Raw genomic sequence first — 72,089 nt, forward strand, 5'->3', positions numbered from 1 at the left:
ACACACTATCCTTCTCAAACTCTTCCAAAATATAGTAGAGGGAGGAACACTCCCAAACTCATTCTACGAGGCCACCATCACCCTGATACCAAAACCAGATAAAGCTGTCACAAAGAAAGAAAACTACAGGCCAATATCCTTGATGAACATAGATGCAAAAATCCTCAACAAAATACTAGCAAACAGAATCCAACAGCACATTAAAAGGATCATACACCATGATCAAGTGGGGTTTATTCCAGGAATGCAAGGATTCTTCAATATACGCAAATCAATCAGTGTGATACACCACATTAACAAATCGAATGATAAAAACCAAATGATCATCTCAATAAATGCAGAAAAAGCCTTTGACAAAATTCAACACCCATTTATGATAAAAACCCTCCAGAAAGTAGGCATAAAGGGAACTTACCTCAACGTAATAAAGGCCACATATGACAAACCCACAGCCAACATTGTTCTCAGTGAAAAACTGAAACCAGTTCCACTAAGATCAGGAACAAGACAAGGTTGCCCACTCTCACCACTAATATTCAACATAGTTTGGGAAGTTTTATCCACATGGATCAGAGAAGAAAGAGGAATAAAGGGAATCCAAATTGGAAAAGAGAAATAAAAACTGTCACTGTTTGCAGATGACATGATACTATACATAGAGAATCCTAAAGATGCTACCAGGAAACTACTAGAGCTAATCGATGAATTTGGTAAAGTAGAAGGATATAAAATTAATGCACAGAAGTTTCTTGCATTCCTATACACTAATGATTAAATATCTGAAGGAGAAATCAAGGAAACACTCTCATTTACCATTGCGACAAAAAGAATCAAATACCTAGAAATAAACCTACATAAAGAGACAAAAGACCTGTATGAAGAAAAGTATAAGATACTGTTGAAGGTAATTAAAGATGATACAAACAGATGAGAGATATACCATGTCCTTGGACTGAAAGAATCAATATTGTGAAAATGACTATACTACCCAAACAATCTACAGATTCAATGCAATCCCTATCAAAATACCAATGGCATTTTTTTACAGAGCTAGAACAAAAAATCTTAAAATTTGTACAGAGACAATAAAGACCCCAAATAGCCAAAGTAATCTTGAGGGAAAAAAACGGATCTGGAGGAATCAGACTCCCTGACCTCAGACTATACTACAAAACTATATTCATCAAGAAAGTATGGTACTGGCACAAAAACAGAAATATAGGTCAATGGAACAGGATAGAAAGCCCAGAGATAAGCCCACACATCTATGGTCAACTAATCTATGACAAAGGAGGCAAGGATATACAATGGAGTAAAGACAGTCTCTTCAATAAGTGGTGCTGGGAAAACTGGACAGCTACATGTAAAATAATGAAATTAGAACACTCCCTAACACCATACACAAAAATAAAATTAAAATGGATTAGAGACCTAAATGTAAGGCCAGACACTATGAAACTCTTACAGGAAAACATAGGCAGAACACTCTTAGATAAATCACAGCAAGATTCTTTTTGACCCACCTCCTAGAGAAATGGAAATAAAACCAAAAATAAACAAATGGGACCTAATGAAACTTAAAGGCTTTTGCACAGCAAAGGAAACCATTAACAAGATGAAAAGACAACCCTCAGAATGGGAGAAAATATTTGCAAACAAAGCAACTGACAAAGGATTAGTCTCCAAAATATACAAGCAGCTCATACATCTCAATATAAAAAAAAAACCAATCCAAAAATGGGCAGAAGACCTAAATAGATATTTCTCCAAAGATATACAGATTGTCAAGCAACACATGAAAGGATGCTCAACATCACTAATTATTAGAGAAATGCAAATCAAAACTACAATGAATTATCATCTCACACCAGTCAGAATGGCCATCATCAAAAAAATCTACAAACGATAAATGCTGGAGAGGGTGTGGAGAAAAGGGAACCCTCTTGCACTGTTGGTGTGAATGTAAATTGATACAGCCAGTATGGAGAACAGTATGGAGGTTCCTCAGAAAACTAAAAATAGAACTACCATACAACCCAGCAATCCCACTACTGGGTATATACCCAGAGGAAACCATAATTCAAAAAGAGTCATGTACCACAATGTTCCTTGCAGCACTATTTACAATAACCAGGACATGGAAGGTAACTAAGTGTCCATCGACAGATGAATGGATAAAGAAGATGTGGCACCTATATACAATGGAATATCACCCAGCCATAAAAAGAAATGAAACTGAATTATTTGTATTGAGATGGATGGACCTAGAAACTGTCATATAGAGTGAAGTAAGTCAGAAAGAGAAAAACAAATACCATATGCTAACACATATATATGGAATCTAAAGAAAAAAACAAGGTTCTGAAGAACTGAGGGGCAGGACAGGAGTATAGACACAGACATAGAGAATGGACTTGAGGGTACGGGGACGGGGAAGGGTAAGCTGGGACGAAGTGAAAGAGTGGCATGGACATATATACACACCAAATGTAAAATAGATAGCTAGTGGGAAGCAGCTGCATAACACAGGGAGATCAGCTTGGTGCTTTGTATCCACCTAGAGCGGTGGGATAGGGAAGGTGGGAGGGAGACATAAGAGGGAGGAGATATGGGGATATATAGCTGATTCACTTTGTTATTAAGCAGAAACTAACACACCACTGTAAAGCAATTATACTCCAATAAAGATGTTAAAAAATGTTATCTGTCATTTTATTTTGTCTATATTCAATAAAACAAAGATAAAAAATAATGGAACAGGGCAAAATCCTAAGAAGGCAGTTAAAAAATCAGAATTTTAAAAAACTTTCATATAAAAAGTTAATGCAGAATTATTTTAACATAAAATATAAATGTAAGCAGGAGAGAAGAATGAAAATCTAGTCCATAGCCAATTTTTTTAAATCCTTGTGAAATATAAATTCAACTCTACCTACATCTTTCATGCTCTGAAGCATATTATTTTTGCAGCTTCAACATTTGTGTCTACATCCTTTCTTAATCTAAAAGTGATCATTCACATTTCCTAGAGTGCACTGAGAATAAATATTGATAACCAGGATTTAATCCATACAGGAAGAAACTGAGAGTCCAATAATTAATTAAGTTCCTCAATATGTTCTAGCAAGTGATGGAAATGGAATTCAAGCCCAGGTTTCTCTGACTCTAAAGGTTTTCTTCCCAGTCTGTAGTTCCCAACATTTTTAGCATATGGGTCTCTATTTAATCATTTAAAAATTGCAGAAACCAGTTAATTTTAGAGATCAAGTGGTTGGCAGTGGCATCTGATTCTGTGGATTTGAACCTCACCTCTTACAGTCAATAGCTGCATGGCCTTAAGTAAATGATTTACACTCCCTACGACTCAGATTTCTAATCTCAAAAAAAGAGGATAATAATATCCTCAAAATATTTTATGTATAGGAACTAAGTATGATAATCATAGTACAATGATTGGGAGTCCAGACTTAATGGATGTGAACCACTGCACTACACATGCTATGTCTTAATAGAGTTCTTTAACTTTGTATTTCCACAGCAGGTGAAAATTATCTCTCTTTTTTGTTGTTATAATAAGAAATGTTTTTCTAGTTAAATTTTTTTCTTCATTGGCACTTTGCCCTGAGTAGTCTCCTGATAGAAGTTATTTCTATTATTTGTCAGAGTTAATTTTACCCAACATGGCTTTTTCCTCCTAACATATCACCAAACTTCTCTTCATAGTGAATGATCTTATTTTCTGCAGTTTACATCAGGCATGGGAACAGGGACCATCTTCCATCTTTGAGTAGAGATACAAAATTATTATGGTGTATATACTGACTGCTAGAAAACTCCCTGTTAACTGGGTAATGTCTTGGGTTATATTATTTTGCAAAAGTTGAATATCTGTTCAAGTTCATACTGATCATAAGAGTGACATCTTTTCAGATACTGAGCTCCATTTAGTTAAACCATGATAGGGTCTACTTTCTGTTCAATCTCTCTGAATAACTCCCATTTTATTTGAAATTGCTTGTGTGCATCATTAAAGAAACACATTTATATTTATCTCTTAAGAGTAACAGTTCCAGGGCTTCCCTGGTGGCGCAGTGGTTGGGAGTCTGCCTGCCAATGCAGGGGACGCGGGTTCGAGCCGTGGTCTGGGAGGGTCCCACATGCCCCGGAGCGGCTGGGCCCGTGAGCCACAACTGCTGAGCCTGCGCGTCTGGAGCCTGTGCTCTGCAACAAGAGAGTCCACGACAGTGAGAGGCCCACGCACCGTGATGAAGAGTGGCCCCCGCTTGCCACAACTAGAGATAGCCCTCGCACAGAAACGAAGACCCGACACAGCAAAAATTAATTAATTAATTAATAAACTCCTACCCCCCCCAAAAAAAAAAAAAAAAAAAAAAAAGAGTAACAGTTCCAGAAGGAAAAGAACTCTTGAGTCTACAATATTTCTCCATTTAAAGAGGAAATGATTCTTTTGCAATGACTGCTATAAACTATTCAGACTACTGAAGCTTCGAAAGCATGTCAGCACTGATAAGTGTTTATGAATGGAATGGTGAATCATAATTTCAACCGAATTCACCCTGTCCTTACCTGTAAGAGACTTGCTTGTCTAATGTATCTGTGCTATAAGAATCTCTTTATTATATTGAATTTTGCTTGTGTGTCTTAAACATACATGAAACAATTATTCTAAGATACACCTCTGAAATATAACACACAGAGAACTATATTAGTACACCAATGAAATTTTAAAGAAACACATGGTTCAGAAATTAGTTATGAGAATTATTCATCTTTATCACCAACATTTAGAGACCAGCCTTTTCTATTAATGCTGTAATAGAAATTATATACACATTTTAATAACTGACAGTTTAAGAATAAGCCCCCCCTTAAATTCTTTTCGAAACAGTAATATCAAAATTATGAAACACTAAACATTATCATGAAAGCAAAAAACATTGTTTCATTTTCCTCTTAATATGCTTGCATTTTACTTTTCAGTATAAATGGAAATAGTATACATAAGCAAATTAAAATAATGTGTTCACAAATTTTCTTCTTTAAATGACCACAATTGTGCCATATAATTTTGTTGCTTATTTTAGATTTTGTTGCTAGAAAGTATGGTATAGTATAGTATAGTATAGGGAAAAAATCAGTATTTGTAGAACTGAAGGAGTTGGGAGATATACCTTCTATTTTTACTTCTATCACAGAGTCACAAATGCACTGAGGGAGCTCAACTTCCCCAAGCTGCTCATCTCTTGTTTGAAAATGAGAAATCTGGACCAGATATTCTCTAAAAACCGTTTTTGCACTAACAGTATGAATTCAAACCACTGTCAAATTTTTACTCAGCAGTGACTGAAATGAAAGGGACTTTTCCTCATATTAGGCATTGCTATTTGAAATTGATTTGGTTGTGATTCGACATTATTAACAAGTAATAAAGTTCCCCCACTGAACTTTTGCATGTAATGTGACTATATCATTAAACATAACTAGATTAGAAACAAATTAGGTTAACTCTTGCCTGGTGAAAACCAAGTACAGTCTACTGTACTCAGCAGAATGATTGTTACAGCAGAAGGATTGTTACAGCAGAATGATGGTTGGTAATAATATGTGGCCAAACTGCTGGACTGTAGGACCCTAAGTGGATGATAACATGGAGCTAGTCATGAGTGCCAGTAGGCTAGCCTCTAGGAATTGGCTTTGGAAAAATCAATGAGGAGAAGGTGGTTTGGTTGGGGCCTTGCCCAAATACTCTGATTTCTTTTGCTCTACTGACTCATCTCCAAGTTCAAAGCAAGGAATGGAAAGTACCCCTAGAGAACTGGCAAGAGAAAGATTCTTGCTTCAAAATTGTCCCTTGATGTTACTATGATTGATCAAAATTTTCTAAGCCCTTTCAATCATACAGTTGCTTTATGTCAACTTGCTTCTCTCTACGTCTCACATTTTTCATCAACAGCCAAACATGTGTGGAATTGGGCATTTCAGGGGAGAGAAGATGAAGTTCTCACCTTACTGGTTCCAATATAGTTTAGAAGATAATTGGTAAACTACTTTGTAATCAGGAAGTCTCACATAAGACATTTAAGGCAAATCACCCATACACACAGAATGTGCATTTAACTGATTCATTAATCACAACATTCTAATTTTCCACATACAGTCAGTCTACATTTACTACAATTTGGTGTTCACACAGTGATAAGTTTGCCAGAAGGAGTTAATACTGGTTTACCAAAAAAAGAAGAAGCCATCTTAAATTCAGTTTTGATGAAATGTCCTCAGTAAATTTGCATTTTAATGGAATTTTTGTATAGAAACTAAAGGAGTTGATTCTATTGTTCAACAAATATTCATTGAGTAGAGAGCATATATTATATACTAGACATTATGTTAAGAACTAGGTATCAAACACAGTTCTCCCTTATGGGCATGGATATTTTAGCTGCCTCTCAACTTTACAGCCTGCTGGTTTTGAAGTCTAGTTGCCCATGTTGATGGGATCCATAATTTCAATGCCTGAACTCAATCTCTTGAATGAAGCTAGTATCTTACTCATTAACCCCCTTGTGACTTTAAGGTCCTTTGGCAAATGATGGATGCCATAGCATAGATGAAATAAGTAGTATCTGGGTCCATTAATGACCTTGATAAGAGCTCTTCAGAAAGTTCAGATTGTTGGGGCTGGTAGTAGAAAACAATGAGAGTAATATAATTTTTTCTGACTGTGCCCCACACGGCTTGCGGCATCTTAGTTCCCCGACAAGGGACTGAACCTGGTTGCCGCAGTGAAAGCACTGAGTCCTAACCACTGGACTGCCAGGGAATTCCCGAGAGTAACTAGAATTTTATGTGAGCTGTGAAAGAAAGCCTTAAATGATTGAAGAAATGGAGAAGAGGTATTTTGAGGGGGGCGGGGGGAGTATGGCAATACTGCATACACAAGTAATGTGGTACAAATGTACTGGGAATGTGAGGTACCTGGGATGATACATAAGAAAAGGGTCTAAATAGTGAGAAACACATCAGAGTTTCAGGATGGTGGGTTGTTTTATTGTCCTTCACATCTCTTTTAAACATGGTATTAAGCAAAGAATTCATCACAAAGAGGATTTATAATGTTAGATTCATTTCGATAAACTATGGCTCAGGTAAACCACAGCTTTTCTTAAGGAGCTGTTCCAATATAATTCAGCATTGAGTGGCTATTTCTCAATTTACTCTATTTGTCGAATTGGTCAAAGTATAGAGAAATTGTAAAGTTCTAACATGGTTTTCTGATTCTTGGAAAGTCTTCAAAATTACTCTTGCAAAAATAAAATGATAAATTTGATGTACACTAACATATTTACATTTCTGATTTGTCTTATTTATTACTTACTATAGGCATGCTGTGCAAGTTTTGGCCACTCAGGATTTCCTTGTCAGGGTGTTCTAAGGTGACTTTGAAAATAATGATCCATTAACACTGGAAAGGGGAAGCAGAAATTCCTGAATTCTAAACCATCTCTCAACTCTTGAGGCAAAAATCACTCCACATGCAATTTTCTGAGTTCACATCTCTCTCTTCCTTCTGCAGATGTGAAAGGAAAGTGTATCTATATTCCAACTATAGCTTGACCAGGTCCTCACTTGTTCATCCTGATATGTATGGTTCTCTCTAACCCTATATGTTTCTTTTAAGCACCTGTTTCTGAGTGACCCACAAACAATGCATTGTTCCCAGATATGTATGACCTTGGTTGTCTCCCAATTACTTTGAGTATACCCCCACCCCCATGCACAGCTTCAGCCTCATAGTTGGTCTGGGCTCACAAACTTTTACTTCAGTACTCCTCCAATGTGGCCAACTGCTTTTACCCCAGCTTTCCAAATAGGATTCCAACAGACTCCATGGCAATAAAAGTAATGATGCCAGCTTTATAGGGTGGAACCTAAAGCTTTCTGGACTATGAAGAGGTCTCATGGATATGATCTTCCTAGTCAAAAGACAGAAATAGTCCCTATATAATAAAAAGTAATTTGGACAATTAAGGTATATCCTGTTACACAGAAATGGGGAAACACAAATTAATTTTGAGGAGTAGAAAACAGGAGAAAGAGAAAATATATCTTTTATATAGGAAAGTGACAATTTTATAAGATAAAACAAACATAGCTATAAGTAACATACTGTGGTATAAAATAATTCTTGCATAAAAGTCTGGAGGTTTATACAATAAAAATAGTTTTGCCTCTGACTTGTTTTCTACCTGGACAAAAATTATATAATCTCTCTGTTCTCAGTAAAATAAAAGGGGAAGAGCTAGACTAGTTTAACTCCAAAGTCACTTTTAATATATAATTATAATAATTATTTTTCAGGTCACAGTCTCTGATTTAAGAATTGATGAAAGAATCGCAATTGCATTTTATTTTAGGATTAACTATACAGAAAAAAATCTGTAGTTAATCATGAGAACTTCTATATTTTAAAAACAATATGATAAATCCCATTTATTAAGTTTATTTTGTACCAGGCACTTGCTAAAATTTTGCACATATGGTCTCTTTTAATGCTCCTTATAACCTTATATTAGTTTGCTAGCACTGCCATAACAAAGACTGAAGGGCTTAAACAAGAGAAATTCATTTTCTCACAGTTCCGGAGGCTGGAAGTCCAAGATTAAGGTATTGGAAATATTGGTTCCTTCTGAGAGCCCTGAGGGAAGGATCTGTTCTAAGCTTCTTTCTGTAACTTGTAGATGGCCTCCTTCTCTCTGTGCTTCTTCCCATTGAATTCTCTCTGTATCTGTCTGTGTTCAAATTGCCTCTTACAAAAACACCAGTCATATTGTATTAGGGCCAACCTTAATAATCTTATTTTAATTTAATTACCTCTGTAAAAACCCTGTCTCCAAATATTCTAAGGTACTGAGAATTAGGATTTCAATATATGAATTAGGTAAGGACACAATTCAGCCCATAGCAAATCTCATGAAATACTTTACTAGTATTTTCCCTATTTGAAAAATAAAGAAACTAAAAAATGAGATGATTTATCTTGGATCACATGGCCAGTAAAAAGATTAGAACCCAAGTCCATTTTACTTGTAGTCCCTACTCTTATTAGCTATTCTTGCTTTCAGACAATTACAGTTATAAGCAACTAAAAGCTTCACTGCCTATGACTATAGTCAAAGAAGCAAGTTATTTTAAGAGTTAAAACAGTCTTCTGTGGAACTCAAGTACATGTTAATTATCAGAGGAAAAGGGAAAAAAAATACAATGCATGTTAACTTTCAAGAGATGGATATTTGGCCTTAAGCTATATAATTACTTATAAAATATGTTTAACTTTTTTCCCAATGATAAAAATAATGAATATCTATTGTAGTATTTGGATAATATTGAAATATACAAAGAAGAAAAGTTATAATCACACACAATCCCATCCTTTAGAGCTAAATATTATTAATATTTTTCTTTCTTTCTAGCATTTAAAGTAAATATATACTGATACATTATATACAGTTTTAAACCTTTTTTAAAAAAATAAAAGTAGTATATAATTAATCTTTTTTCTTCCATTTACCATTCTTTGGCATCATGACATTTTCCTATAAGTTCGTACATTGAAATAATTTCCAGTTTATAGAAAACTTATAAAAATACTACAAAGTACTCTAGTTATTCACTAGATTTCTCAATTGTTGATATTTAACCATATTTGTCTTATTGTTGCTTTTCTGTGAGTGTGTATGTGTTTTCTGAGAACAAGGAAATTGAATGCTTATCCTTAGTAAATTATGAAAATTAAGAAACTAACATTGATACAATACTATTATCTAATGTACAGATCATATTCAAATTTTGCATATTGCCCCAATAATGTCATTTATAGCAAAAATTGTGAAGAAATTCCAGAAGAAACTCTGCTCTGGATTTCATCCAGGTTCATACATTCTGTTTAGTTCTCCCTAGCCTTTAATCCTTTAAACTTGAACAGCATTTTAGTCCATCTTTGTATTTCACAGCCCTGGTATTTTTAGAGTACAGGCCAGTTATCTTGTAGAATGCAACCCTCAGATTGGGTTTTATTATAAGGAATTCCTACAACTCAATAATAAAATACAAAATAATCTGATGAAAAATGGGCAAAAAAATTAAAACAATGAGATACCACTACACATGTATTAGAATGGTCAAAATCCAGAATGCTGATAATACCAAATTTTGAAAAGGATATGGAGCAACAGGAACTCTCATTCATTGTTGGTGGGAATGCAAAATGGAACTGCCACTTTGAAAGAGAGTTTGGCAGATTCTTACAAAACTAAACTTAATCTTATCATACCATCCAGAAATTGTGCTTCTTGATGTTTAGGAGCAAAGGAATTGAAAACTATGACCACACAAAAACATGTATACAGATAAGTTTATAGCAGCTTTATTCATAATTGCTAAAATCTGGAAGCAACCAAAATGTCTTTTAGTAGGTGAATGGATAAGTAAACTGTGGTATATCCAGACAATGGAATACTATTCAGTGCTAAAAAAGTGAGCTATCAAGCCATGATAAGACATGATGGAAACTTGAATGCCTGCTACTACATTAAAGAAGCCAGTGTTAAAAGGCTACATACTGCATTATTCCAATTATATGGAGATTTGGAAAAGACAAAACTATGGAGATAGTAAAAAGATCAGTGGTTGCCAGGGGTAAGAGTGGGGGAGTTATGAATAAGCTGAATACAGAGGAATTTTAGGGCAGTGAAAAATACTCTGTATGATATTACAATAATAGAGAGATGTCATTATAAATTTGTCCAAACCCATAGACTGTACAACATCAAGAGTGAACCCTAAGGTAAACTATGGATTTTGGGTAATTATGATGTGTCAATGTAGGTTCTTCCTTTGTAAAAAGAAAACCAAAAGTACCATTCTGGTGGTAATGTGCTGTGTGGTATGCATGCGTGGGGCTGGGATATATGAGAAATCTGTCTCTTTCTCTCAATTTTATTGTAAACCTAAAACTGTTCTAAAAATATTGTTTAGTTTTTAAAACTTCAGAGCTCAACCTTTCTTTAAAAAATGGGCAAAGGACCTGAATAAATATTTTTTCAAAGAAATACAAATGGCCAATAGGTATACAAAAAGGTGCTGAATATAACTAATCATCAGGGAAATGCAAATCAAAATCACAATAAGATATCACCTCACATCTATTAGGATAGCTTTGATATGTGTGTGTGTGTGTGTGTTTGTGTGTGTGTACTAAATAGGTTGTGGAGAAACTGGAATCCCTGTGCATGGTTGGTGGGAGTGTAGATTGATGTCGTTGACACAGAAAACAGTATAGAGGCTCCTCAAAAGATTAAAAATAGAAATGCTACATGATCCAACAATCCCACTTCTGGTTTTATATCCAAAAGTACTGAAATCAGAATCTCAAAGAGCTATCTGCCTTCCCATATTGCAGCATTATTTTTATTTTTTGGCATCACAATAGCAAAGATATGGAAACAACCCAAATGTCCATCAACAGATGAATGGATTAAGAAAAAGTGGTGTATATACATGCAATGAAATACTTAATAAGGAAGGAAATCCTACCATTTGTGACAACATGGATGGTCCTGGAAGACATTAAGGATCTGGAAGGCAGAAGTGAAGTGAAATAAGTCAGTCACCATAGATTGAGATGTTACACACATAAAGGTGAGAACTGAACCTGTATAAGGAGAAAGCTCTTGGAAGAGAAAAACAGGAAGAAAAAAATACAGGAGGCCAAGACAGATTCCTAGCCAGTACTCACATCTGGTTGGCAGAAGAAAGAAAGGGAATAAATGAGGAAGTGAAGGGCCACAAGTGGAGTATTTGAAAACAAAAACAAAAACAAAAAACACTATGGTATTTTCAGCTCTATTTTGGGAGAATTCTATATCCTAAATGTTAATTGGGGAGGTTGTCCAATATGTATATGCATATCAATTTCAAAATGCTAGTTTCTGTGTCAGTATGTATATCTGGCCAAATGTTTGAAATCTTGCATGAAAAGCAATTACAGAAAGTTCAATAAAGGACTTTGAAAGAAGAGAATTACATCAGACTAGTTCATCTTCAGAAATGCAATAGTGAATTGAAATATTTCATTAAAATTTTGATTTCTAAGTAAAAGTCTTCCCAGACTACTTGTTAAATATTGGATATAAAATTTGCTTTTGCTCTGAAACCCCTTTTATCAGGATTTATGACCAAGGCACAAATGAGGTCTGTTGTCTGACTCAGTGGAAAAGCCTACACTACTCTAGTTAAATTGCTTAAATATATTGACAAATCTGGACACCAATATCGTTGGAGGAGCTACACATAATCTTGAAAGAGATGGAAGAAGGAAGGACAACCAGTATCAGAATTTGTTTAAATTAAAAAGCTTGCAACCACTCACTGATTCATTGAATGATGCTCTTTAAACCACAATAAATCATATACCATCAATGCTGAACCCGCCTCCCCCACCAAAAAAAGAAATAAGTCGGTCACAAGGACAAATACTACATGATTCTTCTTCTATGAAGACCTAAAATAGTCAAATGTATAGAAGCAAACAATAGAATGATGACTACGAGGGGATGGGATGAGGAAGATAGTTGTTCAATGGGTATAAAGGTACAGTTATACAAGCCTAGTAAATTCCAAAGACCTGCAGTGCAACACATGGTTTGTAGTTAATGATAAGGTATTGTGTACTTAAAAATTTGTTAAAAGAGTAAATCTTATGTTAAGTTTTCTCACCACAAAAAGTACACACACACACGTACACATACTCACAAACAGCAAAGGGCAAAAGGAAACTTCTGGAGGTAATTTCTATGCTTATTACCTTGATTGAGGTGATGGTAAGATGAGTGTATATATGTGCAAAATCATCAAATATATAAATTAATTTTGTGCAGATTATGTGTATACCAATTTTATCTCAATAAAGCTGGAAAAAAAGACTTGTAAATAAATGTTTGTAGTAACTTTTTTTTTTCTCTTTTTTTTTGTGTGGTATGTGGGCCTCTCACTGTTGTGGCCTCTCCCGTTGCGGAGCACAGGCTCTGGACGCGCAGGCTCAGCGGCCATGGCTTATGGGCCCAGCCGCTCCGCGGCATGTGGGATCCTCCCAGACCGGGGCACGAACCCGTGTCCCCTGCATCGGCAGGTGGACTCTCAACCACTGCGCCACCAGGGAAGCCCTGTAGTAACTTTTTTTTGCAACTTTATTTTTAATAGCCAAAAACAGGAAACAGTTCACATATCTATCAACACATAAATGAATAAACAAATTTTGGTACATCCATACAATTGGATGGCACTCAGCAATAAAAAGGAATGAACTCTTCTTACATGCAACAACATGGATGTAACAGTTACACTGAGGGAGAGAAGCCTGAACCCTCCCACCCCTATTACCAAATGTATATACTGTAAGATTTCATGTATATAAAATTCTAAAAACTGCAAACGAATCTATAACTATAGAAAGCAGATCATGAGTTTCCTGAGGACGAGAGTGATAAGGGCAAAGAGAAGAGAAAGGGAGGAATTACAGAGGGCCACAAGGAGACTTCTGGAAGTAATGTATATGTGCATTATGCAGTGATGGTGATGGTTTCATGAGTAAATACAGCTGTCAAAACTCATCATGATATTCACTTTATTTTTTGGACATTTAATTTATTTATTTGTTTGCATATCTTCTTTTTTACTGAAGTATAGTTGATTTACAATGTTGTGTTAGTTTCAGGTGTACAGCAAAGTGATTCAGTTATACATATATATAAATATATGGGTCTTTTTCAGATTCTTTTCCCTTATAGCTTATTACAAATTATTGAGTAGAGTTCCTTGTGTTATACAATAGTTCCTCACTGGTTTATTTTATATATGGTAGTGTGTATGTGTTAATCCCCAACTCCTAATTTATCCCCCCCTCCTTTCCCCTCTGGTGACCATAAAGTTTGTTTTTTATATCTGTGGGTCTATTTCTGTTTTTTATATAAGTTCATTTCTATCATTTTTTTTTTTAGATTCTGCATATAAGTGATATCATATGACATTTGTCTTTGTCTGGCTTACTTCACTTACTATGATAATCTTTAGGTCCATCCATGTTGCTGCAAATAACATTATTTCATTCTTTTATGGCTGAGTTATATTCCATTGTGTGTGTGTGTATATATATATATATATATGTATGTATGTATGTATACCACATCTTCTTTATCCATTCATCTGTCCATGGACATTTAGGTTGCTTCTATGTCTTGGCTATTATAAATACTGCTGCAATGAACACTGGGGTGCATGTATCTTTAAATATGTGTGGTTTATTGTATTTCAGTCATACTTCAACAAAGCTGAAAAAATTAGTGAATCTAAAATAACGATATCAGTTTTTAATTTAAATTTTTTAATATAAAATTTTAATTTTACTAATTTCAACAAATAAATATATATAAATGAAAATATCCTAAAAGGGATTTCAAAAAAATTAACAGGAAAAAAGGAAGGAAAAGGAATCTCAGGGAGAGAAAACAGCAAGTACAATGGCCCTGGGGCAGGAAAAAACGTTTCTGTAACCAAAAGAAGACGTGTGGTTGATATGCTGCGAGAGTTGGTAGTGGGGACTGGCGTCAGATAAGCTCAGAAAGGTCAGCAGAGAGAAGTTCCTACAGGACTTCTTAAGCTTCTTCTTTTTTTTTTTTTTTTTTTAAGATTTTGCATATTTTATTAAATGTAAAGAGACTTAAATAAGAAGGTACTCTGCAAACTGTGAAAGTTTGCTCTGGCTTGTAAGTGGAAAATAACTTTGAAGAGGGCAATAGAAGTCAGGTGATAGGTAGAAAAATGACATCAGCTTACACTAGAGTAGTGGCAGTGGAGACAGAAAGAAAGAGACAGGGCCAACCTTATCTTAAGACAGAAACAACAGTACTTGTGTCAGATGTGGAGAGTGAGGGTGAGAGAAGTGAAAGGAAACTTTCCAGTTTACTATCTTAAGAAAGTAAGAAAACAATGTGTTAGGAGTAAGATAAAAATGTTAAAGGAAGAGAAATTTGTAAGGGAAATTTCAAAAGTCAAGTTTTGAACATAATAAATTTGAGAAACCTGTGAGACATCTAAGCAAAATTGATGCAAAGGTAAGTGGATTTATTAAGCTAAGTGTCTTTAAGCATGAACCCCACTGAAGATATACATGTGTACATAATTGATTGACCTAATCTCTGATTATTTCCTTAGTCCACATATTTTAAAAATAGAAATGATCTGTGAATACTTCTCAGAATATTAATATTTTAAAGCTACTCCAAGCATTGGATATAATTTTGAGAATGGTTACCTTTCTCTATATATAACAGTATAAGTGAATTCCTAGCTATGTAAAAAAGATGTTTCCATACAAGACCCTTGTCAGGGTGTTCATACATATTTTAATCATAATTTTTTTAATCAGCCAATCAAGTCATTTCATTTTGTATGAGTATAAAGAGACCAGATTAATTAGAGATCAATATAACATTATTGTTGCCTAGTGTATTTTAAGTTGCTTTACTTCTGGTCAACCACTTTAACAAAGAGTTAATACCTTGCCTAACTTGTCGGTTCTTTCCGTAGATCAAAGAAGTAGAAATGAAGAATAAGTAATTAACAGATGACCAGATCTCTTCCCTACCTTCCCCTTCAGTAATCTCCTGAACAAACCATGTGACTAAATTGCGCGAACAAGACACCAGCTAGAGGAAGATCACTAGGCATCAACAAGCCTGGATGAAGTCGGGGATGGTAACGACTCCGACCCCTTATCTCAATCATTAACTGAGATTACTTCTCTGTTTCCCTTTAAAAGCTTTCTTGGCCGAGCTGAATCTTTGAAGGCGGTTTTTGGAGGATGCTGAGTCCACCATCTCCCCAGATTGCCAGAATTCCGATTAAAGTCACCTTTCCTTTCTACTGACATTTGTAAGTATGTAATTGATTATTTAAGTTGTGAGCAGTGGGACCCGATTCATTCGATAACATTTGGACATTGGAACTCCTGGTTCTCAGGCCTTTGGCTTTGGACTGGGAGTCACACTATCAGTTACCTTCATTCTCAGGCCTTTGGACTCGAACTGCAATTGCACCAGTGGCTTTCCTGGTTCTCCAGCTTGCAAACAACAGATTATAGGACTTGGCCTCTGTAAGTACATGAGCTAGTTCCTAAAATAAATCTCCTTATATATATATATATATTTTTTTTTTTTTCTGTTGATTCTGTTTCTCTGGATAACCTAATACAGATACTAACAATAGTACCTAACTTTTAAGGAAGCTGTGAAGCTTCAAGTTACGTAAAAATATATAGCACAGTGCCTGGAACATGGTAAGTACTTAATATATGTTAGTGTGTTTTTATTGGATTTAATTTTTAAATTTACTTTGTTAAAAATAATTATTAGAACACATTAATCTCATTGATCCTCTTGTGTTCTTAAAATAATTTAATTAAGTAGATGCTACGTGCCAGGTACCAGGGTTAGGTAGTAGTGATGGAAAGATAACTTCGACATAGTTCCTGCCTTCAAAGAGCTCCTAACCCGGTAAACTGATTTGAATTCTTATAAAAACTCTTAATCTTCAGCACACAATTTAACATTCATCATATGCAGCTTTGCATTGTTGCTTGCTATTTTCTGGCTATACCAAAAATTCTGTTCTATTCTATGAGGTCTTATGTATTCAGTGAAGTAATAAAATTATAGCAATGAAAGGATCTATATTTTATCTTTATTTGGCTGCCCATGTAACACAGAAGGAAGCTAAGAACTTGAGGCCGTGTGGGAGGAGGCCCACGGGGAGGAAGGGACAGTTCTGATCTCACCCAATGACAGACTCAAAGCCACAGCTCAGGTCTCCATGTCATCCAGGGCTCCTTCTCTCCATAGGCACTAGATAACTAACATTGTCAGAGCAGGACATTGTTCTGCACTCTGTGACATGCTCTAAAACTAGTATCCCTCTGTTCTGACACCTTTAAGGGCATTGTGTTGGTAAGTCATGAGCTTTTGCATGGCCAATTGAGCATCATTTTATAATCTGTACTGTATCCCATTACTCTCTGAGGTACAAAGGAGGTCTCATTAAACTGATCGTTAAGATTGGTTATTAGACCCCTAGCTCCTGATGCAAGACCTTAGCCTACTCTCTCTCCTTCCTCAACACATGTTTCAGTTACTTGGAGCATTCCTGTAGACACACATTGCGGGACGCTGGTGTTCTACATTGTTCCTCATCAGGGTATCTTTCTTCGGGCGTTTTCCAGGCAATGTGCTCCCATCTGATGTGGCTGTTCTTGTCCTGCTCACTCCTGTTGCACTGAGGTCTGTGGGGGAAGGCATGAGTGGGCTTGTGAGCATGGAGCTCACAGTGCGGTGCTGGCGGTAAGGTGGCGAAATCTCCCTCTCATCAAAGGAGAACTTTCCCATGGTACGTCCTATGGCAGATTCACCCAGCATTTTAGGACACATCTGATTTAGCTGCTGATCTTTCCTTCTCTCTTTCGGAACTCTAAGGAGTTCCAAATCAGTCACTCAAGCCTGGTAGGGCAGACCAGGGGAAGATGGTGAGGGTGAAGGGGAAGTGAAAACTCAGCTGTCAGATGCCCATGTGGGGTGGGAGCAAATAAAACATAATAAAAAATCAACAGCTCTTTCTCCCTTTAGTGAAACCACCAAACACAAAGCCCCCAGCCATAACCACTTATACAGTAGATGTCCACAGGGGTTATTGGCCTCTTGTTCCATAAACAAACAAATTCAAAATTCTAAATTTGGTTTCTTCTAAGATAAAACACCCTGCTAAATTTGTTTTTTTACAGATGAAGAAATTAAAACCTAGAGAGGCAGAATGACTTTCTCCCATATAATGAAACAAGCTGGTACCAGTGCTGGGATTAGTGCCCAGAATTTGGTCTGTGCCAATTGCCATTTCTAATAACTGTCTCATTATAAAATAAAAATACTCCTTTCTGAATAATAATAATGAAGTATTCTATTATGAACACATGGGGCACATCATGTGATGAGTGATACATAAATAAATATATATATATATAAATTTACATTTTTAAAAATTGGTTTTTTATACCTGAAATGAGCCTTCACAGTGAGTTTGCTGGTTGTGATGATAATGCCCTTTATGTGGATCCAAAAGGAAAAAAAGGAAAAGAAAATTGATAGCTCCTTACCTTCCATACAAACAATCCCTTGGAACAAATTCTATAAATCAAGAGCTTTAGGATATCCCCGCTATAGGCTAAAACTGCAAAAGAACGAATAGATCTTAATTTCCAACTTTAAAAAATTGCTTTTGCTCTGTCCTTGCATCCATAATACATATAATATTTCCAAACCAAATACACTGTTTATGTATAAGATGGATCAGTCAACTTCAAGAAGTTTGTTGAATACATTTTCAAACTTTTTGTAGTTGCTGCAGTTAATGGAGCTGAGTGAATTTACAAAGTAACTCACTCCAGGTTTTGCATGGAAACAAGGTCATTGTCTCCATTACAGTGCTAAAATAACATTTTGCTATGATGGGTGGGCAAACCATGATCCTGTGCTTAATTTTCCTTTTAAGATTCAGACAGATCCTCTTTTTTCGGTCAGTGGGTTTTCTTATTTTGTAGTCTGTGTGATGCCTTAATAAAAGAGACCTTTCTTTTGTTTTAAAACAGTTGCTGTAATAATGCCTTTCTTTGTTTTTTAATGAGGTTTAGTTCTCAAACTAGTGGACTGTGTTCTGACGGCCCCAATGATCTCTCTTCAAATAAGCAAGATAGTTCTTTTTCCTATCAGTACGTATGTTTCTTCTTTAGATCCAGTGAAAAATATTGACTTGCCAATACTTGCTGTTTCAAACTGTCAAAGGCAGATTGCCCTATAATAGCATAAACTGAAAAACATCACTAAGCTGTAGTGTAATTCAATATTTAGAATTCTAAACGGTTTTTGCAAATCAAAGGGGAATATCACACTCAGAATTGTTTCCGGACCTGTAAAGGGCATGGAAAGTTTCTTCACTTTTTTTTTCTCCTTTTTGCTCAATATTTCAAATACTTGCCAAATTTTTCAACTGTGTTCAATGATTTTCCCTTCATCAGATAGGAATTTTAAAGGATCAGTATAAACAGCATAAGAAGGGAGCTCATGATACTTTGAAATCCCTACAAGTCACCAGAGTATCACTATAGTAATTTAAGGTTACATTACTATTTTTAAACAAAAGTTGTGTCTTTTTCCAATTCCCTCTTTTTTTTTTTTTTTTTTTTTTCAGTAAGCGGGCCTCTCACTGTTGTGGTCTCTCCCATTGCAGAGCACAGGCTCCAGACGCGCAGGCCCAGCGGCCTTGGCTCATGGGCCCAGCCGCTCCGCGGCATGTGGGATCTTCCCAAACCGGGGCACGAACCCGTGTCCCCTGCATCGGCAGGCGGACTCTCAACCACTGCGCCACCAGGGAAGCCCCCAATTCCCTCTTATACAGAGTTGCTGTAGGGTAAAAACAGCCACAGAACTGGAGTATGCTCAGCTTGAGTTCTGATGGCTCTGGCTCTTGGAGGTTTTGAAAATTCCATTTGCATTGCCCTGGAGTGCTTGGCTGATCACAGAGAAATCAGAGATCATCAACTCCTTTGAGAATTACTCATGTATTTTTTAAAGCATTTAAAACAGTAAAATTTATCAATATTTATGTAGAAATTGTCCCAGTGTTAAATATTTGAGAAACTAAGAAATATACATGCATATAAGGCTAAGAATTTAAAACATCCACATTGTAAATATTTGTTTTATTAGTGGAAAATATATTTTTAAAATTATATATACTAACTCTTACAAATGTTATTAAAGAAATATTTTCCTTCTTCCTTATTCTTCATTAGATATGTAGATGTTGATATTATAATTTTCAGTGACTTTAATAACACTTCAAAACATCTATGTTCTTAGATATCTTTCTATATATTCTACAATATTCCTGGCTTTCCTTCTTAAGATATTGTATAGAACAAGAGCTATGTACCAGCTGCAGAAGAATATAAGTCTGGGAGATTTTGAAGACTATAATTCTTTTAAGAAAGATACAGACATCATTCTTTGTGAAGCAAGAATAAAATCATGCCCTTTATTCATTGTCAATGGGCCTGCTCTTCCAGAATACATTACTGTCTTTTATCTAATAGCCTATTACAGACTGCAGAGCATGTAAAAGCAGTGATGTTGCTCAGAGTCTACAGATTTCATTTTTTATTTCAATGCCATTATTAAATAACCCCTCAGATGGAAATTCAGTACTGGCATGCTACATGATAAGCTATGTTAATAGCTCATGTTATGCAAGAGTTGAGCAATTACTTGAAACTTAATAGCAGGACTGTGAAATTGTGTAATTGGCCAGATTCTCATCCACAGTAATGTTATGTAGTTACCTTAGTGATAGCAGATTAGAGCATGATCTTTTGTAAAAAGTTTATGAAGCACAGCCAGACGACTAAAGAGGGGATTCCTTTTGTATGGCTTTATTGGGATGAGAGAGATAGAAATGCTTTAAGGGCTGGTTGGCTTGAACAGAAGTGGAAGTGCTACAATGAGATCCAAGTAGTAAAATCATGAGATTTTGATTTTCTTTCGTCTTACATATGTGTCTCTTTGAAAGCGGGGCCTGTAGAGACTTTTTGCAATAAGAAGGCAATTATAAGTTTTACATATACTGCAGATGGGAAGGTTAATTTAAAAAGAAAAAAATCCAAAATATAAAAAGTCAAGAATGAAAAATAATCACCAGCTGGCAGATTAGGTGTAATTATAATTAATGATGATGATGTTATTATATTCAGAAAGCAGTGGTACAGGGAAGCCACATTAAACAAGAGCAATCATGGCGAGTTTGAAATGTTGTCTCATCAGTAGGAGCCATACAGTTGTGTACTCATTGATTTGATATAGATGATTCTCATGGCATTTCATAACTCAGAATTATTCTTTTTTTCTATACCAGTGAAAACTCTCAGAAAATCACTGAGCTAGAAGTTAAATCAGGTATAGTGTTTAAGAACGAGCTTTAACTTGAAATTCTCAGCCAGACTATATAGGCAGTAGCAAGAAATAGGCCAATGACTGATTTAGAGCTAAAAGAGACCATTTTGATATTTCCAACGAAGAGACTCAAACTCACAGTGGTTACTCATCCAAGATCACAATAGCTAGTTAGTAAAAGAGAGCTAAATCCCAATATTCTAGTTGCATAGATCAGGGATCATTCAAACTGGCTTTTTAAGGTAAAGACTTTTAAGAATTTTTAGGTGAAATAAAGGGAAAACTTTTTTTTAGATGTCTCATTGGGGAAAAACAATAATAGTTTTCCTTATGAAGCAGCAGCTGTCTTCTAATTTGTTATCTAAGGATTATCCTTTCCTTGAACTTGCTAGCACTGCATGTAAATAGAGAGGAATGAGTGTATTTTTAAAAACTTAAGATGTTTAGGAATCAGGTCTATTACTAAAATTGCACAACTTACTTTTAAAGACCTGGAAAATTCCAGGCTATCCACATCATGAGATATTACGCAAAGACAGTCTGTAATAAAGTCTACAAGATGTCCAGATGGGTAGCTTCAGAGAATTAAATTCACAAGCTCAGGATTATCATCTTTTCTATTAAATAAACTAACACATAAGCACATAGAATAGTGCCCGACACATAGAAGATGCCATATAAGTGTGTACTTTTATTGTTATTACATTTGTGATCATCAACTTCATCTAATGATTCTTCTTGTTCTCTCAGATGTTCTCCTTGGTGCTCTGAGCCTGATAAGGCTCCAGGAGATGGAGAATCCTAGCATTTATGTTCTGTATCTCTAAGGCTGACCACTTTGTCTGCTATACAAATTGTAATCAAAAGTTGCTTATTGAACGAACACTGTTGAATACTCTCACCAGGGGCCAGCTTAACAAATCTCCTTCTATGTAAGATAAATCCAAATATGACAACTTTGAACTTAGTGAAATTTCTATAAAAAGTCCAAGTATTTAAAGCAAAGTAAGATAAGAAGACAAGAAAATTTTTACCCTGGGAAAGAGAAGAAAATGGAAGAGAACAGAATTTGTTATGAGGTATTAATTTATGGCTCCTATACGTGCATGTGGTAGGCTGAATAATGACCCCCAAAGATGTTAATGTCCTAATCCCTAGAACCTGAGAACATGTTATCTTACATGGTAAAAGGAACTTTGCAGATGTGATAAGGTTAAGAATTTTGAGATTTGGAAGGGTTCAAGATGGTGGAGTAGGAAAACCCTGAATTCACCTCCTCCCATGGACATAAATTTACAGCTACACAGAGAATAATTTTCCTCGGAAAAGGACCCAAGAACTAGATGAACAGTGCCTCCACAACAAAGGACAGAAAAAGACACATCCAAAAGGGTAGGAGAGGCGGAGACATAGCCCTGCCTGGGACCCCATTCCAGATGTAGTGACCCCACAGTCAGGGGAAATTCCAAAATACAGAACTCTCCCCTGGGTGCTGGACTGGAAAGACAAGTCCCCAAAACATGTGGCTTTGAAAATCAATGGGGTTTAAGACCAGGTGAATCATATAAATGTAGGAAATGGAACTCCTGCCCTTAATGTGCTTGAGCGCAAACACACTGGCCCTGAGATCCAGTGCAAAAGCAACCGATTGAAATGCACCTAGACCATAAGTGAAGGAGACCCATTTACTAATTTTAAAGCAGCTGCTAGAGAGGCAGGAACCTGCAGGAACTTTATCCAGGGATGGAAACACTGATGAATACCATTTTTGCAATCTCATCCTAACTTGCTGGTGATGGCACTGATGGGCACCATTTTCGGTGCCCCCGCCCCAAGCCTTCTAGCACCAAAGGGCATGCTCTGCTCACCTTGTGCCATAAGTGGGCTGGGTGAGCATCTTGCATCCCACCCACCCCACACAGCTTTCGTGCCACACCAGGCTGGGTGAGCACCACAAGCCCCACCCACCTTATGAGGAAACTGAACCACGGCTGGACTGGGCAAGTGCCCTGAGCCCTGCACTCCCCACACAGAGCTGAGAGGGGTGAGTCCCCTAAGCCCCACCCTAGCCTCACAGCAGCTGAACCATAATAGACATTTGTGGGTGCCCTGAGTCCCACCCACCCCACATGGCTCCTGAGCCACCACCAGGCTAGGCAAGCACTTTGAGCCCAGCCATCCCTGCGTAGCAGCCGACCCACAACCAGGCCAAGTCAGCTCTCTGAACTTTGCCCATTCTGCACATAAACCAAGCCACAACAGGGACTAGCAAGCCATTCAAACCCCTCTCCACCTAACAGCAGCCAGGGCCCTACAACAGCCAGTGGGCACACACAGTGAACAAGGGGTGTGCATGGAAAGCCTGTCTCTGGTGGCCAGGGGAGATTGTGCTTGTGGGCCACAGGGATCAGCTCCTACACATGCCCGCTCTTTCAACACGGAGGGAGGTAGCGATTTTGTCCAATACATATAGACAAACACAGAGAGACAGGCAAGATGAGCAGACAGACGAATATGTTCCAAACCAAGGCAAATCCCAGAAAGAGACCTTAATGAAACAGAGAGAAAGAAGCTATCTGATAAAGTTCAAAGTAATGGTCATAAGAATGATCACTCATCTCAGGAGAAGAATAGATGAACACAGTGAAAACCTCAACAAAGAGACAGAAAATACAAGAAAGTACCAAACAGAAATTATAACTGAACTCAGAAATACAAGAGAGGGGTTCAACAGCAGAATGGGTGAAAGAGAAGCATGAATCAGTGAGGTGAAAAACAAAGCAATGAAAATACCCAGACTGGACAGAGCAGCACAATGAAAAAAGAACTTTAAAAAGTGAGGATAGGGCTTCCCTGGTGGCGCAGTGGTTGAGAGTCCGCTTGCCGATGCAGGGGATGCGGCTTCGTGCCCCGGTCTGGGAGGATCCCACATGCCGCGGAGCGGCTGGGCCCGTGAGCTGTGGCCGCTGGGCCTGCGTGTCCGGAGCCTGTGCTCCGCAGCGGGAGAGGCCACAACAGTGAGAGGCCCGCGTACTGCAAAAAAAAAAAAAAAAAAGAAAAAAAAAAAAGAAAAGTGAGGATCTCTGGGAAAACATCAAGCAGATAATGTTCACATTATAGGGGTCCCAGAAGGAGAAGAGAAAGATAAAGGGCCAGAAAAATTATTTGAATAACTAATGGCTGAAAAATTCCCTAATCTGGGGAATGAAACAGACATCCAGCTCCAGGAAGCCCAGAAAGTTCCAAATAAGATGAATTCAGACAAACACACCAAGACACATTATCATTAAAATGGTGAAAGTTAAGGATAAAAAGAGAACCTTAAAAGCAACTAGAGATAACTGACAGTTATGACATAATGCTTCTTGGAGTTAGCATGGATTCAGCTTTACTTCCACTTTTATGCTTACCTAAGCCTGATATATTTTTAATGACCTGGGAGCGACTGTTTAGTATGTTTTCCTCACGGGGTAAAGCCAGGATTAAACTACTTGAAATGATTGCTATGTAAATAGTGTTGTGTCTTAAAAATATAATCTATTTTAAGTCCTCGGTTCTTGGTTTTGTTGTTGCAATATAAAAAATCCAATCCACCTGTGCTCACTGTGTTTGCAAGAGTTGTCATCACCTGCAGGAATTGTAAGAAATGTTTATCCACCTTAAACAGGAGAGGTGGATTTGAGGTCTGCCCTGGTTAGTTTGAGCCAGAGTAAAAAGCCAGAAATGCTAACTGAGGCCAAGGATGGTTGGTAAATAAAGAATGCTATAGGGCTTCCCTTGTGGCGCAGTGGTTGAGAGTCCGCCTGCCGATGCAGGGGACACGGGTTCGTGCCCCGGTACGGGAAGATCCCACATGTCGCGAAGTGGCTGGGCCCATGAGCCATGGCCGCTGAGCCTGCGCGTCTGGAGCCTGTGCTCCGCGGCGGGAGAGGCCACAACAGTGAGAGGCCTGCATACTGCAAAAAAAAAAAAAAAAAAAAAAAAAAGAATGCTATAGTACTTTCAATTCTTTATAGCTGAATAATGAGCCCATTTGAAAAAATAATTTCAACTTTGAACTAATAATAGCATTGCTTAAACTAATCATTTCAACTCCCTTTATATGATTGCTGAGGTCTGTTGTGAAAATTTAGGAACAAATGATGCTGATTCCACACTTTACTCAGATAAAATTGCTATCTGCTCGGCAAGAACATTATGCTCTGGTAATAGCTCTGTCTCTATTATTTATCTGTTGATGCAGAACATGTTTGCTCAAATATTAGCAGCTTAAAACAACAAATTATTATCTCAGCCCGTTTATAAGGGCCAGGTCCTGGAAGCTTAGCTGGATGGTGCTGACTCAGTCACTCATGAGGCTGTGGTCAAGCTGTTGCTCAGGGCACCATTCATACAAAGACTTGACTGTGGATGGAGATTCTACCCTCAAACTCACTCACATGGCTGTTGGCAGAAGACTTCACTTCCTTGCCAAGTGAGCCTCTCTATTTGGCAGCTCATGACTTGGAAGCTGGCTTCCAACAGAGTTATTGTGGGGAGAGACAGAGACCAGAGAGAGACAGAGAGGGAGAGAGAGAGATTGAGAGAGGAAATGCTGCCTGTTATGACCTACATCTCAGAGTCACACACCATCAGTCGTGCTTACTAAATTCATAGAAGCAAATCACTAAGTCCAGCCCACACCACAAGAGGGGCTCATGTAAGGGTATGAATACCAGGAGGCAGGGATCAATAAGGGCCATTTGGGGTGGTGCTTATCACAGCCACCAACTTGCTGACTGAACGTGAGCAAGGGACTATGCCTCTTGGCATTTTCCTTTTCTTTCAAGTTTAGGGATTTTCCTAAACTTCCTTCCACATCAATTTGGGCTCTCACAGATGATAATATAAAGGAGAATGATTAGATACTGGAGGACTTGGACAGACGCATAGTCAGTGAATGGGAAAAGTTGACTTTACTACCCAAAAGGGATGGCTGAATTATTTTTGGTTTTGTTTTTGGCCATCTGAAACATCTGCCAAAGGTGCCTTGTAACAGCGATCGGTACCACTTGTAAGTAATTATCGTAGATTATTTTACATATCACTATTTAATGATGGTTTCTCAGATTTCCTCATCTCATCTTTAAGGACACTGAGATCCAGACTTGTTTCATATGCTGCTATGCCAATGACTGGCATTTATCTTTGTACGATAGTGTATGTAATAGGACTACTTTTTCTAAAAAAATTAAATAAATAGCATGGGTTGAGAATTACTAAGTGCCTAGCACTCTTCTATGTGTTCTTTGAAGCCTCCCAACAATCCTGGTGAGGTAGAACCAAAATTTGCTTTGGTTACACAAACATGGCATGGCCTAATCAGGCTTCATATCAGACAGTCTGGTAGAGAGAGGCCACAGAACTTGCACATGATCATAAAGCAAATTCAAGTAGGGAATGCAGCTTACAATCACATACCCAGGGAACTCACACTCATGGCAGATGTTGTCGTGGTTCTGGAATGACTCAACTCTTCCTTAAGTGTGTTCAGACCCCCAAACTGCAGGCAAATAAAGAAGCTGACTGCATGGGATCTAAATTAGGGTTCTGAGTACATTAAACATCCTTAAATTTTAGGAAGTCAATGTGAACCCCAATTTCTTAATTACATGTCAAATTTAGTAATTTTACGTTCCAAAAGCATAAAGTTTCCCTGTTGCTATAGCGTCAGTTAGATGATTTCATCTTTTGTCCAGTATGTTAAAAAGGAACTGGGTTTCTGTGTGGGAATAAAGTGACAATGGTAGCTAGGTATGAGTTGACAGACACTAGTCTCAGTAAACACAAATTATTTCTCTTGTTTTTGTTTCCAGAGTGAATCATATGCTAGAGAATCCCCGGAATCGCTTACAATGAGGTACACAGGATAACTAAAGCTTCCCTGAGGGCTTTTTGTCAGTATTTGCTGTTTTGCAGATCTACTCAACATTTCAGAGAAAATTCTGAGCATATTTGCTGGCTGCTTCAGTGAAAACAGCATAGAGCACATAGCTTTTCTCTAATGCTTTGAGGAAATAATCATATGCACTAGAATACTGACTTCTGAGTTTTCTTCATTTTTAATTTGTTTAATACAAACTAATGCTGAGAGTGCCACAATGTAGTGTACTGAATATGGTTGGCTAGATAAAATACAGGACTGAGTTAAATTTGCATTTCAGATGAACAACAAATAAATATTTAGTGTAAAATATTTGGTACCTATTTAAACTAAAAAATATTTATTCCTTATATGAAATTCAAATTTAACTGGGCATCTGTATTTTCATTTGCTAAATCTGGCAAACAATTTGGGGGCCTTGAGAAGAACTGAGAATATTCTCTTCCCTATTGTTTCGGGGGAATGGAGGCCTCATTTCTTTGGACTCCACTTTAAAGTGTAAACTAAGTAACAACTGAGCTTCCTTATCTTATGAAAATAAGGAGAGGCTTTGAGGTAAAATAGACTAATTTCCAACTTAGCTCTGCTATTTACTATCTGTATGACCAGGAGCAAAGTACTCACATGTTCTTGAAAATTGTTCCCTTATATTTTCCCTCTCCAGCCTACTTTTTAGGATTTGATATTTTTAAAGCAGTTTTAGGTTTACAATAAATTGAAAAGGATTTCCCATTTACCCATTGCCCACAGACATACATAACCTTCCCAATTATCAACATCACTCATCAGAGTGGTACTTTTTTAAAAATTGGAGTACAGTTGCTTTACAATGTGTGTTAGTTTCTGCTGTACAGCAAAGTGAATCATCTATATATATACATATAATCCCCTCTTTTTTGGGTTTCCTTCACACTTAGGTCACCACAGCACACCGAGTAGAGTTCCCTGTGCTATACAGTTGGTTCTCATTGGTATCTGTTTTATACATAGTGGAGTATATATGTCAATCCCAATTTCCCAATCCATCCCACCCCCTCCCTTCCTTCCTTGGTATCCATACATTTGTTCTCTACGTCGGTGTCTCTGTTTCTGCTTTGCAAATAAGTTCATCTATACCATTTTTCTAGATTCCACATATATGCGTTAATATACCATATTTGTTTTTGTCTTTCTGACTTAACTTCACTCTGTATGACAGTCTCTAGGTCCATCCACATCTCTGCAAATGGCATAATGTTGTTCCTTTTTATTGCTGAGTAATATTCCATTGTTTATATGTCAGAGTGGTACAGTTTTTACCAAGGATGAACCTGCATTAAAGCATCATAACCAACCAAAGTCCATAGTTTACATCAGGATTCACTCTTGGTGCTGTACATTCCATGGGTTTGGACAAATGTATGACATCCATCCATCATTGTAATATCATACAGAATATTATCACTGCCTTAAATATTCTGTGTGCTTTGCCTATTCATCTCCACCCCCACTCCCCCCACAATCAGTGATCTGTCTACTCTCTATATAGTTTTGTCTTTTCCAGAATGTCATATAGTTGGAATTATACAGTGTGTAGCCTTTCAGATTGTCTTCTTTCACTTGTTTACATGCATTTAAGGTTTCTACATGCCTTTTCATGGCTTGATAGCCCATTTCTTTTTAACACTGAATAAAATTCCATAGTCTGGAGGTACCACAGTTTATCCATTCACCTTCAGAAGGACATCTTTGTTGCTTCCAACCTATATTTATCTGTTGCCCATGAGGCATTTCAGGAATACTTATCATCCTTGCAGCTTTTGACATCCTTGGGACTGTTGATCTTTTCAGTCAGGTATTAATTCCTTGTTCTTCCAAAGCTGTAAAGCCTTGTGGGGTATACAAGTATACTACCTTTACCCTAGTTTTTGTCAGCCCCAGGGCCAAACCGAGTTCTGAGGACTCGTGGGGAGAGTTCTTTTTTTCCACCTTGCCATTTAGGGTATCTGAAGTGCTAACATTCCCCTATTTCACAATTCTCCTTGTAAAAGAGCTCTTTTTGGGGCCCAAACTTCATATTAGCCTATCCTACTCTCCTTCTTCCTTCCCCCCTCCCTCTCTCCTTTCCTTTATTTTTTTCTTCTCTTTCTATAAAAGTGAAGTTCAGGTCCTATGGAGTTGCCCTGAAGATAAGAGGATTTATTTATAGAGAAAAGAACCCCATGGGAAACTGCTTTCCCCATCCAGAATATCCTATTCCTTTGCCCACAACCACTGGACTCATTCAGTATTCAGTGGGATGAATTCAATGTAGAATTCTATGTAGATGTAGAATGGGTGATATAGAAAAAAAGCTTATTAAAAAGTCCAAATTTCATAGTGTTTATCAGAGAGAAACAGAACAAATGACTATTCAAATTTAAAGGACCTGGGCAATATTGTGCAATAGTGATGTGTTTATTTGTTTTTGGACTGTTTGGGGTTGAACATTAGAATCTGTTTATGCTTTATTTTGGGCATAAAGTAACAGGACTTAATGAAGCGATATTCTGGAAAAACGCCAGAACTAAGGATCAAAAGAATGATTTCAGTTAGGCCAAAATCCAAAGGTATGATAATGGCAAAAACACCAAGCTATGTCATAGCTGAACGGAACATGCAGGATTTCTGAATGTACCTGCACTTCCCCACGTGTTAGTCTCATTTCCTAGAAAGCTCTTTTCCCTTTATCATTCTAAAATTGTTTTATTCTTACCATGAACCACCTTTCTTCTGCCCAAATGTGTGTTCCTTCTCACCCAACCATTTTACAGCTTAGGCACCTTGCAAATATTTCTCTGACTGCATATGCCACTTGCAATTTTAATGATATCTTTGTATGTTTCTCTCATCTCCTTGAAGGCAGGGACCATCTCCTATTCATCTCTGTGTTCCCAGTTGTCCCTTTAGCATAGAGCTTAGTGTATAGTATTCTGTCGTAAACGTTTGGTGAATTGAACATAGCAGGATTGTTGGTTATAAAGTGAGAGATTCATATTTGAATTATTTCAATCCTTCACATGTATTATCCTCAACTATTAAACATGTTTAAGGCTTTAAGGAATTATAAAAAAAGACAACAGAGTTGTGAACAATTTGATATGTCAGGAATTGGAAGATATTAATCTCCTGGTACCTAGGTGCTCATTCCAACATTGATATGTATCTTTTATTTTCTTATCATGCCTGGAGTCCAGATAGATTTTTATTAGTTCATCAAACAATGCAGCAGACTTGACTTGTATTTAAATCAGTATAATTAGTATAATCTTAAAATAAAGCAAATGAAATTGCTAAGTAGGCCTGGATATTTAGTTATGATTTTTTAAGTGCCTAATAAATTTAAGTGAGATAAAAGAGCAATATACCTCCCTGTGATCTGATGCATAAATTTTTGATAGCACCCGCTGATGTTACAGACTTTTACTGTCTTTGGGGTTCCAGCAACTTCACCTGATCCAGATAAGATTTCATTTGCAGAAAATTTTAATGGATTTTACCCCAAAGTAAATGCATTTTTCTTGTTTCTGTATCAGAAGCCTATTTTCCACGAATTTCAGTTAGTCTGAAACTGTTTTTTTGATGAGTAGGCACCAGTCCAGAGGGTTTTCTAAGAAGGCACTTTTCTTACAAGCTGGATGTAGGAATGAGATAATATTAACAGTGAACATTTGTTAAGCATTGACACATCCTGCACTGTGCTGGGTGCTTCACATTTAATCCTCACATCATTCTCTGAGAGAGGTGTGATTCCTATCCTCACTTCAAATGACTGGTAGCTGAGGGAGAAGCCTGCCTCCAGACCCTCGTCTCTTAAAAGCTATTCCAATTAGCTGTGGGATGGGCACACATTATTGTTAAAAATTGTGATTAAAATTTACTGATTATGTAAATTAAGTTTTCCCCGCACTCAGGTTACCCTGCGTGGAGGAGCTCATGACCAATTAGGTGCAGGTATTGCTATTGGACCTTGAGCAAGTTCTAGTCCACCAGAACCACGGTCCAAGTGGTTATTCACAGCACGGCTACAAGGGGGCGCTCGCTAAAGACAAAGGAGGCTGCACCTTTCTTTTTCCGTGGGGAAAATGTCTTACTTTGAAATGTGTTGCTTGGTCTAGAGTGATGGCTGGATTTGGGAGTTTAACCTCGCTACAACTTTTCCAGTGTGTTACAAAGGTCTGACAGTTCAGTTCTCTGCTTGTTATGCTTAATTGCATCACTGGCACATTCCACGAAAATAACATGGTTTTAGAAAGGCTGTTTCCAGGGTGGGTACTAAAAAACACCATAATCATCTAACACAATACAGTTTAGCTACTTTTAAATGAGACTTTCTTTTTTAGTAGCTTTTTCCTAGAGTCTGCCAGCAAGTTCTGTAGAGCTGGAAGATGGATAGATCAAGAGCTTTTGCTCACAGCAAAGAGGAATTTGATCATCAACATGAAATTGAATAAAGAATGCAGTTTGGAACCAAGTGGCTGAAAATACAGTTTTCATCGACTTAAGATAATTATGCTAAATGCACTCATTTAATTTAATAACTATATTATTGTAACTGTGGATTAAAAACATATGCCACAACAAAAATTTGAGAGAAAGCTTTATAGAAAAGAAGGAAATTGACTCATCATTTAATAAACTCCTAACAAGGAGAAGAATTCATCTTAGACAGCTGTAGAAATTCAAGGGTTTAATGCAATCTCTTTTTTTTTTTCCATTTTAAGTACTTACATAGATCATTCCATATAAGCCTATTAAGGTTTCATCTCTCCATGCATAGTTTCATAAACTGAGTAGGGAGAAACACCTAAAAAATAATTATCATGAAAATCTAGATTTCCTTATGTGTGTGTATGTGTATTCGATGTTTTGTTTTCAGAGTTTTAATAGCCATAGTAACACTTGAATATAGTCCTCCACATTCACATGTGAACATAATTTATTCACTCATTCAGTGATATTTATTAAAAGCTTAATATATTCTAGGCACTATTCCAGGCACTTGGGATCCATTAGTAAACACAATAGCCCCAAATCCCAGTCACTGTGAAGTATATATTCTAGTGAAAGAAGAAAGGCAACAAACAAAAAACTGTAATGGATAAGTAAAAGACGTGGTGTGTTAATATATAAATACCATTGAAGAACAGATCAGGTTAAAGAGGATTTAGGAGTACTGAGGACAAGTGTCATGAGGCCAGAGTAAGCCTAATTGCGAGAGTGAAATCTGAAGAAGACTTGAAGGAGCAAAGGGTATTTCCTTGCATATTCCTGGAGCAGATGAGGGAACAGCCCATGCAAAGGCTGCCATAGGCAGAAGGACAAAGCATATGACATAATCTGACTTAAGTTATTAAAAGATTCACTTTGATTTTTATGTTGCAAATAGACTGCATGTGTGCATGGGATGGGTGCAGTGTCTAGGTTTCCTAGAAGAGATGGTGGTAGCTACTACCAGAGTGATATCCGTGGACCCTGAGTTTATTTTGAAGGTAGAGTCAACTGGATACCCTGAGAGACTGGATGAAAGGGGTGGAAGGAAGAGAGGGGCCAGAGATGCCTCTAAGGTCTTTGGCCTGAGCAGCCAGAAGGATGAGGCTGTCTTCAGCTGGTATAGGGAAGATTGTGTGAGGCAGAGGGGGTGGGGAGAGGATGAGAACTTCAGCAATGGGAAGGATGAGTTTGAGATGCTCATTGGACACCTGCGTGGCACTTGGATACAATCTTCTCTTCCCGTAAGGAATGGGAACCTCTGGTCCAAGACCACCCTCCCCTTCTCCCATCCAAGACAGACATCTCAATCAAAATGTCCTTCGTTCCTCCTAGCTTAATGAAGCTCAGGCTCTTTCTTAACACCGGGACCCAGATACTCAATACTTCCTGACTGAAGTTTGAAAGTAAAATTAACCCAGTGGGTTTCTTGCTAGGCTATATCTAAAGACAACCAGATTCCTCCAAGTCATCTGGTTATTGTAACCAAAGAGCTCTTTTAAATATATATGTTATCAATATCTAAATGGGGGGCAGGCTTGGCATGAAACCCAGGTTATTCGAGCTGGTAACTTAGTGTTTCCCTGTGGAATAATTGTGGTCTTCTACATTTTCCTAGGATGGGAAGGAACAATGCAGTGCCCTAGAAATCTGTCTCAGCCCTGACAGCAGACAGACTTTTCCAGAACTTCTTTGTAGCTGTCATCCTATTTGGCAATTTTTTTTTTTTTTCATTTGCAGGGTGAGAGAAAGTAGAACAGGTACCGTGGATTTTACCAGCAATAAAGCATGTCTGACGTGAGAGGCCTACCCTTCTGATTTCCTAATGAGAAAACACTTTGACTGTTGGAAGGAGGAGAACAGAGGTCTGATTCTCTTTTACCAATTAAAGCTCTGTGTCTTGCACACTCTTCTACCATCTACTAGAATTTAATGAAGAATAACTGAGAGGTCATGGTAAATGTCTCCCCTGGCACCAAGACACCAGAGAGTAGGGAATTTAAAAAGAAGTAATTGAAATAAAGTCTAAAAGACATGCTATAAAATACATCACTTCTTCATTTCAAAAGGAGTTTATTAAGTGTGTCCAGACTTTTGTTCCATTAAAGAAAAAAGCTTTTGCATTTCTCTGAGGGCGGCAATAATCCATTTGGTAATAAGTGACAAGAAATGTACATACAACTCATGCTAGATAGTGGGACTGTCTTTGTCTGTCTGTCTTGCTGCACATAAACACAGATGTCAGGAGAGAGTCTCTTTGTCTGTTAATCTGAGTATGGAAAACTGCTGACACAGAAGCTAAGATATCTATATAATCTGTCTACATGATGTTCTTCCCTGGTTTATAGAGTAGGGGGCTTTTTTGTTTTGTTTTCTTGGTTTTTTGGGTTTTTTGGTCTGAATATAAATCAAAAGAAAGAGAGCTTTAGAGCTATTTAGAATTCTAACCACTTGTGTTAAGACAGAAACCCCTTTGACTATGTAATGTTGCCATGAATTCACTCATTTAGTAAAACCACCACTGTCTTCCTTTGTATTATCCTGAATTTGTGTGTCTGAAAAAAGGAGCAATGTACCTAAAGATGGATTTCAAAATAAGTCAGTCGTTTCTTTAAAAAAAAATATCATTCTACAAATGCCTATGAGTTTCTGGAGAAAAACATAATTTGAAAAGATACATGCACCCCAATGTTCATAGCAGCACTATTTACAATAGCCAAGATATGGAAGCAACTAAAGTGTCCACTGATAGATGAATGGATAAAGAAGATGTGGTATATATACACAGTGGAGTACTACTCAGACTTGCAGCAACATGGATAGACCTAGAGATTATCATACTAAGTGAAGTAAGCCAGACAGAGAAAGCCAAATATCATATGATATTGCTTATATGTAGAATCTAAACAAATAATACAAATGAATTTATTTACAAAACAGAAACAGACTCACAGACATAGAAAACAAACTTATGGTTACCAAAGGGGTGGGGGAGGGATAAATTAAGAGTGTGGGATTAAAATATATTCACTACTACATATAAAATAGATAACCAGCAAGGACCTACTGTATAGCACAGAGAACTATACTCAGTATCTTGTCATAACCTATAATAGAAGAGAATGTAAAAAAAGAATATATAGATTTACATGTATAATTGAATCACTTTGCTATACATTTGGAACTAACCCAATATTGTAAATCAACTATATTTCAATAAAAATTTAAAAAAACAATTTCACCTTTCTACAGAGAAAATATAAATTTATATTGGGTAGTAAAAAAAAAATGCTTATGAGTTTCTTCACTAGTAAAAGAGCATACTAAGAGAATTGGCAAATTAAAGCCTACAAGAGCCGGTACTCCTCTCTTCAACTTACAGCCATGCAAACCTGTAGTACTCCCCACTGGAGACCCCCTGTGCTGTGGAAGATAGAAACGTCACCCACCAGCTGGTGAAGCACTTGAGGAATGTGTGTCTATCAGGTACAGTGATTAGCAACGTTATTAAGGAGATAAACTGATAAGATAATGGGGGTGAAAGAGTGTCCTTAGGCCCAACGATGAAGTGCAAAATGGAACATTCCAGCTGCTTACATGCTCCAGTTGATGAATTGATTAGTACACATATCATGGAGAGATGACAGAAAATAAGTCAGAAGAGAGAAATATGACTTCAATTCTGTTAAGTTTGAATTATAAGGTAACAGATTTTTCCCTAACCTTGTTGTCAGACAGCTTGAGTATATATTTATTCAAAGAAGTGTTATCTCCTTCTCAACAAACTTGTTATAGAATCTTGTGCTGTTCTTGCACTTTTTTGTTGTGGTTTTGTTTTTATAGTTACCTTAACGTCCTTCAGCATATTTCCTTGGAAAACCTCAATGATGAGGGCATTTCATCTTCTGAGGGTGGCTTTCTAGAAGCTATCCAATCATTTAAGGATGGTTAGAGGATACGATGAAAAAATGACTAAACTGAATAATATTGATTTGGTCAAATCGTAGTGATTCTCAAAGTGTGATTCCAAGATAAGTAGCATCAGAATCCCCTGGAGGGTAGGTGGTCCCACCCTCAGAGGTTCTGATCCAGTCGGTCTGGGGAAGGACCTAAAAACTGGCATTTCTAACAAGTTTCCAAGTGATACTGATGCTGCTAGTCTAGGGACTGCCTTTTGAGCATCACTGAAATAATATACAATCTTAAAATAATTGTCCTGATTTTATTTTGCATTTCAAAATTGGTTTTAAAAGTAGTTCCAAAGCATCCCCCAATGTCAGCATTTAGAAAAAGTTTAAAACCTCTGAAAGCCACTGTTTTATATAGGCAAATATTCTGTAGATTCTGTTGCATTTGTTTCTAAACAAAAAGCCCAGGGACTTCATGGCTCCCCCTAGGAGCCTGACCCAACTGAGCCTGGAAGAGCTTGGTGTATGGCGTGACCTCCCACAGGGTCACTGCCACCAGCCACCTCTTGTTTGTGTGTCCCAAGTGCAGGGAAAGATGATTTTTGATTCTGCTTTCTAACATCCAGAAGTTTTGTTAGAAGCTTATCATGCATCTTCACTTCTCCATTCAAGAAAAAAATTAGGCTTGGAGAGCTGATTTTTGAAAAATTAGAGTAAAACTGATACCACGACTTACCTATGTGAAACTCTTCAAATGTCTCCCCTTTGGGGATTATTGTATGCCTTGTCTGTGAGACACTAAGCTCCATGAGGGCAGGAATCATTCCTGTTATGGTAATTGTTGTGTATTCCATGCTTCAAATGGTACCCTGGACCAGAACTGGCACTCTGAAAATTTATTTATTTTATTTTTTCTTGAATTAAAAAAATCTTTTTATCTTTTGACCTCTCAGTAAATTTATTTTGAATATGAAAATCCAAAATCTTGGCACATAAGGCCCTTCATGATCTGTCCCTTTCTTTCCTCTCCCTCCATACCTGGCCATACCTTGGCCATTCAGAAATACTAATTTTAGTTATTTTCCTAAATCACCATGCTCTTTGTCACTGCCGTAGAACCACATTGGCAGCTTTATTTTTATTATTGGTTGAAAATCTTGTGACCTTTGGAAAAATAAATTAGAATTGGTTGCGCCTGATCTAGTAGTTTGCTCTTAGACCCTCAAGACAGTCGTTTAGTATTTAGTCCATGTAGTTAAAATTAATTATTGGTTAGCAGAAATGGTAACTATTTTAGATATAACAACAGAGCATTTGAAGAATATCTCAAGCGGCTATGGTGGGAATAGTAACTGAAAGGGCAGTTGCCTCTGCTTTTATCTAATCAAACTTGGGGAAGGGGACTTGGGCACAAAGGATTTCTCTGACATTTTCCTGGCCCTCAAAGGGCTTGGCAATCCATCTGAAAGTCAGTATTATCTTTAAACTACTTAAATCGAATACTTTTAACTTGCTTTCGTTAGAAAGGATAGAGTAGAGGTGTTTGATTCTGAAATTCTGAAAAGTCAGCAAGCAGTGTGAACGTTCCAGACCAAAGAGAATATACCTTGCTTTATATTAGTAAGAAAGTGTGAGTTACAGTGTGTTCCAGTTGGAATGAAGAAAGGGTAGAAGATGATATTAAATATTATTCTAAATTGCCAGAATTGTTACAAGCATTGGTTAGGTCTGTTAAGGAGTGCTGTGGTCTGAATGTTTGTGTCTCGCCAAAATTCTTATGTTCAAATCCTAATCCTCAAGGTGATGGTATTTAGAAGATGGGGACTTCGGGAGGTGCTCACGTTAGGAGGTGGAACTTTCATGAATGAGATTAGTGTCTAATAAAAGAGGCTCCAGAGAGTTCTACGGCTCTTTTCACCAAGTGAAGACACAGTGAGAAGTTGTTGGCTATGAACCAAGGAGAGGGCTCTCACCCGCCATGTTGGTATCTTGATCTTGGACTATCCAGCCTCCAGCACTATGAGAAAAAAATTCTGTTGTTTATAAGCTGCCCAGTCTGTGGTATTTTGTTATAGCAGCCTGAACAGACTAAGACACAGAGTGAAATATAGGCATGACCATGGATACAGAGCCAAGAGGACCTAGAAATCTGCTTTGGTGACACTCACTAAATGACTACAGTCAATAAATCTTTTCACCCATCTGTCAGGACTCTGGTATGGATAACTGCAGGTGATATGTACAGAAAAAGCCAAGGCACTACAGATTATACATTTATTACTATTCAGCAAAAGCCAGGAGATGTTCTAGATATTTCACCTACCCTAGTGGTTGAGAGTGTTGGTTCCAGGTTAGACATATCTGCATTCAAATTCCAGCTCTATCACTGAAGGACTCTGTGACCTTGGACACCCTTATAAGTTATCTTATATGTAAAATGATGACACTAATAGTACTAATATCACAGGTATGTTTTGAGGATTCCACCAGATAATCAATGTAAACTTCTTGGCACAAAGTAATTGCTCAATACACACAAACTATTATTATTAGCAAACTACTGCTATATATGCTCTATGTGAGGATGCAGAATGGACACTGACTTGCCAGGATATCTCACCTTTTCTGATAGTAGCTGTTTTTATTTGTAAGAGCATCAGTTGTCTCTCTCCCTTTACTGTCAGGTGTATTGTAAATGCATATTTAAGCAGCAGTAGCTTATTTATTCACCAGAAGACCCACTGAAATCACACGCTGCTTCTTAAGGACCTGGTTTTCTTGAGCCAACTCTGCACGATGAGAGCTTATATTTAAATTCCTGCAATTTGGCTCACTGATTTTTTTTTTTTTTTTTTTTTTTTTTTTGCGGTACACGGGCCTCTCACTGTTGTGGCCTCTCCCATTGCGGAGCAAGAGGCTCCGGACACGCAGGCTCAGCGTCCATGGCTCATGGGCTCAGCCTGCAGAGATCATAGTCCTGAGCAACCTACTCTTGTGTGTATTTGATGAAGAGGAGAAGACAGCACAAGAATGCTGAGTTCCTGATGACAGACACTGGAAGGGCAGATTAAATAATTCAAAGAAGAAGGACCAAAACAAAGACTATTCCAATTTGCCTAGGATGTTGGGACTCAACTCTCTTTATGAAACTCATGTGCCTCCCAGCCCTCCTTCTACTGCAGATACCGGGATTCACTCCACCATTCCTTTTCTTTAGCCCTCTGGCACAAATTCAGACACAAAAGACTGGCCATTGTTTTAGATGCTAAATATATGGCAACTTATGAAAAATATAAAATATTAAAATGAGAAGTAACTGGAGCTTTTCTCTAGTTGGTAGTGGACGGCTACAGAAGAGCATGACAGCTACAGAAACGAAACTACTCAGCAAGGCCAGAATTCATTCAGTTTCTACAAATTCCTAAACTTTTTTTCCTTCTTCTTCTGTCTTTAACTTCTTAAATCTTTCTTCCTAACAACTTTTACTTCCCTCTTCTCTGTAAAATGTTTGAAATTTCCCATTTCTGTTTTTCTGCTTCTTGCATCATAGTTATGCTTATATGTTGCCCGTGAACTCTCGGCTTCCATGCCCCTTACTGGATTCAATCGATCAGGGCCTTTCTGTACCATATGCTGTGCTGTGCTAGAACAACCTCAGTTTAGAGGGTCAGGGGAATAACAGTTCTTGTTTTACAAATATACCTTCTAAACGTTTAATGCTGTGAACAGATGGACTTGCTGTGTAGGCAGCTCACCATGAAGACAAAACACAGAGGTACGCAGAATTTTCTATGATAAGACTAGGAGACTTGCAAAGAAGATCATCAAAATCATATTTCATGACATGCACAATCAAATATTGTACTGAGTGGTAATCTGTGATCAGTGGAAGGGGTTTGCACACCTGGCTAATTACCAATGTTTTTACACAAGTGTACATTTTTGTTTCTTTGTGTCTCACTATGTTTTTTTTTTTTTTTTTTTTTTTTTTTGCGGTATGCGGGCCTCTCACTGTTGTGGCCTCTCCCGTTGCAGAGCACAGGCTCTGCACGCACAGGCTCAGTGGCCATGGCTCATGGGCTCAGCCACTCCGCGGCATGTGGGATCTTCCCGGACCGGGGCACAAACCCGTGTCCCCTGCATCGGCAGGCGGACTCTCAACCACTGCGCCACCAGGGAAGCCCATCACTATGTTAATTTTTAGTCTGTGCTCACTGTCTCACCAGTCCTCCTGATGCCATAGGCTATTTAATTATCATTCCTCCAAGAAAATTTCTGGATCTAAGTCTACAGCAGTCAGGCACTCTTGTCCTTGACTTTATCACATGCCTCTGTAAAAGATTTCCTTGGCTCTACCCATGTGTTCCATCTCTCAGACTACTCCTATGTAACATCATGTACCTGAAAGCTCTTTGAGAAGAAATTCTAGCTGATTGTATCTTGTGGGTAACAGAGGAAGGAGGAGAACCTACGTCTTTCTTGGAGGAGCAAATATAGTCAGCTTGTGGGGAGCAGGGGTGTAATACACTACGAATGAGCTCTTCTTTGGGATCTTAAATGAGATGAATGTGAGAGGAGAATTTGCATATAAAGGATGAGGGAAAGGAAGGGTGGCTGTTAGTTGCCCAAGGAGGCAACTTTCCCCATGGTCCTTGGATTGAAGAGCTCTTTTTTGTTTCTGTTGTTCTTAAACACCAGAGGCCCTATAAAGGGATGAATCATGGTCCATCTAATCCATTCATGGTACTCTCATTCTTTTTTTCTCAAATGCTGGATTAGGGACAGGCATGCAATCCGTTCTGTCCAATGATGTGTGAGAAGAAATCTGTTGGGGGTACTTATGGAAAACATTTTCCTCTTTGACTTAAAAGAGATATGGCTGCTGGGGTAAAAGCCTATTTTTTCCCCCCTGGCTTTGGCTTTGAAACTACTTGTGTATGTTTGAAGGTGTTGTTGCTTTGTTGTTTGGGAGATATCCCAAACGCTCTGAGAGTGATGGAGGAGTATGGAAAGAACCTTGGTCCTTGATGACGTCACTGAACTGCTGCACCAATCCAGAATCACCCACCGAGTGATATATTTAAATCGATCTCACTTATATAGGGGATAAAGAGGGAAGGCCCACATTAATATTAACCCCTTCTCTATACTCTCCAACTTTACAAAACCTACTCTTTTTTTAAGACCTAGATGAAGTTCCACCTCCTCTGGGATCATTTTTCAATCACTCCCACTGATAATTTGCCTAATATGAATTGCTGGAGGGGTATTGCTTGGGCATTTAGTCCCATATTTATATGACCTATTGTGTCTTCAGTGGGATTGTATAATCCATAGGGGTCAAGTTTTGCAACCTAACTCACACTTTTTTGTTTAGAGTTTTCATTCCTGTGCAAACTATCCATTAGGACCTCAATAAACATCGCTTTAATAGCAAACAACTACTGAGCCTTTATTCTGTGCCAGGTCATCTTGCTAAGCACTTTGTAACAGCTAATCCTCACTAATCCTCCCTTATTGTAACAGTTAATCCTCATGACTATATTGCAGAAAGCACTGTTATATTCCACAATGCTCTCCTAGGCTAGGTTGGGTGCTCATTAAATGCTGTCATGGCATTCTGTACTTTTCCTTTGTAGCATTCATAGTTTCAATTAAAAAACAAATAAGCTAACCATGCATTTGATTGCTTATTGTCCATTTCTCCCCAGGTAAAGTCCATGAGGACAGGGGAAATTTATGTCATATATCCCCAGGCCATGGAACAGGCCCGTGTGTAGTAGTCTTAAATATTTGGTGAATTAATACAGAAAACTCTCTTTTTTTTAGAATAGGGGACAGAGGCTTAGAGCCTGATACATCCAGCTCAAGTTTGTACCACTGGGCCTAGAATTCACACTCATGTCAAGTTTTCTCTCTCCAGGGGTCCTGCCCATAATCCCTGTACTATGTTATTTTCCACTGATTTTAGTTATTTCAAACTCGAAATGAGGCTCTGAGTTTACCATCTAATTTCTTGTGTGGAAAACTAAGAAAACATATTTTAATAGACAATTCAAAGATTTCAGGCTCCTGAAGTGAGCAGCTAAGAATGATGATGGTGGGCTTCCCTGGTGGCGCAGTGGTTGAGAGTCCGCCTGCCGATGCAGGGGACACGGGTTCGTGCCCCGATCCCGGAAGATCCCACATGCCGCGGAGCGGCTGGGCCCGCGAGCCATGGCCGCGGAGCCTGTGTGTCCGGAGCCTGTGCTCTGCAACGGGAGAGGCCACAGCAGTGAGAGGCCCGCGTACAGCAAAAAAAAAAAAAAAAAAAAAAAAAAAAAAAAAAAAAAAGAAAAAAAAAAAGAATGATGATGGTGATGATGATATCACTATGATTTACAGAGCCCCCCATTTCTGCTGGAGATGTTACCAGCAATCCTCAAATTATCATGTCAAGTTAGGTTTTATTTCCTACTCATAGAGGAAATCGATGCTTGAAGAGGCTAGGATATTCCACTAAAACTGCATAGCTCACAAGCCGTGGAAATATACTATCAACCCAGGTTTACATGAAAGTAAAATCCAGATCTTTCCACATTTTCCATGCAACAGCTGTCAATCATCAAACACCTACTACATGCTGGGAACGCTTTTAGATATTTCTTTAATTATCAAAATAATCTCCTGGGACTTCCCTGGTGGTGCAGTGGTTAAGAATCCACCTGCCAATGCAAGGGAAATGGGTTCGAGCCCTGGTCCAGGAAAATCCCACATGCTGTGGAGTAACTAAGCCCGTGCACCACAACTACTGAGCCTGCACTCTAGAGCCCGTGAGCCACAGCTACTGAGCCCACGTACCACAACTACTGAAGCCTGCGCACCTAGAGCCCATGCTCTGCAACAAGAGAAGCCACCACCATGAGAAGCCTGCACACTGCAATGAAGAGTAGCCCCCGCTCGCCACAACTAGAGTAAGCCCGCACGCAGCAACGAAGATCCAATGCAGCCAAAAATAAATAAATAAAATAAATAAATAAATTTCTAAACAAACCAAATAATCTCCTAAGGGAATTATTAACAGAGTAAGAAAAAAAAAAAAACAATGGTTACCTGTGAATGAATTTCAAAATAAAATAAGTCAAAGTGTAGGTTTAGAGTCTGGAAGAGTTTTCTAAAAACATGTCAAATCTTCATGGGAGTTTTTGAACCTATCTATTACAGAGAATGTTTAGCTTTATATTTAATTCATATACCAGGACTAGGAAGAGGGCAATGGACTTAAAAAAGAAATAAAATGAGGTAACTGCATGGCCAAATCATATTTTTCAGCCATGGTAGGTTAGACAATGACGGGATGTATAAAAACTCCAAATTTAAGGCAGTTACATCCATCCCAAGTTTGGTCATTCCTAGGACATTTGCCCCTTTCAAAGAAAACATAAAATTCTGTAAGAGCTAATGTGGAAGAAACTGAATCTTCATCTCTGGTACCATAGGAACAAAAGAGTTGACATAGAAAATCAGATAAAGATTAGTTGCTTTCTTTTTTAAACTACAACGTCCAACCCAGCATCATTGGCCACAGCCATGTTCTCACTTTCCAGCCCCTTCCCACCAGACACCTGCTGTTGGAGATTTAATTGTATCTGTCACTTCAGCAATCATGTGTGTGTGTGTGTTTTCCAGAAGGATGAATTGTAGACTTCAAGTTTAGGCTTAGATGGTATGATGTGCAGCTGCTGTAATGCTAATAAGAACATTTCATCTGTAGTCTCTAACCACTCTGCTAGTGATAGCCTAATGGCCACTGCCAGATATGCTTCTCTCCCCAAATGCTCCCTAATGAAACCAAGAACAGCAGCACTCAGAAAATGAGCAGAGGCTGAAAGCTGTAGCATTCACTTTTCCAGGAGGAAAATTTGATGGCTGCAGCCCTAAGAAGCAGCGAGGGGGGAAAAAAAAAGCAAGCAAAATTGATTATTTCCAACAGAATGTTTGCTTCTCCTTACTTCTTTTTATTTTATACATTAACATTTTATTCTTATCAAAGGATGTTTTTGAATTAGTAAGAGAATTGAAAAAAATCCAATGAGAAATGTTGGAAAGGACTGAGCTTATTTAGTCCGAAAACAAAATACAAACCAAAAAATCAAGTTGCCCTTGTAAATAACACAATTTTGATGTCAAGTCAGTCATTTAATCTGTCTAATAGCTATGGTCTTTTTTTTGCTAGGAAAAAAAGGTCATATTTACCAGATAATCTCTCAGGTCCTGAGAAATAACACTACATTGACTTACTTCAGCATTTTAAGCAACCCACTTGGGTATGTACATCCTAAAATATCATGCCCAAATTATATCTAACATACAAAATTACTTTGCCCATTGTTCTAAATGCCATGATTCTGGGAACAGTATAATAAGCTGCTCTGTGAGATGACGGACCACAGAGGTCATTCTACTTTCAGTCATTCTAAGGGAGAACAGAGTGTGCCAGCAAAACTTCACAGTTATTCTCCAGAACCAGGACACAGATTAGTTGTTTCACAGTTTCTATTTATTTCCCATTTTAATTTTTTTATCTAGGTATAGTTGACTTCCAATATTACATTAGTTTCAGGTGTACAACATAGTAATTTGATATTTTTATAGATTATACTCCAAGGTTATTATAAAATATTGACTATATTCCCTGTGCTGTATTATATCCTTGTAACTTATTTATTTTATACCTAGTAGCTTATACCTCTTAATCCCTATTTACCACAGTTTCTATTTATTTTTAATAATTGCATCCCAACTTAGAGAAATCATCGACTAACTGCCAGATTAGTGCAGAATTAGGAATTCTGATAGAGACTGCAAACTTTAAAGTAGTACTTAATCATCCAACAGTAAATAGCACAAGAAGTAATGCAATAATCCTAGAAGTGCAGAAAAAGAGACAAGCTGATGTTTTTTTCTGCTTTTTCCTCCAACATGTCAGATGCCATACCCCTGGCATGGTAAACAAAGTGCTTGCTATTGATTGGCATCCAGGATTACACACACACACACACACACACACACACACACACACACTTACAAGAGTTATTAAGAGGGAATAAAAGATGCCTCCTGTAACAGGTCCCCTTGTTGTCTTTCTCCTCCCTATGACTCTTACCAAAATTGCAAATGCATAATTCACTTTTGAATTATTTGTTTAGTGTCTGACCTCCTGTCATGTTCACACCTGTATGGACAACAGCTAGCATCATGTTTTGTATTTCACAGATGTTCAAAATATTGGTTGAGTAATTAAATAAAGAATTGAATGAGTGAATACCCTTTCTTTATTCATGGACCTCATTGATCATACATAGTGTCTTTTTGTCAACTATTCTTGAAGCATGATTAAACACACTGAAGAAAAATATTTCCTGTTTGGATAGCTTAATAAAATAATCAGTTTCACTCTAGAAGGCAAAAATTGACTTTATAGTGCAAGGTTTGTAATTCCTAACTACAGTTGAATCCAATCACTATCTTATTCTCTCTCTCTCTCTCTCTCACACACACACACACACACACACTCTACACCTACCGAATTGGGTCTTTGTAGTAGAACTATGGTAATTATCTTTAGTGATTCCTGCACAGTCCCCTAACCCCACTCTTTGGAAGAAGCAGGAACCCCATTCTGGATGAGCAGTTGGTAGCCTTGTGAAAGTGGCTCAGAGCTGGAGATTTTCAAAGTCTGGCTGCTGCCATCCTAAACAGCACAATGAGGCAAAACATATCTTCTTTCAAAGAAACCTGTATTTGAATCTGGGTGACCAAATAAATAGTCATTAAGTGACCTCATTTTGGGGTAAAGATCGATGTCCCTGAAAACAACAAAATATTAAAAGATGGGAAACAGCTCTTTAAGAATTCCTGCCTTTGGCAGAAATAGGGAACTCTGAATTATTCTCTTTCCCTGGGATTCAACTTGCTGTGTCACTGTGAATTTCATCTACTTTGTTTTTTAGATGAAAGTTCAGAATATTCAAGCTTTTCAAGGGTCACATTTCATTTGACTGAACTTCCCTTGCAGTCTTATAAGTACTTCCATGGACTGTAGTTTTCTCTCTTGCTGACTGAATGCTGTTGAGAGAAAACTCCACTGCTCTATGTAAAGGATAATGTAAAGAACATGTTGCTCAGTATTCAAATGCCACACAAAAGCCAACCTAAGAAATCCATCTGAAAAAATGTAAAAGGCACACACTTGGAAAAAGTTTTAAAAAGTTGTTTTCTGTATATTCTCAAGTACTGTGTAAGGAGTGTAGGAGAGGTTTCTCAGAATTTAAAACATACTCATGGGGGCTTCCCTGGTGGCGCAGTGGTTGAGAGTCCACCTGCCAATGCAGGGGACACGGGTTCGTGCCCCGGTCCGGGAGGATCCCACACGCCACAGAGCGGCTGGGCCCATGAGCCATGGCCGCTGAGCCTGTGCATCCAGAGCCTGTGCTCCACAATGGGAGAGGCCACAACAGTGAGAGGCCCACGTACCACAAAAAAAAAAAAAAAAAATACTCATTATCTTTCTGTAAGAATTTAAAATACGTTCTCACTGAAAATGGAGTTAAATACTAGTCAAAGGTAGCATCAGAGAATTCAGTCAGTAGTTGATGTAGGTTCGAATGTCATCAGTATGTGCTGGCTCTTGCTTGTAGATTTTATGGTAAAATGAAACCAATGTGCTATTGAAGTATAACATTAAAATATGTTAATAATGGAACCATTTTCTAGAGGTCTTTAATACAATAATAGTTCTGTAACAGCATAGAAATTAAGATATAAATTTTTTTCAATGACAACAATAATAAGAAAAGAAAAACCTAAAACAAGAGAAAACACAAGAAATATCAGTAACTAGAACTGTGCAACACACACTAAAGAGAAATCAAAACTTGTTTTAAGTGGAAACACCAAAAAATAAGAAAGCCAATTCTTTCCAAATTGAATGATAAATTAAATATGCTTCTAATAAAAATCTCAATGATCTTTTGTTCTGGAAATTGTTACATTTTTGAAACAGTAAACTGAAAAAATACATGAGGAAATAGCTAAGAAAAATGTGAAATGGAAGAATACTAAAAAGGAAATTAACTCTAACTCCACTGGAATATATATTAAATATATATTACAAGGTCATAATCTAAACTAGAGAAAGTGAGATTTTAATTTGGAGTGGTTATTTATTTTCTACTGTCATTTTCCTTTCATTTGAATGCTTAGTCTATTTACATTTAGTGTTAGTACATTTTACGTTAGATATTTTCTATTATAAAATTTATTTTTTAATTTAAAACCAATTTGGGGTTGAGATTAGTTATAATATTACTGATTTTAGTACTAATCACCCATCTATTTGCACCATGACCATCTTTCTTAAAGCTCTTCTTTTTCTTTCAATTCTTACTTGGTAAGAATATATGTCCATATATTTTCTAACTCTGCCAATTACTATTTTTATGACTTTATCATATAATACAACCTTTCTAAACTTTAGTTTTCTTACCTATTAAATAAAGAAAACAAGTTTTAAGATTAAGTCAAATAACTCAGGTAAATGGTTTACCATAGTGCAAATCAAAAATCAATAAACGGGGCTTCCCTGGTGGCGCAGTGGTTGAGAGTCTGCCTGCTAATGCAGGGGACACGGGTTCGAGCCCTGGTCTGGGAGGATCCCACATGCCGCGGAGCAACTGGGCCCGTGAGCCACGACTGCTGAGCCTGCGCGTCTGGAGCCTGTGCTCCGCAACAAGAGGCCGCGATAGTGAGAGGCCCGCGCACCGCAATGAAGAGTGGCCCCCGTTTGCCACAACTAGAGAAAGCCCTCGCACAGAAATGAAGATGCAACACAGCAAAAATAAATTAATTAATTTAAAAAAATCAATAAACGTTAGACAATAATACTGTCAGTGGTAGTAGCAGTAACAGTTTAAAGATGATCCTTTCTCCACTGAGTTTATTTTGAACATTTGTTGAAAATTAACCCTATTTGTGTGGGCCTATTTCTGAACTTCCTATTCTATCCCAATATTCTATTCTAATCTATTCTAATCCTTTGCCAATATCACACTGTCTTGAGTAATGCTGCTTTACAGTAAACTTTGATATCAAGTAGATTGAAAGCTCCTTTGTTGTCCTTCTTTCAAAGCTGTTCTGGATATTCTAGTTTCTTTATCTTTCTATGTAAATTTCATAATCCTGCCACTCCTCTAGGGATAAAGGTTTTCGTTTCCCTTCCCCCAGGCACAAAGGTTTTTCTCCTGTGCCCCCAGGGATGACAGGGCTTGCTGTTCTTTGGGGACAATGCTCTCTGTAGTGCTTTCTGCCTTTTCTATAGCAGCAGCCACTCCCCTCTACCAGGCCTGCACCACTGAGGGGAGCTTTCTCCAGTCCTCCACAACAACCCCAATCTTCCTTGTGAATACCTAGTGGAGGTCTGTGCAGCAGTTTGTGAACAGGTGCAAACTCTCCTTATGTCTGTGGCTTCTAGGGGTGCCAATCACACATTGGTAGCCCAGTCTCAGTTTTTTCAAAAATAATTAAAAAATTTCACAACAGTTGAGTTCTTCTTACTCACTTTTCTGGTGTTGAGCCAGCACTGGTGTTCTGTCTCTCCGTGAAGACACCCGTCTTTACATAGGATTCAGGGTATTTGGTTACTTTGTGCCATCAGTTCTTTAAAGAAAATGTGATTTTGTATAGTATCCAGGTTTTTCATGCTGTTAGGGTGGGAATGATGCTCTTTCTAGATTTCTACATCGTAAGCAGGAGCTGGAGTCCCCCAGTGGTATTCTTTATTATCTAGGCTATCATCTTTTATAATACACCTGGTTTTCTTCTTACTTCGTTGTCTTTTCAGCTTAGTCTTTTCTCTCCATATGGATTCCTGCATTAATTTTTAGTGGCCTCACCTCACTGAATTCTATTGAAGTAGTCAGTCAATGTTATGAATTGTGCATTAGACCATTTTCAGCAGCATATTCTGCATTCAGTTCTAGTGGATGCTCTCTTCTTTCCTTTGTTCTGTTCAATTTTTTATGAACCTTGCTTGATATTGGTAAAGTGAGATTTCATTAGCTCAGCATACAAGTACAGGGTGTACAGCTTGATCCTGGCCCAGCTTTCTGTTCATGTCTGTCATGGCCAAATCTCCTTTTAAAATCTACCAGTAGAGGGCTTCCCTGGTGGCACAGTGGTTGAGAGTCCACCTGCCGATGCAGGGGACACGGGTTCGTGCCCTGGTCTGGGAAGATCCCACATGCCGCAGAGCGGCTAGGCCCGTGAGCCATGGCTGCTGAGCCTGTGCATCCGGAGCCTGTGCTCTGCAATGGGAGAGGCCACAACAGTGAGAGGCCTGCATACCGCAAAATAAATAAATAAATAAATAAATAAAATAAAATCTACCAGTGGAGGTTGGTGTTGTGTACAGCAGCCCATTCAAGTCCCAGAAACTAACATGTGTCTGCTATAATGACATGACATCTCCTTCTATTTCGAAGGTTGGCTCTCTGATATGCTGAACTCTGAACACATACACTTTCAGCTTATATTTGTACATTAACTAATATAATTTCCACCATACCCAATTAGTAGGGCTCTTATTTACACACTACCCTCCTTCATCCCCCAAGAGCATTATTTTTACCCTGAATTAGCCTTGTTCTACTCAGTTATTTTCTACAGTTCTCTCTTGGTAAAAGAAAGAATATTGCTTTAGATGGGTCAGGAAGATGAAAATATTACTTTGTTCCCCTCAGAGAGCAATTTCTTGTGATGCCATATACCCCAGGTTTTTAAAGTTTCTTATTGTCCTCTTGTTCAGGAAAACAGTCAGTGTATGCCATAAGTTAAATCTACATTTTCTCTCAATCCAACTTGAATTATTGGTAAGTGAAAATTGTTTCCAATTTTATTTATTTATTTATTTTGGTGACAGGGAGCCAGAAACTATTTTAAACCTTAAGTCTGTTGTATTATTGAAAAAAACAGTTAAAATTATAAATTGAATTGAAATAAGATTATTATATTTGACAGTAACCTATGACCTTAGCATTCTCAACATCTGAATTCTTTTTTTTCCCTTCCATATCAGCAATAAACAATTAGAAAATGATTTTTTCAATGTTCCATTTACATACAAATCAAAAATATATATATTTATGAATAAATTTAACCAAAGATATGGAATACCTGTACACTGAAAACTACAAAACACTGCAAAAAGAAATTAAATAATAGAGATATATACCTTGTTAATAGATTAGAAGATTCAATATTATTAAAATGACAATTCTCCCCAAATTGTACTATAGATTCAATGCAATCCCAATTAAAATCCTAACAGGCTTTTTGAAGAAACTGACAAGTTAATGATGAAAACTTCTATTGAAAAATTTGAAATCTAAAATAGTTAAAACAACTCTGGAAAAGAAGAACAAGATTGGAATATCTACACTATCTGATTTCAAGACTTACTAAAAAGCTATAATTATCAAAACAGTGTGGTAGTGGCTTAAGGATAGACATACAGCTCAATGAATCGAAGTAGTGTCCATGAAGATGTGTGTGTAAATGGAACATTCAAAAAATCCTTGAATCTCAAAAACACTGCACTAAAAAACAAATTACACTAAATAAAAGAGTGACATCTGAATTCTTGAAGGGCTACTTAGTGTAAGGTTTCTAATGGGAATTGGAAGAGAGGATGCTGTAGGAAACTTTATAATCTTTATGATAAGTTTTAAAACCACATTCATTAATGTATATGCATTGTGTACTTAATTGGATTATGAGGAACCATTAACATTCTCCTGTTTGTAAGAGACAGAATTCGTATTTAGAACCCAACAGACTGAAAGCCTCCTTGTCTTGCTTTGTCTCTAAGACAGTGGTTCTCATCTGGGAACAATTTTCCTTTCCCAGGGGATATCTGGCAATGTCTGGAGATATTTTAGTTATCACAACTGGGGAGTGCTTCGGCATCTAGTGGATAGAGGTCATAGAAGTTGCTAGACATCCTATAATGCATAGGACAGACTCCCCACAGCAAAGAATTATCTGGCCAAAATATCAATAATGATGAGTTTGAGAAATTCTTTTCCAAGCTCACACTGAAATACGAGCTCCTCCAATAAGTCCAAGAACAAATGGGACAAGAAAAGAGGGGTCTGTTTTTACCCTAAGCCCCACAGCCAGAGGTTTAAGCTTCCTCTACTAGGTCACCTCAGCCTGTCTTATTGTACCAGCTTCCGGAAACAAAGACTCAATCAGAGACAGAATCATTATAGAGAATATTAAACAGGACAATAAAGGGAGAGAGTTTACTCCTATGAAGGCTCAGAATTTTTTTCCTCTTTCCTAAAAATACAGAAATATCTATCCCTCTAACTAAGACCTAAAGATGGAGTAAAGGGAAATTTGCCTCTCTCAAAAGATCAATTTGTACCTTTTATTTTTTATTACCCATTGGAAAGAATTTTGAGGATTTAAATATATTTTATTCCTAGCAGAAAACTTGTTCTTGATCCATGTTTTCCTATAGTATATGATCAAAACTCTTTAATACAGTATGAGAAATATTCCATAAACAATCCATTCTTATTTCTTTTTTTATAACTAATTTTTATTGGAGTATAGTTGATTTACAATGTTGTGTTAGTTTCTGCTGTACAGCAAAGCAGTTATACATATACATATATCCACTCTTTTTTAGACTCTGTTCCCATATAGGTCATTACAGAGTATTGAGTAGAGTTCCCTGTGCTATACAGTAGGTTCTTATTAGTTATCTATTTTATATACAGTAGTGTGTATATGTCAATCCCAGTCTCCCAATTTATCCCTCCCCCCAACTTTCCCCTTGGTAACCATAAGTTTGTTTTCTACATTTGTGACTCTATTTCTGTTTAGTAAATAGGTTCATGTGTACCATCTTCTTTCTTTCTTTTTTTAAAAATATTTATCTATTTATTTATTTGACTGCACTGGGTCTTAGTTGCAGCATGTGAACTCTTAGTTGCAGCATGCATGTGGGATCTAGTTCCCTGACCAGGGATCGAAACCAGGCCCCCTGTATTGGGAGCATGGAGTCTTATCCACTGTGCCACCAGGGAAGTCCCCCATCTTATTGCTTTAAACTCATTGGCTGTTACCTGTATTTGGCTATTCCATCACTCATTCATACTAAACTTATGGCCTTTTCCTGGGTATATTATATATTGATACAGTTTTCTTAAGGTTTAATTCACCTGGGATTGTTTTGAAGCCAGGAAATGCCAAGTCATCAGTCAAGGCTCAAATCAAAGGGCATCATGTCTGTGCAGAATTTTCAGGCCCTGTCGATCAGACTGGCCTCTTTTCCTTCTGTTGTCCCACAGCACAATATGACTGCTTTAACTTGGTACTGAATACTGGTACTGCTTTGTATTATACTTCATTGTTTAATTTTAACTCCTAGAGAACAAAGTCTCAGTTGTTAATTTGTGTGTGCCACAGCATCTGGCAGAGTACGTACTCTCTAATGTTGGTTAAACATTAGATGTATATAACAGAAATAGGAGAGGATACAAACAACCAGTGGACTTCAATTAAGTTTTCTATCAGTTTGGAACTTACATAAAAATAAATTGTCCTGGGCTTCCCTGGTGGTGCAGTGGTTAAGAATCCTCCTGCCAGTGCAGGGGACATGGGCTCGAGCTCTGGTCCGGGAAGGTCCCGTATGCCGCGAAGCAACTAAGCCCATGCGCCACAACTACTGAGCCTGCGCTCTACAGCTCGTGAGCCACAACTACTGAGCCTGCATGCCACAACTACTGAAGCCCACATGCCTAGAGCCCGTGCTGCACAACAAGAGAAGCCACCTCAATGAGAAGCCCGCGCACCACAACAAAGATTACCCCTGCCCGCCGCAACCAGAGAAAGCCCGCACACAGCAACGAAGACCCAAATCAGCCAAAAATAAATAAATAAAATAAATAAATTTTTTTAAAAAAATAAATTGTCCTAATGAGAAGGGGGAAGGAAGTAGCTACTTGTTAATGTAGTTCTAACATGTATTTCATATGATGTTTGTTTTAGTTAAACAAGTTACCTTCTGTGACTAACAAGTACTGGGAGTTAATGACAATAAGTACTGCATGGAATCAAGACTGGAAATTCCCTCATGACAAGTTTCCTCTAGACTCCTCTTCCCCCTTAAAGAACAGGCTATTAGCTTAGATAACAACCTGATGGCATATTTGCCAACATTCGAGATAGCACAAAAATATTCCATTGGGTCAGCCATATGTAGCATCTCATGGATCAAGGATTTGGATGGAAAATTTGGTAAAATGCTCCTATAGCTAGCCTTTCATTTTATCATTGAAAAAAATCAGGTGTGAAGAAAATGCCAAAAAATTGTTTTAGGTAAAGAGCCATAATTTGGAATGTATTGGCATAATATAGTTTCTTAATATGCTTTACACAATGAGGATTATTGTGTCCCCAAATAAAAACTATTGTATCTGTTTTTATCTTAAAATTCATGAAAAGTTAAGAACAACATACTTTGGCTAACTATGTTAATTGGGAAAAACTGTTCTTTTCTGTTATTTGCAGTATTTTCAGGTGCAAAGTATTAGTGTATTAGCAGATACATTTCTTATTAAGCTGTGTCTATTCATAATAATTTTAGCTAATATATGAGAAATACTTACATATTGGCCTTTATTGTAAGTATTTTACATTTGTTAAATCACTTAATCCTTACAACTGTATAAAGCAAGATCCAACACACTGTTTATATAAAGGGCTGGATGATAAATATCCTAGGCTTTGCAAGCCATATAGCCTCTGTCTCAACTATTGAATTCTGCTATTGTAGCTCAAATGCAGCCATAGGCAACACATAAATGAATGAATATGGATGAATTCCAATAAAACTGTTTTTATGAAAACACTCAGTGAATTAGGCTTGGCTAACAAGCCCTAGTTTGACAAGCAAACTGTAAAGTAAAAGTCATTTTAAGTTCATATTTTACAAGTTGAGAAAATTTAAAGGAGACACAAATAAGTAAACAGCACAGGTAATTCAACTTGCAACTGGCAGAATGGTGATTAAACCAAGTAGTATGTTCCATAACTGTGCTCTAAAACATGGTAGTCACTAGATTTATGTGGCTCTTGAGTACTTTAAATATGGCTAGCTGAATTAAATTATGATATAAGTTAAAATACACACCAGATTTCAAAGACTTAGTGCAAAAAAAAGAATATGAAGTATCTCAATGTTTTCTAATGACTGCATGTTGAACAGATAATAATTTGGATATATAGGGTTAAATAGCTTAATAAAGTTTAGTTCACTTGTTTCTTTTTACTTATGTTAATATAACCATTAAATATTTAAATTAATATATGTGGCTTGTATTTGTGACTCATACAGTATTGGACATTAAACTGTTCCTAACAACTGCCTTTATACATATACAAGAAGAGGTTATATTAAAATATTCCTTACAATGTCTCTAGGGGTAGGACTTCTGGAAGGGCAGAATGAGGTCCCTCATATATCTTCTCATGTGAGAAAGCAACAAAAACACAGCTTTTTTGGAATTCTGTGAATTAGCAAACACTTGTTTGCAAAAATTTGAGGAACATTTATTCAAGGAAGATTATGGTACAGGGGGCCTGTTGCTCCCCTGGATCCCCTCCCTCTCCCTACTGACATCTGGGGCTTTCACCTTTTCTTTTTTAACTTTTGCTATGATGTATTTAATTTTTTAAAACAGGGACAAAATGCAAAGCTATTTCCCTTACCTCTTGGGATTGTGGAATGTCATCACCTCCAGTTTGTTAGGTTTGTTTCCAACTAATAATAAAGGATGGAAACAGTGAAAATACATACACACATATTATATACATACATATATATGTACAAAAGAGGGTGGAGGGAATGGATGTATTACGGAACAAAGTTCCTATATACTATTGAAACAAAGTTAGCACTAATCCAAATCCAAACTAGGTTGCTTTAAATTAAGATAATAATTTTAGTCTCTAGGGTTGCCATTAAGAAAATAACAAAAAAACATAACAAACACAAGATGATTAAAATGGTACAGTAGGAAAGATCTATTTAACACAAAATAAAGCAGTAATGGAGGAAGAGAGAAACAAAGATATAAGACATATAGAAAATAATAGTAAAATGACAGATGTAAGTCCTACCTTACCAGTAAGTGCATTAAATATAAATGAAAACATTAATCTGAGAATCAAAGGGCAGCAATTGTCAGAATAGTTTTAAAAATGATACAACCGTAAGCTAGCTATAAAAAAACATACTTTAGATGAAAAGAAACAAATACGTTGAAAGAAAAGGATGAAAAAAGAGATAAACTATGCAAACAGTGACCAAAATAGGTCTGGATTGGCATGATTAATGTCAGGCAAAATGATTTTAAAGCAAAAATTTTAATACCTACGAAGGAGGACAATTTATATGGTAAGGGGTCATTCCACAAGCAAGGCATAACAATTATAAACATATATCTAATAACATAATATCAAAAAGATGAAGCAAAAACTGACAGTATTGAAGGGAGAAATATATAATTCACAATCATAGTAGATTTCACTACCCAACTTTCAATAATGTATAGAACAACCAGGCAAAAAAGCAACAAGTGAATAGAAGACTTGGGTAACATCGTTAACCAATTACATCTATATCTATATCTATATCTATATCTACATCTATATCAATATCTAATATATAACTATAATTCTGTAAACTCTACAGTTATAGACTCCTTCACCTATTAACAGCAGAATATGCATTCTTCTCAAATGCATATAGGACATTATCCAAGATATACTATACATTAGGACATAATACAAGTCTCAATAAATTTAAAAGGATTAAGATCATACAAAGTATGTTTTTGACCAAAATTGAATGGTATTAGAAATAAAGAAGAAAATTTAGGAATTCACAAATATGTGAAAATAAAAACAAATACTGTCTTGAATAACCAGTGGGTCAAAGAAAAATAACAAGGAAAATTAGAAAATGCTTTAAGATGAAAAAAAATAATTTTAATATACCAAAACTTGTAGAATGAGCTAAAACAGCCCTTAGAGGGATATTTTTACCTATAAAAGCCTATAAAGTAGAAATATCTGAAATAATCTAACATTCCACCATAAGAAACTAGAAATGAAAGAACAAAGCATATCTAAATCAAACAAAAGAAAAAATAATAAAGATTAGAGCAAAAATAGGTGATATAGATAATTTAAAAGCAATAGAGAAAAATCAATGATACCAAAAGTTAGTTCTTTGAAAAGATCAATAAAGTTGAAAAACCTTTAGTTAGAATGACCAAGAAAATAAGAGAGAAGACACAATAACCAAAATCAGGAATGAGAGAGGGAATATTACTATTGAACTTACAGGAATAAAAATGATTATAAAAAATACTATAAGTAATTGTACACCAAAAAATTAGAAAACCTAGATGAATAAATCCAAGAAAGACACAAATTACTGATACTGATACAAGAAGAAATAAAAAATCTGAATATTCAAAACAAATAAAGAGATAGAATTAGTAATTTTAAAATTTGCCACAAAGAAATTCCAGGTAAGATGGTTTCATTGTTGGATTCTACCAATATTTAGAGCACATCTTTCACAAAATCTTATAAAACACTGAAGAGGAAAATCTCTTTTCAATTCTTTCTATGAGGCTAATAATACCTTGATAACAAAACCAGACAAAGATAAAACAAGAAAGAAAACTACACACTAATATCCCTTATGAATATATTGGGTGGGCCAAAGAATGCCTTCAGTTTTTTAAGCAAAAATAAAAGATACATTTTTAATTTTCACCAATAACTTTATTGAACAACATATTCACCCTTTTGTTCCACTACCTTCTGCCATTTAACAGGCAACTTCATAATTCCATCTTCCCAAAACTTTTTATCTTTCAAAGCAAAGAACTGTTCCAGGTGCCTTTTACAGTCTTCCAGGGAATTGAAATTTTTTCCATTAAGAGGATTTTGTAAAGACCGAAATAAATGGAAATCTGAAGGTGCAATGTCTAGTGAATTACGGTGGATGAATCAGAACTTCCCAGACAAGCTGTAACAGTTTTTGCCTGGTCATCAAAGAAACATGCGGTCTTGCATTATCCTGATGGAAGATTATGCATCTTCTGTCGACTAATTCCAGATGCTTTTGGTCTAGTGCCGCTCTCAGTTGGTCTAATTGGGAGCAGTACTTGTTGGAATTAGTCGTTTAGTTTTCCAGAAAGAGCTCATGATAGAGAACTCCCTTCCAATCCTACCATATACACAACATCACCTTCTTTGGATGAAGACCGGCCTTTGGTGTGGTTAGTGGCAGTTCATTTCACTTGCCCCACGATCTCTTCCATTCCACATTATTGTATGGTACCCACTTTTCATTGCCCATCACAATTTGTTTTGAAAACGAAACATTTTCATTACATTTCAGTAGAGAATAGCATGTGGAAATATGGTCAAGAAAGTTTTTTTCACTTAACTTGTGTGTAACCCAGGCATCAAAGGGATTAACATAATGAAGCTAGTGCAAATGATTTTTAACGCTTGATTTGGATATTTTGAATATATAGGTGCTCTCCTGCTTGGTATAATGTTGATTGTTCCCAATTAATGTCTTGATTAGATCGCCATCAACTTCAATTAGTCTACCCGGCTGTGGAGCATCAACCAGCCAGAAATCTCCAGCACGAAAATTCACAAACCACTTCTGACATCTTCAATCCGTCACAGCACCTTCTCCATACACTCCACAAATCTTGTTTATTGTGTTTCAGTTGAGTTCTTAACTTTCTTGAAATAATAAAACATAACAAAAATGTTGATTTTTTTCTTCCATCTTCAATGTTAAAATGGCTACGTTAAAAATTCACCAATTTTGATGTCTTTTTTTTAAAACATCTTTATTGGAGTATAATTGCTTTAAAATGGTATGTTAGTTGCTGCTTTATAACAAGGTGAATCAGCTATACATATACCTATATCCCTGTGTCTCCTCCCCCTTCTCTTTTTATTTTAAAAAACATCTTTATTGGAGTATAATTGCTTTAAAATGGTGTGTTAGTTTTCTGCTTTATAACAAAGTGAATCAGTTATACATATACATATATTCCCATATCTCTTCCCTCATGCGTCTCCCTCCCTCCCACCCTCCCTATCCCACCCCTCTAGGTGGTCACAAAGCACCAAGCTGATCTCCCTGTGTTATGCAGCTGTTTCCCACTAGCTATCTATTTTACATTTGGTAGTATATATTAGTCCATGCCACTCTCTCACTTTGTCCCAGCTTACCCTTCCCCCTCCCATGTCCTCAAGTCCATTCTCTACATATGCGTCTTTATTCCTGTCCTGCCCCTAGGTTCTTCATAACCTTTTTTTTTTTTTTTTTTTTTTTTTAGATTCCATATATATGTGTTAGCATACGGTATTTGTTTTTCTCTTACTTCACTCTGTATGACAGACTGTAGGTCCGTCCACCTCACTACAAATAACTCAACTTCACTTCTTGTTATGGCTGAGGAATATTCCATTGTATACATATGCCACACCTTCGTTATCCATTCATCTGTCGATGGACACTTAGGTTGCTTCCATGTCCTGACTATTGTAAATAGAGCTGCAATGAACATTGTGGTACATGACTCTTTTTGAATTATGGTTTTCTCAGGGTATATGCCCAGTAGTGGGATTGTTGGGTCATATGGTAGCTCTATTTTAGTTTTTTAAGGAACCTCCATACTGTTCTCCATAGTGGCTGTATCAATTTACATTCCCCCAAACAGTGCAAGAGGGTCCCCTTTTCTCCACACCCTTTCCAACATTGTTTGTAGATTTTGATGATGGCCATTCTGAGTGGTGTGAGGTAGTTTTGATTTGCATTTCTCTAACGATTAGTGATGTTGCACATTCTTTCATGTGTTTGTTGGCTATCTGTATATCTTTTTTGGAGAAATGTCTATTTAGGTCTTCTGCCCATTTTTGGATTGGGTTATTTCTTTTTTTGATATTGAACTGCATGAGCTGCTTGTAAACTTTAGAGATTAACCCTTTGTCAGTTGGTTAATTTACAAATATTTTCTCCCAGTCTGAGGGTTGTCTTTTCGTCTTGTTCATGTTTTCCTTTGCTGTGCAAAAGCTTTTACGTTTCAATAGGTCCCATTTGTTTATTTTTGTTTTTATTTCCATTTCTCTAGGAGGTGGGTCAAAAAGGATCTTGCTGTGATATATGTCATACAGTGTTCTGAGTATGTTTTCCTCTATGAGTTTGATACTGTCTGGCATTACATTTAGGTCTTTAATGCATTTTGAGTTTATTTTTGTGTATGATGTTAGGTAGCATTCTAATTTCATTATTTTACATGTAGCTGTCCAGTTTTCACAGCACCACTTATTGAAGAGGCTGTCTTTTCTCTATTATATATTCTTGCCTCCTTTATCGAAAATAAGGTGACCATGTGTGCATGGGTTTATTTCTGAGCTTTCTTTCCTGTTCCACTGATCTATATTTCTCTTTTTGTGCCAGTAACATACTGTCTTGATTACTGTAGCTTTGTAGTATAGTCTGAAGTCCAGGAGCCTGATTCCTCCAGCTCCGTTTTTCTTTCTCAAGATTGCTTTGGCTATTCCGGGTCTCTTGTTTTTCCATAAAAAATGAGAAAAATGCCATTAGTAGTTTGATAGGGATTGCATTGAATCTGTAGATTACTTTGGGGAGTATAGTCATTTTCACAATGTTGATTCTTCCAATCCAAGAACATGGTATATCTCTCCATCTGTTTGTGTCATCTTTAATATCTTTCATCAGTGTCTTATAGTTTTCTGCATACAGGTCTTTTGTCTCCTTAGGTAGTTTTATTCCTAGTTATTTTATTCTGTTTGTTGCAATGGTAAGTGGGAATGTTGCCTTAATTTCTCTTTCAGGTATTTAATCATTAGTGTATAGGAATGCAATATATTTCTGTGCATTAATTTTGTATCCTGCTACTTTACCAAATTCATTGATTAGCTCTAGTAGTTTTCTGGTAGCATCTTTAGGATTCTCTATATATACTATTATGTCATCGGCAAACAGTGACAGCTTTACTTCTTCTTTCCCAATTTGGATTCCTTTTATTTCTTTTCCTTTTCTGATTGCTGTGGCTAAAACTTCCAAAACTATGTTGAATAATAGTGGTGAGAGTGGGCAACCTTGTCTTGCTCCTGATCTTAGTGGAAATGGTTTCAGTTTTTTACCATTGAGAATGATGTTGGCTGTGGATTTGTCATATATGGCCTTTATTTTGTTGAGGTAAGTTCCCTCTATGCCTACTTTCTGGAGGGTTTTTATCATAAATGGGTGTTGAATTTTGTTGAAAGCTTTTTCTGCATCTATTGAGATGATCATACGGTTTTTCTCCTTCACTTTTTAAATATGGTTTATCACATTGATTGATTTGTGTATATGGAAGAATCCTTGCATTCCTGGGGTAAACCCCACTTAATCATGGTGTATGATCCTTTTAATGTGCTGTTGGATTCTGTTTGCTAGTATTTTGTTGAGGATTTTTGCGTCTATGTTCATCAGTGATTTTGGCTTGTAGTTTTCTTTCTTTGTGACATCTTTTTCTTGTTTTGGTATCATGGTGATGGTGGCCTTATAGAATGAGTTTGGGAGTGTTCCTCCCCCTGCTATGTTTTGGAAGAGTTTGAGAAGGATGGGTGTTAGCTCTTCTCTCAATGTTTGATAGAATTCGCCTGTGAAGCCATCTGGTCATGGGGTTTTGTTTGTTGGAAGATTTTTAATCACAGTCTCAATTTCATTGTTTGTGATTGGTCTGTTTACATTTTCTATTTCTTCCTGGTTCAGTTTCGGAAGGTTGTGCTTTTCTAAGAATCTGTCCATTTCTTCCAGGTTGTCCATTTTATTGGCATATAGTTGCTTGTAGTAATCTCTCATGATCCTTTGTATTTCTGCAGTGTCAATTGTTACTTCTCCTTTTTCATTTCTAATTCTATTGATATGAGTCTTCTACCTTTTTTTCTTGATGAGTCTGGCTAATGGTTTATCAATTTTTTTATCTTCTCAAAGAACCAGATTTTAGTTTTATCAATTTTTATATTGCTTCCTTCATTTTATAGCAATAGAATCCTACCTCAAGAAACAAAAAACATCTCAAATAAACAACCTAACCTTACACCTAATGCAATTAGAGAAAGAAGAACAAAAAACCCCAAAGTTAGCAGAAGGAAAGAAATCATAAAGATCAGATCAGAAATAAATGAAAAAGAATTGATAAATCTTTTTAAATGCACACTGATATGACAGATGTCACATACAATTTAAAAAAGTTGTTTCAAATGAAGTTAAAGGCAAATAAGTGCTACTAGAGCCATCTTACAGAAAAAAAACAAACGAACATTTTGGCCCACCCAATAGATGCAAAAATTCTTAACAAAATACTAGCAAACTGAATCCATAAAGTATGGAAAGGATTATACCCCCTGGCCAAGTGGAATTTAGCCAGGAACACAACATTTGTTTAACATCCAAAATTCATTCAATGTAATACATCATATTAATAGATTAAAGGACTAAAAACACATGATTATCTCAAAAAGCACAGAAAAAGCAATTGAACATATCCAACACCCTTTTACATAAAAACAAACAGATTAGAAATAGAAAAGATTCCTTAACCTGATAAAGTGCACCTACAAGAAACACACAGCTAACCTCATATGTAATGACAAAGGCAATGTTTGCACCTTAAAATTAGCGATAGAAGAACAATGATCTTTGCTCTCGCTACATCTATTCAACATTGTACTGTAGTTCTAGCTGGGGTAATTAGGCAAGGAAAAGAAATAAAAGGCAGCCAGTTTGGAAAGGAAGAAATAAACCACTTCTGTTTGCAGAAGATATGATCTTGTACACAGAAATTTTAAGGAAGCCACAAATAACAATTATTATAAGTAGTAAAAGAGTTCATCAGGGTTGCAGGATACCAGATCAATAGAAAAATCCATTTTATTTCTGTAAAGCAACAGTAAACAACTTGAAAACGAAATTAAGAAAATAATGTAACTGATAACAGCATCTGGGACCAGGGAGGAAGGACAAGTTTGATAGGAGCTGGAGCCAGGGAAGAACAAAGCCACTGCTCACTGTTTGAGGCAGAGAGAAGAGGATACGTACCCTGGCTTTTTATTTATCCTGTCCTGCAATGTCATACCAGTTCCCTCCCATTAGCTGTACTCTCACAGTAGCAAGTGAACTTGGGAAATTGTTTGAAAGACTGGTTCCCTCCAATAGATTGCAACACATGAAGTGTGAAGGGATGCATTTAAGAGGAAATGGGAAAATAAATGCCTGGCACAATACAACATCATCTTCTAGTGTTAGGCATATAAACTACAATTTAGTTGTCATGGTTTTACAATAGACACAATATCATTATATGGACTATTCATGCCATAATGTTTCTCTTCCCAGATCTATATAAATAACATGAACTTCTAGCCTGAGTTTGTGTGTGTGTGTGTGTGTGTGTGTGTGTTTTGCATTTTTAAAGGACCAAATTATTTTTATTTGCAAAGAAGCTCAGGGAGGTGAAGACAGAGGTGTTAGTTGCTTACATTCCTCTACAGAAATAATATCTCGCCGCCTTATGTGTTAAATGCCATTAATAGCACCCATTACATTACTGAGAAAATTAAATGAAGTACTATGTGTAAAATCCTAGTACAAGGTCTGGCACATAGTAAGTGATCAAAAGTGATACTTTCCCATTTTTACCTTGTGATCCCATTATACCAATATCCTCCTAGAGGCTTTCTCTTTGTGGTTATTCATGGGCTGTAGCTACAAAGTCAGAGCTTGGTTCATGTTAAGAAGCTCTCAAAAAGTCTACCATCTCATAAATGATGCTTGGTATTCAACCTGAGGGCTGTCATTTTATCTGGCAACTTCTAAGAATGCTGTCTTGGCAAACAGAAGTGGATGCTGGGCTATGTGATTTACATTACATGGATCTCTGCTCAATTATGATTTCCAATCTGGCTAATCTGTCATCCATTCACTGCAAATCAAATACATGTGTGCAAAATTAGTCCAAGACTGGGAAACCATGACTAATGAGCAAAAGTAAAACTGGTGTTGGGGAGGATAAGAGAGCTGTTCTACGTGGCAGCAGAAGTAGCATTAAGCCCTTATAGATGATTTCCACTTTGTCATTAAAATACTAAATTCCTCTATAGAAATTTGTTAAGCAGTTTTGCAGTTTGCTACTGGCAGCCAAACACTACTGTTACTATTTTGTAAAATTAGTCATTTAATTGAACTGAGTAATTTTTGTAGGGGTCCTCATTATCTTCCCAGCGTTCACAGACTTAATCTTTGGTTCTGAATCAGTGCCCTGCAGCTTGGGTTGATGGAGGAAACACACAGGCATTGCTGTTAAGAAGTTCTTTTTGTGGATGGAGCATAAAGCTCAAGGTCATGACCATTTGTGTTCATTAAAAATCCCACAGAATTTTGAGATGGGATAAGGATGTTCACTCTCTCTGGTGTTCTGGCTAACTTCCAGCAGGATAATTACTTTCTGCCTGTAAAAATGATCCCCGTGCAGTTGGAGTTGGCTAGGGCCTTTATTTACTTATTTATTGTCCCCACTTTCAGCTCACATCTGTTGTGAGACTGGCGCTAATTTCAAGAGGTCAAATGCTATGTGCTCCTTGTGGGATCAGTTTTTAAGAACATTCTCTACTATGCTGAGAATTTTCCTTGGACCCCAGAACTTTGAAGCTTTTATGTTATATAATCCCAACCTCTGCCTCTTCATCAGTAAATGTTCTAGAATTATTGGAGGATCATGTATACTATTTTCTTAAAGTTATGCCTCCTTTGGAATTTATTACATTACATGTAATAAATGGGTATGTGTTCAGCATTTTACAGCTTTTTTTTGCATAACTTTGTTGATACTTATGTAGGAATGTCAGGATAGATGGACACACAAATATTACATCACAATGGACTGTTCATTGATCCATTTGTTTTATACTTCTGTAAGATATATCTGTATATATTAACACATATATTCCTTCACCACAGCATATATATCTTCTATCAATGTCTGGTATTGATCTGAACATCTTATGAGCTTTATATAATACAATTATCTCTGAAGATCAGAAATCTAAAAAGGATGATGTTTCTGCCATATCTCCTCTCATAGACAATTTTTAATCAAGTGGATTTTTTCCTTCCTGGGCTTCTGTTTAGCATACCTGTGGGAACCAAAGGGCAAAGCCTATTCAAAATTCACTGGAGGTTAACTGCTATTTATCAAAAAAGTTGACTGAAGGTTGGTTTCAAAGTAAGGTTTCTTTTTCCTCATTTTAAAGTACTTTCCTCCTCCATCTGTGTCCCTTTCTTGTACTCTATTCATAGAGAATAACATTTATTCTAAGAAGTCATGATTCATAGGTTGGTAAGCCCTAAGAAATCATTTCTCCTGATAACTAAAAAGCTTTCATGATCAAAAAGAGGTGCCATACATTTATTTTCAGATCCAGAGCATAGAGTAGGTAGATGTTTTCTTCAAAGGGAGTCTCCACGTGCCTCAAGTCAAAGTAGTTAGGTTTAGTCACTTGAAAATCCAGTCCTATCTATCTCTCAAAGTATAGATATCAAGGTATCAAGGTTCAGATTCACCAAAGTCAAACTTTGAAAGGCTGTTAATGGTTACTTGCACCAATCCTTCAATGATATAGACAGGGATCTTAAACTGAACTATTGTTCAAAGTCACAAAACTGAAAAAGCTGAGACTAGAATCTAAGTACCATTGTGACTCTTTCCATTACCCTGAAAATCTTCCTATGATCTCAAAAGTTCAGTTTTTATCTGGTACTATCACACCCTCTACGTTTTTCTCAATATATTTTCCTGAATGACTGAAAGAACATTTATGATATTCTTCCCAATGTTACACCTCTTTTGGAATTTATTACACTGTTTGTTGCCAACCAAGACTCCTCTCTATATATACATGATCATATTAGGGATGGGACTTACCACTTCCTGTGGCATAAAATGACATTCTATATTGAGTCTTATGTACTCAGAAAGCCTAAAATCTATGGTACAGAAGGAATACATTGAACTGCAAAAACTGTCAGACATGGCATATACACAATCATTCATGTCATCCAATTTATTAGCACAGGCATGGAAACTTGGATGCTACATAAAAGGCAGGAACATGGCTTGTGAAGGTGATTTTGAGAACTGGGCTGAGGTGATGAATAGGGCTTGTGACCAGGTGCTCCACGTGAGAGGGTGAACACAGTAAAAGGGAAATTCAGTTCATTCCATAGGAGTTGCCAGTCTGGATTAGATTACTGATCCATAAATTTTGGATACCTTCCCATAGCAATAGAGGCTTGTTCCAAGAGCTTACCAAGAAGTCAGAATACTTTCATCAGATTCCAAGCCAAATGAACTATGCAAAGGAAAGTCAGTTGCAAAAGACTTCAGAGGAAATCATTTAGTTGAGAAATAGAAAGTCTGAAACAATGAACATTTAATTTTTTTGAATAATCAGTCACACTACTGCTTTTAAATATGTGCATTATGTATAATATACATTAATAATCATATAATTTCATTACACTGTAGTTGACTGACTATAATAAAAGATTTTGAAGCTATTGTGGCTATAATAAATGTAGATGCCTTTTAAAGAAAGTGACTTAAAATATTTTTTGTACATATTTTACAGTGAAATGTAAATTGATATCTGGATGTAAACATATATACATCTGCTCTAATAGACTCAGGTAGGAATCAGTACCAGAGCTAGACAGACTCAATAAGATTGGACAAAAGCTGGCTGGCTACATCAGGGAAAGCTGGACATGACAGTTCATATAGTAGAAAAGGTTGGATGATGGCCAACAGATCTAATTGCTAAACACACACACACACACAAACACAAACACAGGTGATTTAAGATCAGGTTTCAATTTTATTGTTTTCCATAAAGTTATTTAGTTGGAACAGTATCACTTATTAAAACTTCCATATTTCCCCCCTAATTTGTCACCTTTATCAAATATTAAAGGTCCATATTCAAATGGGCTTTTTTCCTCCTCTATTAATTTATCTTTCTATTCATGAGCTAATACAATTCTATTTTATTTGCAGAGGTTTTACAATATGTTCTAAAATCTGCAGAGACAATCCACCCCTCAATCCCCTCATCCCCACATACCACTGCTTTTATTTTTCAGGTTTTTTTTTCCTGGCTATTCATTCTAGTTTGATTTTCCAACCAAACTTTACAACCAATTTATTAAGTTTAGGGAGACAAAGGGGAAGGGGGAAACTGATGGGTTTTACACTGTAATTGCTTTAATTTTATATTTTATCATAGGGATATTGACTTCTTTATAATATTGAGATTTCTTACTCAAGAAGTAATATGCCATTCCATTTATTCAAGTCAATTTTGTGTTTTGTTAAATTTCATCTAGGTATTTTATATTTACTTATTTTTCTATCCATTTATTTATTGTTATAGCAATGGCATCTTTTCTTCCATTATATCACTGAATTCATATTTGTATGTATATGTGAAGGCTATCAATTTTTATATATGGGATTTTTATAACATATTTTTATTCTCATATTATTTGAGGTAAGTTTCCCATTATTATTTTTTTTAGGTTTTCTACATATTATCATGTCTGAAATTACTCTAATGGCCACTTATATCATTAAAAAAGAGATAATTATACATTACATACCATCTCATGGAAGTACACAACACCATTATGAAGTGTACCTGATAAAGAAATATCAAGACTAGAGTGGATCAAGCCTCTAGATTCAATTACTAATTGCAAAGTAACACAGGGGATAGCAGAACATATTAAATGACAACAGAGAGTGCAATCTGCAAAATGCTTAAAAGAAACTCTATAGTAAAGTGAACAAAGAGTTTTGCTTCAACAAAAGAGTGAAGCAACCTATAGAAACTTAACAGTTGAACATTTCAATGAAAGTGGGAAAAGTAATATTTTATATTAGATTTCATATTTTATATTCATTAAAATATATATAATTTATGTTAGATTTTATTATTCTGACTCAAAAATGCATTTTATATTCTTTAGAATAGACACTAATGAGAAGAGTAAAGGAATGTCACTTAACTTTCCCTTTAACTTTTCCCTTTAAAGGAAAAAGCCACGTAATAAAAGTAGTTTAATTCAAAAGCAGGCAAAGTGAAGAAGAAAAGGGACTATGAAAAAGACGAGGCAAACAGAAAACAAATCATGAGACTGTAAATATAAACCTAAACGTATCAATAATTTCATAAAATAATTCAAGTACATTCTGCTTACCAGAAATATACCTTAAATATAAGAAAACATCTGAAATAAAAAATAAGGTTGGAATTAGAAGTACAGAAAGATATATCATATACACAGTAAACAAAATAAAATTGGTGAAACTATACCAAAAACAGACAAAGTTGACTTTAAATTCAAAAGACTTATAAGAAATAAAGAGATATATTTTATGATAATAAAAGGGTCAACCCAAAAGAAAGATATCACAAGGTACAATCCATGTTCCCATATCAGAGCTTCAAAGGACATGAAGCAAAAATTGACAGAACTAAAAAAAGGAACAGAAAATCCATGTTGCATATGAGACTTTAAAATAAACCTTTCTTCATAGCTGATGGTGTATACAAACAAAAACATCAGAAAGATATAGAAGACATAAACTAAATTAACAAAATTAACCTGTCATATAAAGAACACTAAACCCATTAATGACCTAAAAAGACATTTTCTTCAAGTGCATATGCAACATTTATCAAAATGATGATATGCTGAACCCTAAAGTAAGGCTCCCAAATTTTTAAATTATTTCAAAGCATTTTTTTTGACCAAAAAGGAATTATGCTAGAAATCAATTTAAATAAAGAAAAGTTTAAACAACACCCAAATGTTGGAAGCTAAACAATATTATTCTAAAATGAAACATGAATAAGAATAGATATCACAAAGGAAATTAGAATTTAATTTGAAATAAATGTGATAATGAAAAAAATATTGGATATACTGAAAGATATGCTTAAAGAGAAATCTATAATACAAAATGCATAGATTAGAAAACTAAAAAATTTGATATTTAATGACCTAAAATTCCATCTCAAAGAATTAACAAAGGAATATCAAACTAAACCCAAAGAGAGTAAAATACAGATAATAAAAATACAAAGAACAGGTACAAATTAAACAGAAAAATTATTTATATAAAAAGAAAACAACAAATTTGGGTCTTTTGACAAAACTAATAAAAATTAAACATTTCTATTAAGATTGATCAATGATAAATAAAAAAGTGGAAATACATTTGTAGTATCAGCAATGAAAAAGACAACAGCAAGAGATCCTAAACTTAATAAAATATTAATAAATAAGTATTATAAACAAGATGTGTGCAAGTAAATTTGAAAATGGAGATGAACTGGGAAAATACAACTTAGCAAAACTGAATCCAATAGAAATAGAAAATCTAAATAATCTTATATCTATTAAAGTAATTTGATCCTTAATTTATAGATCTTTCCACAAAGAAAACTTTAGGCTTAGATAATTTTCCTAATGTTCTTCCAAAGACTTTACTGAAAAAAAATCCCAATAATATACAAAATGACTCAAGAAATTAAGAAAAAAGCCATACTTTCTAATTCATTTTATGAGGCGAGCATAAACTTGATATCAAAAGTTGAAAAAGTCACTAAAATTTAAGGAAAAAATCATTACTGGACAGTCTACATTATAAACATAGATGCAAAGATTCTAAATAAACAACTAGGAAACCACATCCTTTATTATAAAAAATAGTTCTACCTTGACCAAATGGGCTTATTTCAAGAATGCTAAGTTGATTCAACATTAGAAAATCAATACAACTCACCACATTAACAGAAAGAAGGACAGTCATCATTGATCATGTCAATAATCCGTTCATAATAAAACTAGGGGTAGAATAATTTTTTATTATGATAAAAACCATCTACAAAATCCCCCAAACACCATCAAACTTAGAAGTGGATATGGAGAGCTTTCTTACTGAGATTGAGAACAAGATTAAGATGCTAGTATTACTTTTATTCAACCCCACACTAGACATTCTAACCAATGCAGTAAAGCAAGGAAAATAAATTAAAAATACATGGCTTTGGAGAAAGAAACAGAACTATCATTTGTAAAATATAAAATTCAAAAGAGTCCACACATATATATTAGAATTAATAAATAAATTTAGCAAGGTCACAAGGTACAAGTTTAATACCAAATATCAATTGCATTTCTATCTACCAACAGCAAATAGGAAATTAAATTTAAAACTCATACCATTTACAAAGAAATAAAACAATAAAAAATAGGAGGGGGTAAACTAATGAATGATGTTAAATTTCTGCAGAGGAAATCTCTACAAAAATAGTACAAAACATTATTGAGAGTAATTAAATAAATGGAGAGATATACTATATTCTTGGATTAGAAGATTCACTATTATAAAGATATCCTTTTTTTTAAAGATTTTTTGATGTGGAACATTTTTAAAGTCTCAAATGAATTTGTCACAATATTGCTCCTGATTTATGCCTTGGTTTTTATGGCCATGAGACATGTGGGATCCTACCTCCCTGACCAGGGATTGAACCCCCACCACCTGCACTGGAAGGCAAAATCCCAACCACTGGACTGCCAGGGAAGTCCCAGCAGCCTTTTGTTTTTTAATTTCTAGTGGAATTTGACAAGTATATTCTAAAATGTATATGGAAAGGCAAAGGACCAAGCTAAAACAAACTAGAAGAAAATTTCCAGAGAACTTACAATTTTACAGTACCATAGTGCTGATGAAGATGCATACACACACAGTCCACTTAATAAAAGACAATGGTACCATTGCATTGTGAAGGAGGATGCTGTAGTTAATAGATGGTGCTGGAATAATTAAATGCCCACATAAAAAAAGTGAAATTTGGCACCTGCCTTTCATAGTATACAAATTTAAATTTCAGTTAGATTGAAGATAAATGTGAAAGTTAAAAACTAAAGTTTTTATAAAAATATATATATCAGGCTTCACTGGTGGCACAGTGCTTAAGAATCCGCCTGCCAAAGCAGGGGACACAGGTTTGAGCCCTGATCTGGGAAGATCCCACATGCCATGGAGCAACTAAGCCCATGTGCCACAACTACTGAGCCTGCGCTCTAGAGCCCGTGAGCCACAAGTACTGAAGCCCGCGTGCCACAACTACTGAAGCCCACACACCTAGAGCTCATGCTCCATAACAAGAGCAGCCCACACATGACAACATAGAGTAGCCCTGCTCGCCACAACTAGAGAAAGCCTGTGCACAGCAATGAAGACACAACACAGCCAAAAATAATAAATAAATAAATTAAATAAATTAAATTTTTTAAAAAAGAAAAAAACATATGTCTTAGTCTGCTTGGGCTGCAATAACATAATGTCACAGACTGGGTAGCTTATAAGGAACAGAAATTTATTTCTCATAGGTCTGAAGGCTGGAAGAACTACATCAGGGTGTCAGCATGTTCAGGTTATGGTAGTGGCCATCTTCCAAGGTTGCAGACTTCTGACTTCTCGCTGTGTCCTCACGTGGTGGAAGGGGATACAGAGCTCTGTGGGGTCTCTTTTACATGAGCACTAATCCCATTCATGAGACCTCAATGATCATGACCTAAGCATCTCCCAGAAAGACCACCTTTTAATACCACCACATGGAGCATAAGAATTTTAACATATGAATTTGGGGGGGGGGAACACAAGCATTCAGATCATAGCAACATACAGTAACACGTCCATGACCTTGGTGTAAGTGAACCTTTCTTCCACTGGACATAAAAATTACTAAATACATAAAGGACAAAAATTGATAGACAAAAAACAACAGAATACACTTTCTTCTCAAGTACTCATGGAACATTCTCAAGGATAGATCATATCTTGGGTCACAAATCAAGCCTCAGGAAATTTAAGAAAATTGAAATCGTATCAAGTATCTTTTCCGACCACAAGGCTATGAGACTAGATATCAATTACAGGAAAAAATCTGTAAAAAATACAAACACATGGAGGCTAAACAATACACTACTAAATAACCAAGAGATCACTGAAGAAATCAAAGAGGAAATCAAAAAATACCTAGAAATAAATGACAATGAAAACACGATGACCCAAATCTTATAGGATGCAGCAAAAGCAGTTCAAAGAGGGAAGTTTATAGCAATACAAACCTAACTAAAGAAACAAGAAACATCTCAAATAAACAACTTAACCTTACACCTAAAGCAATCAGATAAGGAAGAACATGAAAGCTCCAAAATTAGCAGAAGGAAAGAAATCATAAAGATCAGATGAGAAATAAATGAAAAAGAAATGAAGGAAACAATAGCAAAGATCAATAAAACTAAAAGCTGGTTCTTTGAGAAGATAAACAAAATTGATAAACCATTAGCCAGACCCATCAAGAAAAAATGGGAGAAGACAAATCAACAGAATTAGAAATGAAAAAAGAGAAGTAACTGATGCTGCAGAAATACAAAGAATCATGAGAGATTACTACAAGCAACTTTATGCCAATAAAATGGAAACCTGGAAGAAATGGACAAATGCTTAGAAAAGCACAACCTTCTGAGACTGAACCGGGAAGAATTAGAAAATATAAACAGACCGATCACAAGCACTGTAATTGAGACTGTGATTAAAAATCTTCCAACAAACAAAACCCCATGACCAGATGGTTTCACAGGCGAATTCTATCAAACATTTAGAGAAGAGTTAACACTTATCCTTCTCAAACTCTTTCAAAATATAGCAGAGGGAGGAACACTCCCAAACTCATTCTAGGAGGCCACCATCACCCTCATAGCAAAACCAGAAAAAGATGTCACAAAGAAAGAGAACTACAGGCCAAAATCATTGATGAACAAAGATGCAAAAATCCTCAACAAAATACTAGCAAACAGAATCCAACAGCACATTAAAAGGATCATACACCATGATCAAGTGGGGTTTATCCTAGGAATGCAAGGATTCTTCAATATACGCAGATCAATCAATATGATACCTCATATTAACAAATTGAAGGAGAAAAACCATATTATCATCTCAATAGATGCAGGAAAAGCTTTCAACAAAATTCAACATCCATTTATGATAAAAATCCTCCAGAAAGTAGGCATAGAGGGAACTTACCTCAACATATTAAAGGCCATATATGACAAACCCACAGCCAACATCATTCTCAATAGGGAAAACCTGAAACCATTTCCTCTAAGATCAGGAGCAAGACAAGGTTGTCCACTCTCACCACTCTTATTCAACATAGTTTTGGAAGTTTTAGCTATAGCATCAGAGAAGAAAAAGAATTAAAAGGAATCCAAATCAGAAAAGAAGAAGTAAAGCTGTCACTGGTGATGACATAATAGTA

The sequence above is a fragment of the Hyperoodon ampullatus genome, assembly GCF_949752795.1.
Source record: "Hyperoodon ampullatus genome assembly, chromosome: 5".
Lineage (NCBI taxonomy): Eukaryota > Metazoa > Chordata > Mammalia > Artiodactyla > Ziphiidae > Hyperoodon > Hyperoodon ampullatus.